Genomic DNA, 72,089 nt, shown 5'->3' with positions numbered 1-72,089 from the left:
GATGTGATGCATGGAACCCGGGAAGGTTTAAGAAAAAAAATATATGAGGAAAGTTAATTTTTATGCATAACATTTGGTTAGCTCTTCTGGCCTAGTTTCCAATCTTTAGAAAAATTTTTATAAACCCATATTCACAAGTTCAAGTAAGCACCAAATAAGACAATTAAAGGGCATTTACAGATTTTAGAACATGAATAGTGCTTGATGGTATGGAACACAGCCAGGATGCAGCATGGGTAAAAACTACAAAGTGTTTCAAAGTTCACTTGCATGGATGTTCTTTTGGAAGGAAAATAGCAAAACCAAACTGAACCACCCATGAATAATCCTCTGAGACAGTTGTTGCAATTCTTACTTCCACCGTCAGCCTTTCTATTCTCACAGAATACAGGCTGAATGTAGAACGTTAAATAATAGATACTCAGGCACTGAAATGGAATGTTGCTTCTTCCTTTGCCTCCGTTGCATAAGCTCTTCTGTTTCCTGCCCTCCTCCGACTCTTAAGAATCCAGAGCGATGGAATCAACACTTATTCTCCCTCTTTTGCTGATACTTTCACCATTTATGGAGTACGTGATCCATTTACCTCTTCTTGAAAAACCAGCTAGGTGTGATATGAAAATACTTGCTCATCCGGATAACAAGATGAGGTGTGGGGTTGTCAGACTCCAAAAATTAAGAAGGACGGGTCGAGATTCTTCTAAGCAGTTTCCTTTATTGTTCCTCATCTATAGACAGAATCTTGCCAAAAGAAAGCAGACTACAGGCAGTGTTAAGCATATACTCTGAGAACTATCAGGGTGGAGCATCTTATCCAGTGGTGGGATTCAAATAATATAACAACTGGTTCTCTGCCTTAATGACCAGCTGGGTGGGCGTGGGCGTGGCGGGCGTGGCCATGGGGTGTGACAGGCAGCACTTGGACTCCTGCGCCCCCCTGGGAACAAAAAAGGGCTGCAGGGTGGGCACGCCCCCCTCATGCCCCAAACTGCAGCCTCCTGTGAGTAAAAACGAACTACAGGGGGACTGTGCCGCACCCCAATGCCCCATTTTGGGCCTAGTAGGCCTTTCTGTAGCCTCCTGGGAGTGAAAACAGGCTGCCGGGGGGGGGGGGAGGCACACTGCACTCCCCCTGCATGCTGTTTTGGGCCTAGGAGGCCTCCCTGCACTTACCTGGGAGCCAAAATGGGGTGCATGGGGACTCCTGGAAGGGGTGTGGTGGGGAGGGGTGGGGTGGGGCCAGCCAGCCATTTAACTACCAGTTCACTTGAACCGGTCCGAACCGGCTGAATCCCACCACTGATCTCATTTCTCTGTTTCTCTTGCCCAAACTATTTAACTTCTAACTATCTTTTGCTCTTCTGGAATGCACTCCTTTCCTCCTGGGAAATCTGGACTGCATTCTACCACAGGGGCAAAACAATGTGACCCCCACACACACATACAAAATGGCTCGAGCTTGTAGTATGATGCTGTAACTCTGTCATTCTAGTGAACACAGCAAGGACATCCCAGAGGACACCCCCTGTATTCTAGAATTACTAGACATTGTACATCTAAAAAAAGAGGGATCATTTGTGAGAGAGAGGGGAAAGAGGTCACCCCTTCCTCAAAAAAAAATAAAAAAATCGCTGGAAACATTTCAAAACAGTTCCACAAGCATTTAAGGCTAGTTGCAAAGATTCTTCATGGCTGTAAACCCCAGAATAGTCTATAATTACACACATTGTGCCCACTATGGAAAATTGATACTTACATGGTCCGCTGCATCCTGTATCTTGCCAATGCAGTCTAAATGCAGATCAAACATTCCCACTAGAATGACTACAGACATCATTCCAGAGAGAGGCACTTAAAGCATGAAAAAGTTCTTTAAAAAGCATCTAAGAATGCCTTCCCTTTAACTTAAGCACAACCTAATTCTTTTGTCGATTTGCTCCACAACTAGACCATTAATAATAATAATAAAAAAGAAAAGAAAAGAAAAAGAAAAAGTGATTGAGGTCTGTATGCTGCAGAGTTGCACATATATCAGAGTTTTTGGGAAAGTGAAGTTTCCCAATGTTGACCAATGGAATGGGACTTTTCGACTCAAACCCGTCGCCTCCCTGTTTCACCTGAAGGTTTTCGCCTCTATTAGCCATAAACTTTCCTCCTTGGATAGCCCTCCCCCACTCTTTGGCCCTGGCACATCAGCCACAGCCAATCCCTCCCAGTCCCTTCACCGCAGTCCATTTGTTGAAGTACAGTTTGCATCGGGCTTTTGGCCTCCCAGGACAATTCACAGCCAGCCAATCGGTGCAGGGACTCGGGGGCTTTGGGAGTGGAAGAGTGGGGGCTACAGTTTCCCCCTTTGTCCAAAGTGCCTGAGACAAGGGCTGGTTTGCATCTCTTTGCCACAAAGGATGGTGCGGGAGGGGGCTGTAGAGGACTGAGGGATCCATCAGATGTAGTTATCCAGGTGATAATAATCCAAATGTTATAATAACTAAATGTAGCTTCAGGCTGGAAGGGAAGAGAAGAGCCAGGGATGGGGGAAGAAAAGAAAGAAAAGAAAGAAAGGGGAGACAGAGAGAAAGAAAAAGAAAGAAAGAAAGAAAGAAAGAAAGAAAGAAAGAAAGAAAGAAAAAGAAAAAGAAGGAAAGAAAGAAAGAAAGAAAGAAAGAAAGAAAGGAAGGAAGGAAGGAAGGAAGGAAGGAAGGAAGGAAGGAAGGAAGGAAGGAGGGAAGGAGGGAAGGAAGAAAGGAAAAGGAAGGAAGGAAGGATCACAGCCTAGCCCACTTATTTTAAACCCAGAGGGATGTGAGTACCCACCCATCCATAATGATAATTCTCTGGAGGCAAAGCTAGAAAACTACCAGTCACAGAACGTGTTGGAGAAACTATTGTCTGCAATGCTCCCTTGAAATACAGAAAGCTCTTTCCACTTCCTCAGAAAGAAGAAATCGAAGATCAATTCCAGAGCATAAGAGCAGCACATGATATGAGCTTAACTGATGGCTGAATGAAGGAAGTCAAATTTCTCATGATTAAAGGGCTACTCATGAAAAGATATTAGAAAGTAAACTTCTGATGATTCGCTGATGAATTTCAGGCAGGGCTCTGTGAACCCTACTCATTTTTTTAAGAAGCTGATTGCTAGGTGAATAATCTATTCTAACACACCTATTTGCAGTATTTCTGGCCTGTGCACTTACTTGGTGTCTTTTGGTAGGATTTTGACTCAGATGGACTTTTGTAGCAGCCTTTCCCTTCCTGTTGTCTGTTTCAATTCATTTTCGAGTTCCCATATTGGTGCCTGATTAGTTTTCTCCGTAAATGAGCCACGGTGGCACAGTGGTTAGAATGCAGTACTGCAGGCTACTTCTGCTGACTGCTGGCTGCCTACAATTTGGCAGTTCAAATCTCACCAACCTCAAGGTTGACTCGGCCTTCCATCCTTCCGAGTTGAGTAAAATGAGGACCCAAATTGTTTGGGGGAAATAGGCTGACTCTGTAAACTGCTTAGAGAGGGCTGCAAAGCACTCTAAAGCGGTATATAAGACTAAGTGCTATTGCTAAATAATCACAATGTCCACTGGTTCATCCTTTCGATCTTACATTAAGGTACATGAGTAGGACATCGTTTCAATCAGACAGGTGCAACCTTTTGGCTTGTATGGGCCACATTGGGTAAAAAGGCCCCAAGTTGCATGCATCTGCTTTAGGTCCTACGTTCAGGACCAGTGTTAAGTCTTGAACCCTGAGTGAACATGTGATTGACCATATGTATCCTTCACTATTGGTCTTGTCTTCTGTGTGTTCTTTGAGTTATAGTTCAACAATATCTGGAAGAGCACAGGTTTCCCATTGCTGATTCAGCAGGGAGAAAGGCTTTAATGGTGGGTTTCACACCTGATAAAAGTGTTGGGAAATGAAACTTCCTTTTCTCTGTAGGCATTTGGTGGAACGGGAGAGATGGAAAAGAAGGTAAGAACATGCACATGAGAAATAGGAGTCTCATTTTTTTGTCCTGAGAACTACTGAGTTCATTTTAAGGGAATTAGTAATGTGATCCTGTTAGCTTGTTATTAGTTGCAAAGTCATATCCGACTCATCGTGACCCCATGGACAACATTTCTTCAGTTCTTCTTGTCCTCTACCATCCTCTGGAGTCCATTTAATAATAATAATAATAATAATAATAATAATAATAATAATAATAATAATAATAATAATAATAATAATAATAATAATAATAATAATAATATTTTAATTTGTATACCGCCCTTCTCCCAAAGGACTCAAGGCGGTGCACAGCCAGAATAAAAATACAAAGAGAAACAATACATATAATATTAAGAACACCCCTTAAAAAACTTATTCAATTGGCCAAAAATTTAAAATACAATAACACCCTATAAAAATTTACAAAAATTTAAAACCCATAAAAGTAAATTAAAAATTTTAAAATCAAGCCAGTCCAGCTAGACGGAATAAATAGGTTTTAAGTTCGCGGCGAAAGGTCTGAAGGTCGGATAGTTGACAAAGTCCCGGGGGAAGTTCGTTCCACAGGGTAGGAGCCCCCACAGAGAAGGCCCTCCCCCTGGGGGCCGCCAGTCGACATTGTTTGGCTGACGGCACCCTAAGGAGTCCCTCTCTGTGAGAACGCACCGGTCACTGGGAGATAGAAGATGACAGTAGACGGTCCTGTAAATATCCTGGTCCTAAGCCATGGAGCGCTTTAAAGGTAGTCACCAAAACCTTGAAGCACACCCGGAAGACAACAGGCAGCCAGTGCAGTCTGCGCAGGATGGGTGTTACATGGGAGCTCCGAACCGTTCCCTCTATCACCCGCGCAGCTGCATTCTGGACTAACTGGAGTCTCCGGGTGCTCTTCAAGGGGAGCCCTATGTAGAGAGCATTGCAATAGTCCAAGCGAGAGGTCACGAGAGCATGAGTGACCGTGCATAGGGCAGCTCACACCTACTGCTTCAGTGACTCCATCCAGCCACCTCCATCTCAGCCGTCCCGTTCTTCTTTTGCCCTCAATCATTCCCAGCATTAGGCTCTTTCCTTCTCCTTAGGTGAAGGAGTCTTTCCTTCTCCTTAGGTGGCCAAAGTATTTGAGTTTCATCTTCAGGATCTGGCCTTCTAAAGAGCAGTCAGGGTTGATGTCCTCTAGGACTGACCGGTTTGTCCAAGGGACTCGCAGGAGTCTTCTCCAGCACCAGAGTTCAAAGGCCTCAATTCTTTGACACTCAGCGTTCCTTTATGGTTGTTAGCTAGTTTAGGACAAAAATGTAGAAAAGAAGCTGCAAAACAAAAAAACAAACAAAAAAAAAACAGTGGGAGATGTGCAGAAGCTAGGGAAAGAAACAGAAGCAATTACAGAAACTGATCAGCTATCTATTTTCTGGCTGACAGTTTGTCTATGCCTGAAATGAATGACAGATAAAATACCTTTCCATTTATTTTATTTTTCTGATGGTTTAATTAACCAAGTAAGTTGGGCACTGGGAATTGTGAGACTTTTCACTCGCATACGCTCTCAAAGAGCTTGGGGTGTTTTTTATCATATATTCTAATGTCTCTCATGGCTATGGGATCCATTTCTGCTGGAAGGAGACCATTTGGAGAGGCAAGCAGAAAGGTCCTTATTTTTTTCTGGTGGTGCAGCTGTTTCTGAAATAAGGCAAGGATATTAAATTAGGCTGGAAAGGAAAGGTAGGAGGAAGAATCTTTTCAGGAGCTTTGGGAGAGAGCAAGAGAAGGGATTCTCAAGAAAATAAAAATAAAAAAAGGATTCTCAAGAAATATGACAGGTCTCTCAAAATCCCTATTTGTGGATTAGAGGAATTGAGGCATAATTTTCCAGAATTGCTCAGGAGGGAATAAAAAATTCTCAATCACTTTTTTTGGTGGTGAGGTCTTGGATATTGAAAGTGGCAGGGACATAACTCCTTTCTTTTCCTCCATTTTTTTTCCCCTTCTTGGCTCTTTTTTTTCCTAATGAATGTATCTGTATTTCATTTAAAAAAAAAACCTATAAGTTGTCTGAAGAAATTCTGTTTTGATGAACTTCTTTCTGATCTTTTGCTCTTTGCTGGTCTATTTGTCTCTGAAGACACTCAACCAGAGCTTTTATCGCTCTAATTGGAGCCAGATAGAAAATTCTGAAGTATATATATATATATATATATATATATATATATATATATGTGTTTTCTGAGGTTTTCACGGGTGTTTGTATATAGGTCTTTGGTTGTTCGGGTTTTCTCCCGTGTAAAATTGGAAGTGTCTTGGCGACGTTTCGACGAAGTCTCATTCGTCATCTTCAGGATCTGGCCTTCTAAGAGCAGTCAGGGTTGATGTCCTCTAGGACTGACCGGTTTGTCCAAGGGACTCGCAGGAGTCTTCTCCAGCACCAGAGTTCAAAGGCCTCAATTCTTTGACACTCAGCGTTCCTTTATGGTTGTTAGCTAGTTTAGGACAAAAATGTAGAAAAGAAGCTGCAAAACAAAAAAACAAACAAACCAAAAAAACAAACAAAAAAAAAACAGTGGGAGATGTGCAGAAGCTAGGGAAAGAAACAGAAGCAATTACAGAAACTGATCAGCTATCTATTTTCTGGCTGACAGTTTGTCTATGCCTGAAATGAATGACAGATAAAATACCTTTCCATTTATTTTATTTTTCTGATGGTTTAATTAACCAAGTAAGTTGGGCACTGGGAATTGTGAGACTTTTCACTCGCATACGCTCTCAAAGAGCTTGGGGTGTTTTTTATCATATATTCTAATGTCTCTCATGGCTATGGGATCCATTTCTGCTGGAAGGAGACCATTTGGAGAGGCAAGCAGAAAGGTCCTTATTTTTTTCTGGTGGTGCAGCTGTTTCTGAAATAAGGCAAGGATATTAAATTAGGCTGGAAAGGAAAGGTAGGAGGAAGAATCTTTTCAGGAGCTTTGGGAGAGAGCAAGAAGGATTCTCAAGAAAATAAAAATAAAAAAGGATTCTCAAGAAATATGACAGGTCTCTCAAAATCCCTATTTGTGGATTAGAGGAATTGAGGCATAATTTTCCAGAATTGCTCAGGAGGAATAAAAATTCTCAATCACTTTTTTTGGTGGTGAGGTCTTGGATATTGAAAGTGGCAGGGACATAACTCCTTTCTTTTCCTCCATTTTTTTTCCCCTTCTTGGCTCTTTTTTTTCCTAATGAATGTATCTGTATTTCATTTAAAAAAAAAACCTATAAGTTGTCTGAAGAAATTCTGTTTTGATGAACTTCTTTCTGATCTTTTGCTCTTTGCTGGTCTATTTGTCTCTGAAGACACTCAACCAGAGCTTTTATCGCTCTAATTGGAGCCAGATAGAAAATTCTGAAGTATATATATATATATATATATATATATATATATATGTGTTTTCTGAGGTTTTCACGGTGTTTGTATATAGGTCTTTGGTTGTTCGGGTTTTCTCCGTGTAAAATTGGAAGTGTCTTGGCGGCGTTTGACGAAGTCTCATTCGTCATCTTCAGGCTTCTGGGAGCAATTGCTCCCAGAAGCACAAGCTGAAGCCTGAAGATGACGAATGAGACTTCATATATATATATTTCAGAAAAAATTATCCTGTAATTTACAACTTCTACACTGCAAAACATATGGACTACAAATCTTGATCAGGGCAAAGCAATAGATGCAATTTACACAGACTTCTGTAAAGCCTTTGATTCAGTGGCACATGACAAACTAAAATCCTATGGCATCTCCGGACCCCTCCATAATTGGATAACTGCATTCCTGTCAAACAGACAACAAGTGGTCAAAATAGGGAATGCCCTATCAAATCCTGCACCCGTTAATAGCAGTGTCCCCCAAGGCCTCATTCTAGGACCAACACTCTTCATACTATACATAAATGACCTTTGTGATCATATTATAAGTAACTGCATTCCTGTCAAACAGACAACAAGTGGTCAAAATAGGAATGCCCTATCAAATCCTGCACCCGTTAATAGCAGTGTCCCCAAGGCCTCATTCTAGGACCAACACTCTTCATACTATACATAAATGACCTTTGTGATCATATTATAAGTAACTGCATTCCTGTCAAACAGACAACAAGTGGTCAAAATAGGAATGCCCTATCAAATCCTGCACCCGTTAATAGCAGTGTCCCCAAGGCCTCATTCTAGGACCAACACTCTTCATACTATACATAAATGACCTTTGTGATCATATTATAAGTAACTGCATACTCTTCGCTGATGATGTAAAACTATTTAGCACCAACAATACTGCTACCCTTCAAAAGACCTTGACTTTGTGTTGGAATGGTCAAAAATTGGCAACTCAAATCTCAACCAACAAATGCTCTGTCTTACACATTGGCAAAAGGAATCAGAACACAAAATACAAACTGAGTGGACATGACAAACTAAAATCCTATGGCATCTCCGGACCCCTCCATAATTGGATAACTGCATTCCTGTCAAACAGACAACAAGTGGTCAAAATAGGGAATGCCCTATCAAATCCTGCACCCGTTAATAGCAGTGTCCCCCAAGGCCTCATTCTAGGACCAACACTCTTCATACTATACATAAATGACCTTTGTGATCATATTATAAGTAACTGCATACTCTTCGCTGATGATGTAAAACTATTTAGCACCAACAATACTGCTACCCTTCAAAAGACCTTGACTTTGTGTTGGAATGGTCAAAAATTGGCAACTCAAATCTCAACCAACAAATGCTCTGTCTTACACATTGGCAAAAGAATCAGAACACAAAATACAAACTGAGTGGACATGACAAACTAAAATCCTATGGCATCTCCGGACCCCTCCATAATTGGATAACTGCATTCCTGTCAAACAGACAACAAGTGGTCAAAATAGGAATGCCCTATCAAATCCTGCACCCGTTAATAGCAGTGTCCCCAAGGCCTCATTCTAGGACCAACACTCTTCATACTATACATAAATGACCTTTGTGATCATATTATAAGTAACTGCATACTCTTCGCTGATGATGTAAAACTATTTAGCACCAACAATACTGCTACCCTTCAAAAGACCTTGACTTTGTGTTGGAATGGTCAAAAATTGGCAACTCAAATCTCAACCAACAAATGCTCTGTCTTACACATTGGCAAAAGAATCAGAACACAAAATACAAACTGAGTGGACATGACAAACTAAAATCCTATGGCATCTCCGGACCCCTCCATAATTGGATAACTGCATTCCTGTCAAACAGACAACAAGTGGTCAAAATAGGGAATGCCCTATCAAATCCTGCACCCGTTAATAGCAGTGTCCCCCAAGGCCTCATTCTAGGACCAACACTCTTCATACTATACATAAATGACCTTTGTGATCATATTATAAGTAACTGCATACTCTTCGCTGATGATGTAAAACTATTTAGCACCAACAATACTGCTACCCTTCAAAAGACCTTGACTTTGTGTTGGAATGGTCAAAAATTGGCAACTCAAATCTCAACCAACAAATGCTCTGTCTTACACATTGGCAAAGGAATCAGAACACAAAATACAAACTGAGTGGACATGACAAACTAAAATCCTATGGCATCTCCGGACCCCTCCATAATTGGATAACTGCATTCCTGTCAAACAGACAACAAGTGGTCAAAATAGGGAATGCCCTATCAAATCCTGCACCCGTTAATAGCAGTGTCCCCCAAGGCCTCATTCTAGGACCAACACTCTTCATACTATACATAAATGACCTTTGTGATCATATTATAAGTAACTGCATTCCTGTCAAACAGACAACAAGTGGTCAAAATAGGGAATGCCCTATCAAATCCTGCACCCGTTAATAGCAGTGTCCCCCAAGGCCTCATTCTAGGACCAACACTCTTCATACTATACATAAATGACCTTTGTGATCATATTATAAGTAACTGCATTCCTGTCAAACAGACAACAAGTGGTCAAAATAGGAATGCCCTATCAAATCCTGCACCCGTTAATAGCAGTGTCCCCAAGGCCTCATTCTAGGACCAACACTCTTCATACTATACATAAATGACCTTTGTGATCATATTATAAGTAACTGCATACTCTTCGCTGATGATGTAAAACTATTTAGCACCAACAATACTGCTACCCTTCAAAAGACCTTGACTTTGTGTTGGAATGGTCAAAAATTGGCAACTCAAATCTCAACCAACAAATGCTCTGTCTTACACATTGGCAAAAGGAATCAGAACACAAAATACAAACTGAGTGGACATGACAAACTAAAATCCTATGGCATCTCCGGACCCCTCCATAATTGGATAACTGCATTCCTGTCAAACAGACAACAAGTGGTCAAAATAGGAATGCCCTATCAAATCCTGCACCCGTTAATAGCAGTGTCCCCAAGGCCTCATTCTAGGACCAACACTCTTCATACTATACATAAATGACCTTTGTGATCATATTATAAGTAACCACATTTACCCAGGGGTGAGATTCTACCGGTTCAGACCGGTTCGGCCGAACTGATAGCTCCAATGATCAGCTGGGCACCTGCGCTTTAGTTACCTTTATCTTCGCAGCTGATTAGCGCGGCAGAGCGGATCACCACCCCTCAGCTGTTTTAATTCCCTAGCACTAATGCAGAAGGAGATTTTTCATTAAACTGCACACACGCGCGCAGCACATGATCACCGAACCGGTTGTTAAACCGGAAGGATCCCACCACTGCGTTTACTTACAGGCTGAATTTCCACGTTATGCTTGAATATAGCTTGTTAAATAAACTACAGGGCTGAGGTGTAATTTCTGCATTTCATTTACTGCAAGTACATTACACAATGTGCTTGTCCCAAAACCAAAACCAGCCACATTGTGTATATTACGAGACTCTGAACACATCACACAGAATGCCTGAAAGCATACTAGATCAGAAACCCCGTGAAGGCTGCAAAAATCCTGACTTGGATGCCAGCCCAATTGCTGCTGATAACATTTGCAATGGTAATCCTAATAACTTTAGAGTCAGATAAAGGACAATCTTTGTAGCTCAGGGTTGAAACAAGCTTGGTTGGTGCTCTCTGAGCTTGACTGTTTTCTTGCAGACTTTGTTGTGATCTAGGCCCAAGTATTTATTACCAGACACAATCAGTCCTAAACTATTTTTATCTCTATCTATTGGACCTGATGGTCTATGTGCATACTTCTTAAAAAAGCTTTCCACTGCCATAACAGAACCCCTAAGCATAATCTTTGAAAAATCCTTCAGGACCAGCTTCCTACCCAACCTATGGTCACTAGCCACGGTCATCCTATCTTCAAAAAGGGAGACCCCAGCCTAGTTGAAAATTACAGATCAATCTCTTTATGCTGCGTCACCTGCAAAGTCATGGAATCAATCATCAACCAATCCATTACCCTCCACCTAAAAAGAAACAACCTACTCTCTAATAAACAATGTGGTTTCAGAAAAAATTATCCTGTAATTTACAACTTCTACACTGCAAAAACATATGGACTACAAATCTTGATCAGGGCAAAGCAATAGATGCAATTTACACAGACTTCTGTAAAGCCTTTGATTCAGTGGCACATGACAAACTAAAATCCTATGGCATCTCCGGACCCCTCCATAATTGGATAACTGCATTCCTGTCAAACAGACAACAAGTGGTCAAAATAGGGAATGCCCTATCAAATCCTGCACCCGTTAATAGCAGTGTCCCCCAAGGCCTCATTCTAGGACCAACACTCTTCATACTATACATAAATGACCTTTGTGATCATATTATAAGTAACTGCATACTCTTCGCTGATGATGTAAAACTATTTAGCACCAACAATACTGCTACCCTTCAAAAAGATCTTGACTTTGTGTTGGTATGGTCAAAAAATTGGCAACTCCAAATCTCAACCAAAAAATGCTCTGTCTTACACATTGGCAAAAGGAATCAGAACACAAAATGCAAACTGAGTGGACATGACCTTGTAGATGACCCTCACTCTGTCAAGGACCTTGAAGTACTCATATCAAATGACCTAAGTGCCAAAGCCCACTATAACAACATCACCAAAAAGGCATTAAGGGTTGTAAACCTAATCTTGCATAGCTTCTTTCTCTGGTGATATTACACTACTAACCAGAGCATACAAAATATTTGCTAGACCAATTCTTGAACACAGCTCCTCTGTCTGGAACCCCCACTGCATATTGGACATTAATACAATTGGGCGTATCCAGACATATTTCACAAGAAGAGTCCTCCACTCCTCTGCTCACAATAAAATACCTTATGCTACCAGACTTGAAATTTTGGGCTTAGAAAATTTAGAACTACGCCGCCTTCGGTATGACCTAAATGTTGTACATAAAATCATCTGCTACAATGTCCTACCTGTCAATGACTACTTCAGCTTCAACCACTACAATACATGAGCACACAATAGATACAAACTTAAGGTAAACTGCACCAAACTCGATTGCAGAAAATATGACTTCAGCAACAGAGTGGTCAATGCTTGGAATGCACTACCTGACATCCCAAAATCCCCAAAATTTTAACCTTAGACTGTCTACTGTTGACCTCACCCCATTCCTAAGAGGTCTGTAAGGGCATAAGAGCACCAGCATGCCTACCGTCCCTGTCCTAATGTTCCTTTTAATTGTATTTATATTATGTATTCAATTCATGCTTATACTTATATATATTATTTAATATGTACTCAACAAATAAATAAATAAATTAAAAAAAAATAAACAAACATATTTTATTTAAAAAGCTGAGAATTACTTCATTCTCAGCTTAATCCAAATTAATTCCAAAACAAATCCTTCAGAAAAAGTCATTTGGCCTTGTCACAAACCTTTATCTTCTTTGGTACCCTGCCAAAGGCTTTTCTTGGCAAACCCCACAAAGTTCAGAAACAAGAGATGCCGACTAGAAACAATTGGAGCAACATTGCTTTCCTATAAAGAGCCCAAGAGCCATTGCTGCTCTTTTAAGCCTTATGGAAGGGTCCAATCATCTCCTGGCCTTACTCCTGAGTCATCCTTTTTTGCTTTAGCTGCTCTTGCCTTCTGGGAGCTCTTCACATGCATGCACTAGAAACAGGCTTCTCCTGTTCCTCTGCCTCTCTGCTGTCCGCCTCTGGAGGCTCCGGAATCCGCACATCACTCCCAGATGGCCCTGGCCCCATCTCTGCCTCCACCATAGAGCCCTCATCCGGGCTTTCCCCTGACTCTAGGACTGGCCCATTGTCTTCCCCAGCCTCCTCACTGTCCGACTCTACTGCCAGCTCCACAGGCTGCTGGTGGATCACAACAGACTTTTCATTTCCCAAACTAGGTAACATCACCAGTGCACAAAGGATCTCTTGATGTTAGAGATACTGTCTGAAGTGTTTGGAGATGTTTTTTCAAAAAGCGAATAATTTAAGATAGACCAAAGTATTGAGACTTCATGTAAGAATGCTTCTATTTCTTTTGAGATGCCCCTGCTGCAGCCACCATTATTTCAAGGCACAGCACTTTTTCAATAGCATCTGCTCCATACCTTTTTTTCTGATCACTATTTAATTAATTCTGCACCTATACCTCTCTTTTATGTTTGTTCTAATACTCCAGATGTCTTGCAACGCTAGCAGTGCAAATGATACATCAAAGGGAAATTAATACCATTGAAATAAAAACTTACATTAAAATTAATTTTTAAGCTAATGATTAAGCCCCTAAAAATATGACAGGGGCAAGTCAAGGAGTATTTGCAAACTGCGAACCAGTGGTGAAATTCATTTTTTAAAAAAATACTGGTTCTGTGGGCGTGGCTTGGTGGCCGTGGCAGGGGAAGGATACTGCAAAATCTCCACTCCCACCCCACTACAGGGGAAGCATATTTCAAAATCCCCATTCCCACCCCACTCCTGGGGGAAGGATATTTCAAAATCCCCATTCCCACCCCACTCCTGGGGGAAGGATATTTCAAAATCCCCATTCCCACCCCACTCCTGGGGGAAGGATATTTCAAAATCTCCATTCCCACCCGACTCTGGGGCCAGCCAGAAGTGGTATTTGCCGGTTCTCTGAACTACTCAAAATTTCCGCTACCGGTTCTCCAGAACCTGTCGGAACCTGCTGGATTTCACCCTTGCTGTGAATGTGTATTCTTTTGGAGAGAATGCTAATCTACCCAGAACAATCTTCACATCAGATCTGGGCTACCTCTTTTTCTTACTAACAGCATCTCAGTCTTGTCTGCATTTAATTTTAGCTTCTTATCCTTTATCCAGTCTGTTTTTTTCAGATTAGACAGCATTCAAGGATATCACTTCTTTCATTTGATTCAGAGGGCGAGGAGCAGCGGAGTTGGCCTCCCATCCCAAAACTCCAGGACCTCTTATATTGGTTAAAACATCAAAGGAAAAATAGAACCCTGGAGAATACTTGGAGGAATGAATAGTATTACTTAAAATCCAGCATGAAAGGGCTGGATGAAAGGGCTTGGAACCACTGCAAAAGCAGGTTTCTAGTGCCCAGTTCAGCCAGGTGGCTTAAAAAGATACCACGTTGATGATACAGGTAGTCCTTGACTTAACAACAGTTCACTTTAGTGACCGTTCAAAGTTACAATGGCACTGGGAAAAAAGCGACTTACGACCATTTTTCACCCTTACGACTGTTGCAGCCTCTCCATGGTCCTGTGATTTACATTCGGACGTTTGACAACTGACTCTTATAGATGAAGGATGCAGTGTCCTGGATTTATGTAAATGACCTTTTGAGACCTTCTGATCAGCAAAGTCAATGGGGAAGCCGCATTCACTCAACAACCGTGTCACTCATAGAATAGAATAGAATAGAATTTTTTATTGGCCAAGTGTGATTGGACACACAAGGAAAGATGAACGTATCTTTCTTTTATGTACACTGAGAGCATATGCACCAAGACAAATTCCTTGTGTGTCCAATCTTGGCCAATAAAAAAAAAATTCTATTCTAATTCTATTCTATTCTCTGCCGTCCCTCTCTTCTTTTGCCCTCTATCTTTCCCAGCATTAGGCTCTTCTCCAGTGAGTCCTTCCTTCTCATCAGGTGGCCAAAGTATTTGAGCTTCATCTTCAGGATCTGGCCTTCTAAAGAGCAGTCAGGGTTGATCTCCTTCTAGCACTGACCGGTTTGATCGCCTTGCAGTTTAAGTACCATATTTTAGATGAAAGCCCAACTGAAATTGGTCCATAAAAATCAGATCCAGATGCATTTGGGATCATGAGGCCACTCACTTTGTCAATCACCTCACCCAAGAGTGGAATATTTGAAGCTGACCTCTAATTACCAAGTTCTTCAGGATCAATGGACAGTTTTCCAATAATGGTCTTGTAACCGTGTTCTATTAAGCAATAACATCCTGTGCTGAAAGAGTTGTTAGTTACCTCTCTTAACCATGAAGCCAATCCCAACTTGACTGATTAATTAGCCAAATAAGGTAAGGATTTAGGAAGCAGCTGATGGTCATCATCTCTCCATGACCCTTTTGACATTCACAAGTCAACAGATTAGGGGACTGGAGGCTAAAACATATGAAGAACAGTTGCAGAAACTAGGTATGTCTAGTTTAATGAAAAGAAGGACTAGGGGAGACATGATAGCAGGGTTCCAATATCTCAGGGGTTGCCACAAAAAACAGGGAGTCGAGCTATCCTCTAAAGCACCTGAGGGCAGGACAAGAAGCAATGGATGGAAACCAATCAAGGAGCGAAGCAATCTGGAACTAAGGAGGAATTTCCTGACAGTTAGAACAATTAACCAGTGGAACAACTTGCCTCCAGAAGCTGTAAATGCTCCAACACTGGAAGTTTTTAAGAAGATGTTGGATAATCATTTGTCTGAAGTGATATAGGGTTTCCTGCCTAAGCAGTGAGTTGGACTAGAAGACCTCCAAGGTCCCTTCCAACTCTGTTCATTCTATTCTATTCTATTCTATTCTATTCTATTCTATTCTATTCTATTCTATTCTATTCTATTCTATTCTATTCTATTCTATTCTATTCTATTCTACGCTACTCTACTCTACTTTATTCTATTCTATTATTTCCTATGAGCTATAATCGACAAGGTTATCTCCCTACAATTTGTCCCATATGAACAACTGTCAGTGAGTCTGATATATTTCAAGATACTCCAGATATGCCTCAGTTCTTTCATCAGCCAGCTTCTGGTTTTATTTTTTTGCCTGCTCAATTCTTGGCTATCTGGCTTTCTAATTCAGTCATCAATTAATTAAGTTTGCAAAGATTTTTCGTTGTCAGAAGAGAATGTAACTGCCTCTTTTCTTGCATGCCCAGCCAACGATTTCTCTCGGCCTTGGTTATAATCGCCCTGTTGAGGCTGATTCTCTTTGATCTTCTCATTGTAATGCAGTCAAAAGAAATGAGTCCAGCAAACAACCTTCTTTAGAATTAATCAGTTTCTCTAATGTGATTACAAATAACTTGTAACATTTGTAAGAGCACCATATATATATATATTTGTTTTCTGAGGTTTTCGCGGGTGTTTGTATGTAGGTCTTTGGTTATTTGGGTTTTCTCCCGCGTAAAATTGGGAGAGTCTTGGCGACGTTTCGACGAAGTCTCATTCGTCATCTCCAGGCTTCAGCTTCGTGCTTCTAGGAGCAATGTGTGATCGCAGGAAGAAACAGAAATATATATATATATATATATATATATGTGTAGGTCTTTGGTTGTTCGGGTTTTCTCCCGTGTAAAATTGGAAGTGTCTTGGCGACGTTTCGACGAAGTCTCATTCGTCATCTTCAGGCTTCAGCTTCGTGCTTCTGGGAGCAATGTGTGATCGCAGCTGTTTCTTCCTTTTAACTGCTAGTGGGGGTTTGAACTGATTGGGTGGGAGCTTGGCTGTGCTCTGATTGGCTGGGGGTTTTTTTGTGCTCTGATTGGCTGGGGGGGTGTCCTGTTTGGGTGGGGGCTTGGTTGTGCTCAGTTTAGTCTGTGTTGCAGGGGAATTTGAGCTGGTGAGCTGCATAGCTGTTGTTTGGCTTTGTGGTCGTGCTACATCTTCATAGTGGGTGTCAGTCTGCTGCATGTATGGATTGGAGGGGTTTGAAATGGCTAATGTTGCATATATATATTGATATGCCAGAACTTGAGGAATGGAGATTCCAGATGTGATATGAAAAAGAGGCCTCTCTTTTAACATTTATATTTCTCTTTACCTTTTCTTTCTTATGTTAAAGGTGGAGCGTGGAGAGCTAGTGGATGTATATATTAGCTAGGAAGCCGGAGAAGAATTTGATTGCAAAAGCCATTCCTGTGATTCTTCGTTTCCAGTGAGTGAGCATTATTCCAATTTCTGCTTTCTCATGGGGGATGTTTTTCAGCTCATCCAAGAATAATATGGTATGTGTGGGATTCATTAGCCAAGTCCCATAGGGATGTCAGGATCAGTGAGGTGTGAAAAAGTTCCACTGAAAAGGAAAGTGCTTCCTTTTACTTTCTAAAGGAGAAGAAAATGTTGAAGACGCCCTTGTCTGGTTTCTCCAACATTTTTGCACTTCATGGTCACAAGGAGACCAAAGAACATGTTTCTGGGGTTCAAAAAAACAACAATAAATCCATCTGAGATCCAGCTGGAGCAAATTTGGATGTCTGGCTTGAGGTCCATTCCCCTGTGGAATCCTCATTAGCAGGAATCAGGTCTCGCTAGGATTTATCATTTTCTCTATTTAAAAAAAGCAAGATGGAAGAGGTGTTGTATAGTTACATAGCCCTATCAGGAAATATTGCAGTGCAAACATGTATTCTGCAGTGAACCTGATCCTACCGTAAACCTTCTGGGCTTTAAAAAAAATTAAAGATGGCTTGGTCATCTCCTTGATCCAATCTGATCATATCTTTTTAATTGAAAAGTCAGCAGTAAATAGAATAGAAGAATAGAATAGAATTTAGACTAGACTAGACTAGACTAGAATTCTTTATTGGCCAAGTGTGATTGGACACCACAAGGAATTTGTCTGTGGTGTATATGCTCCCAGTTTATAAAATACATTCATCAAGAATAAAAAGATACAACACTTAGTGATAGTCAAGGTTACTAATAAGCTATCTAATCGTACGAGGAAACAAATACAATATAATTGAAAGATACAAGCAATATAGTTATAGTAATAAGTGGGAAGAGTTAGATCCTAGTAAGGAAGAGAAGAATAATAGTAACACAGTCTTAGTGTTAATTCCCTCACAGTGTTGAGGGAATTATTTGTTTAGCAGAGTGATGGCGTTCGGGAAAAAACTGTCCTTGTGTCTAGTTGTTCTGGTGTGCAGTGCTCTATAGTGTCGTTTTGAGGGTAGGAGTTGAAACAGTTTATATCCAGGATGGGAGGGGTCTGTAGATATTTTCATAGCCCTCTTTTTGACTCGTGCAGTATACAGTCTTCAATGGAAGGCAGGTTGGTAACCATTGTTTTTTTTCCCAGCAGTTCTAATTATCTGTTGAAGTCTATGTCTGTCTTGTTTGGTCGAAGAGCCAAACCAGACAGTTATGGAGGTGCAGATGACAGATTCAATAATTCCTCTGTAGAACTGAATCAGCAACATTTTGAGCAGTTTGAACTTTCTGAGTTGGTGCAGAAAAAGCATTCTTTGTTGAGCTTCTTTGATGACGTTTTTGATGTTAGGTGTCCGTTGTAAGTCTTCAGATATGATAGAACCTAGAAAACATGCTAGGCTAGAAACATGCCAGGTTGCCTCAAAACGATGCAGATAAATAGAGAAGGACATTTTGATTCGCTCATCTTAATCTTTATGTCGGTATCTATATTTCTCATGGCCTGCTCAGACAGGTAATCTTCTGAGGGAAAAAAACCAAGAGCTACATAGAGTGTCCCACAACCAACACAGTGGTCCTGGTAGAAACTCCTCTTTGGTGTCCCTGACACTATGATCCTTGGCAGAAACACTCTTTCCAAACAACTTGGAATAGATGGTCTACTGAGATGTAGTCTATAATTCTGATACCAAGTCATGGCTTGTAATTTCCATATAGAAACCCTTGCATGTGAACAATTCAACCCTGGAGAAGGTTCCATACTAACCAGCTGTCAGCCTCCACTCCAATCTTCACATCTTTTGTACTCTTTATATTCAATTGTTAGATAGCATGGGGTTTTATTTGTAATGTAAATAGCTCTTGGATTCAGGGTAAGGAGAGAGGGCCCTTTAAGAGTGTCGGTCTGACATAATTAAGGGGGAAGGGGAGATTAATGCTTTGAATTCAACAGGAATGTTTGAGCGCGAACTCTCAACGGACATTGCATTCCTGATTTGATTGACAGCAAGAGACCTGCGGAAGAAGATTACCACGGGGCCCCGAGAAGGAGCTGGCATTGGACCAGACCTGATGACCTCTTGGGAAGAGGAGGGAGTAACAGCGGGGGTTTGGAATGTTAGCCATATTTTGTCTCAGATTCAACTTTATACTGCTGCAATCAAGATGTATCTAGTAAAAGTACTTTTCTTTATTTGCAAATGAAGTCAAGGTGTATTCTTTCCTAGATATAATCAGAGGCAGCCTGACATTAGCCTTGTGCCTTGTCCACATCTTCTTTGACTTTTTAAAATTTCCATTTTTTCCCTTGACATGGCAATATTTTCTTATTCCATCCCTTGTGTCTTGATGGTTGGTATTAAAATGTTCTGAACTCCTGAATCAGAATTTTAGTGTAATTTTCCAGTGAGTATGTGATATTAATTTTTGACCGCGAACCGTTTGATTACCTCTTACTGTTTGAAACCATGAATAGAGCACTTGCAGAAGAAAATAAATTAGTTGCTTCTAATTTATTTTCTTAGAAGGTTTGCAGGTTTTAAGTCAACCTGTTGCTGAAGAAAGGCAATTGAAATTACTTTAGGAAAAGAAGCTACAACCCTCAGATTTGAATCCAACTCCCGCAAGCCTTGAGAAAGACACCAAATCAAGGAAGCGATGTCCAGTTTGGAAATTTTATCACCCATGTAGACATGTGAGCCTTTTGAAGTAGGGAGCTGAGTTCAGGGCTACCTACACTGTGTATACTCAGACTTTTAAGTCAGAATAGAAAATGTAGCCACCCTGAAAATGGCTCCTCTTTTTCCTCACAATGACAGCTTGACAAGTGGGTAGAAGACGTGAAGTTGGTGAAGGAAGAAATGTTATCAACAGTTCCAGGCTGAAAGGGCAGACAGGCCAGATTGGATGAAAATGAAAAGCTGTCTCAGATAATGCCATCATTTATCACATAATCTCCCCTGGCAGTTGGATGTAGGCAGGCTTAGGCATTGAGCTAGACACAAGCTACACCTCTTGCATGTATGGATATCTTCTTTGGAGTTCATTTGATCTAATGAAGAGCTTCCTTTCGTATGACTAAATCCCAAGAAGGAGATCCTTACATACACTTGGGGGCCCCAAGACTTAGAAAGGTCAACAGAGTTGGGACCATCTTAATAATAATAATAATAATATTTTAATTTATAGACCGCCCTTCTCCCGAAGGACTCAGGGCGGTGAACAGCCAGTTAAAATACAGGAAAACAGACAATATTAAAAACAACCCTTAAAAAACTCATTCAATTGGCCAAAACAAAAACACAGTTACACCCTATAAATTACAAAAAATTTAAAACCCCAATTAATCAAATTAAATTTTTAAAAAATCAAGCCAATCTTGATCATGGATGGAGATTTATTTATTTATTTTTTGCTTTTTCTTTTGGGATAGACAAATTTTGAAAGATCTCCCATCAAAAGCCCCTTCTTTGACTTTCTGTGCTGGATTGATTCTATTATTTATTTCTTCCATTATCAATTGGACGACGGCTACATAAAACCCAAAATGCAACAAGCTCACCTGTATACTGTACATTGAAAAATGAACCAGGGAATTATCTCCATTGTCCATCTCTTTTTATCCTACCACATTTGGACTCGGACAGGTAGCTAGATCTGTAAGGATTGTAAAACCTTGCCACGTCCATATAAGATTCTTATCATCTACCCCCAAATGTGGTTCTTTTATGTCCATAATTCAGCACGCATTGAAATTCACAAACTGCTTCCTACTGAACAGGGAGCATGCGGAGAGTGAGCGTGTCTGGTTACTATGAGAGTGGCAATCTCACTTCTGCCTGTTCGCGAGGTTGGGAATGGATAAGAATGAGCGTTATATAATAGGCATCACAGACAGTTGCATAACTGTAATGAGAGGAAAATTGAATAAATAAAAATAGATACAATGGTACAATAGATCGTACCAAAGCAGGATTTAAAAAAAAAAAGAAAATCAAAACTTGGTGAATAAGCCAAATAATTGGATTTATGTAACAAATCAACCATATTGTGTTTTCCTGCGATATCCAGACCTAGTCTAATAGCTTCCTTCCTTAAATAGGAGAGCATTCGGTCACATAGCTCCCAGAATACCTCATATTTATTTAGTTTTAAGCTTAAAAAAGATAAAAATAGGTAAAGGTTTCCCCCTGCTAGTCGTCTCTGACTCTAGGGGGCAGTGATCAATGCTGTTTCTTCAAAAGAGCCAGCGTTGTCCAAAGACACTTCTGTGGTAATGTGGCCACATGACTGTACACCCAGGCATATGGAAGATTGTTACCTTCCCACCAAAGTGGTAACTATTTATCTACTCTAATCAGTGGGATGACTTGTTTAATCGATGGAATGGCTTGCCTTTGGAAGTTGCAGATGCTCCATCCCTGGCGGTTTTAAGAAGAATTAAACCATCATTTGTCTGAAATGGGATAGGGTCTCCTGCTTGAGCAGACGGTTTGGACTAGAAGTCCCTTCCAGCTCCCTTCCTCTGTTACTTGCATTTGCATGCTTTCGAACTGTTAGGTTGGCAGGAGATATTTTAATATGCCAACCAGGGGTGAAATCTAGCAGGTTCTGACAGGTTCTGGAGAACCGTTAGTAGAAATTTTGAACAATTCAGAGAACTTGCAAGTACCACCTCTGGCTGACCCCAGAGTGGGGTGGGAATGGAGATTTTGAAATATCCTTCCCCTGGAGTGGGGTGGGAATGGAGATTTTGCAGTATCCTTCCCCTGCCACGCCTACCAAACCACACCTACCAAGCTACAGCCACCAAGCTACACCACACCCACTAAGCCACGGCCACAGAACTGACGGTAAAAAAAAAAATTGGATTTCACCCCTGATGCCAACTGCTATTCAAGACTTCCCCAGCCAGTGTTCAATATTGCAAAACTGTGAAATGAAGCAGTCTAGTGACACCAAGGAACAAAGCATTTTCCATCTTCGTATCCAAGCCAAATGCATGGCATTAGTAAGGTACGCAGCGTAGGAAAGTCTTTAGCGGACGTCGTTTCTCAATCACCACCTGTTCTCAGGATTAGTGACATGTGTTCGAGATACAGTGTTTTCCCAAAGCTGCCCACAATTGTGCTCTTCTTTCCTGCCCCTCCCCAACCCACCAAAGACACGAGTTGTTATTGCTGTTGTTATTATTAGGAATGTCACAGAAGGGCTTTGGCGTGATGGTAACATTGCTAATTAATTAGATCTGTGCACTGTTCCCCTTTCCTCTGGGGTGCTCATTAAAGTATTCTGACAATGCCTTAGAATGGGAAGACGAAAGGAAGAGGTATGAATGGAGGCTAATAAACCAGAACAAAGTAGGGCCAATGAATGGAAGGTGGAGAGGAGGAGAGGCGTCGATGTAAGAGACGCCTTCAGGATCAGAAAATTAGCAGCTATTAAAAAAAATCTCAGAGGTGCGGCCATTTTAATTTAGTATGCTCTTTTCTAGTTAGAAAAAGGCACACGATGGCTCAGTGGCTAAGACGCTGAGCTTGTCAATCGAAAGGTCAGCAGTCCAATGGATCGAATCTCTAGTGCTGTGTAACGGGGCACTTCTCCCCGTTACTTCTCCCAGCTTCTGCCAACCTAGCAGTTCGAAAGCATGTAAAAAATACAAGTAGAAAAATAGGGACCACCTTTGGTGGGAAAATAACAGTGTTCTGTGAGCCTTTGGCATTGAGTCATGCTGGCCACATGACTACGGAGACGTCTTCGGACAGTGCTGGCTCTTCGGCTTTGAAACAGAGATGAGCATTGCCCCCTAGAGTCTGGAACATATGTGCGAGGGAAACCTTTACCTTTATCTTTTTAGTTAGGCAATTGGTAGTGGGAACATCTAAACCCAAACATGTTTTTCCCTCTTTATAATTCAGCTCAATGTTCCTTTCCCATGTGCTTGGGACTGTCCAATGGCTATCCTCTTGGCCTAACCATTAAAAGATTTCATTTGCAAGATTTCATTCATTGCTCAATGCAAAATCCAGGAAAGGGATTGCATTGTATGGCTCGGTGAGTTGGTAGACATAGACTGAATGAATAAATGAATGGACCAAATCTTCCCTAAATTAATGGGCTTAGATAAGCAGATTCTCACTAGAAGCGAAAGGATTGGAGAAATTTTGAGCAGCGACTTCTAACATCAGATCCCATAGTTATTTCAGAGAATGGCAGGACATCTGCCATTCTCCAAGCTGGATGGAATGCGGTGAAGCTAGACCAGGCAGGGGTGTCAGGGTGGGCGTGGTCAGAGTGGGTGTGGCCTGCTCAACGTCACTTGTGTCAGGAGCGCCTGTGGTGACCAAGCGCTCTACAAATGAATTGTTCTGTCCCCCTCGCCTCAGTCCAAGTGATGGCTTAATTAGCCAGCACTATCAGCTCTGGCAGCAAACTAGTGAGCGTATGCCAAGTGTCTCTGTTATCTCCCTTGATGCCAATAAGTCAACAAACAGTACTTCAGCTCTTGGTCAAGCAGTTGATTTGCCTGCTACGAAGAGGCATAGCAGCCCTTGCTGCTTTTATATCCTGTGGGGTGTGGCTCCATGACTCAGCACTTCCTAGGCCTGACCTACCCCTGCTTCTGTTGTTCCTGCCTCTCCTGCCTATGAAACCTAGGGTCCAGCCAGGCCTGATTGCCATCAGCTGGGTCTGGAGGCATGGCCTGGGGGGGAAGAGTCAGGGGACGGAGGCCTCGTTATCTCCTCCACATGGCCTGCCTCTGGCTCCTGGAGTTGAGCCAGGGAAGCCGGTGCTCCCGAGGTAAGTCCTGATGGCCCTTCCCCCTCACTTTCTAAGTCACTTTCTGGCAGGGGGCCCAGCTCGGGGGGCACAGACACAACATGAATACAGGCTCCTGAGTTCCATTTTCAGCTCCGATGGCTTCCAGCAACTCTCTGCCAGCAAAAATGGAGGCCCTCCCGAGCTCCATTGTAGGCTGTGCCAGTTTCTTGCAACCCTCTGCCAGCAAAAACGAAGCTCAGGGGGCTCTCCCAAGCTCTTTTTTCACTGACAGAGGCACTGCAGGCTGGTCCTTCGCTTTTTCCAAGGTGGCTTCGTGGGCCAGATCTAAGCATCCTGCAGGCCGCATCCAGCCCTTGAGTTTGACACCCCTAGGCTAGACAATAAGTATGTTTTTAAGCAAAGACTGTTGATGGTGCGCTCCACATGACATTCCCGAGTTCAGATGTGACTACTAAAACACTTAGAGATACTCCCAGAGCCCTCAGAAAAGGTGTAACATTCAATGTGACATTTGATTATACCTTTTGATGTGACAGAAGAGAGAAGTATTAAATATATGAGTAAACCCTTCATTTTTCCTTGGGAACTGCCTACTTCCTAGACTGTGGCCAGTGCATGCTACTGAAAAACCGTGACTGCCCTCAACCAAAGCCATGTTTATCCTTGGATGCAAGAAAAGCAGATGCGTACCAATTTTCATCACTCCGCTTGGGCCAAAGATATGTATTCTTTAGGACCTACGACTGTATGACTGTAACTTTGTTGCTTGTATCCTTACGATTTATATTGATAGTGATTGTTTCCTGATTGCTTTTTTGTACCCTATGACCAGTGGCAGGATGCAGCCAGTTCGCACCGCTTTGGGAGAACCGCTTGTTAACTTTCTGAGCAGTTTGGCAAACTGTTTGTTGGAAGAAATCATTAGGACAGAGAACCGGTTGTTAAATTACTTGAATCCCACCATTGCCTATGACTATCATTAAGTGTTGTACCCTTACGATTCTTGACGAACGTATCTTTTCTTTTATGTACACTGAGAGCCTATGCACCAAGACAAATTCCTTGTGTGTCCAATCACACTTGGCCAATAAAAAATTCTATTCTATTCTATTCTGTTCTATTCTATTCTATTCTTTTCTTTTCTTTTCTGTTCTGTTCTGTTCTACCTATCCTTACAATTAGTCTTCATTAGTCTTCAAACCAATGCAGAAATATTGGTAGCATCAGAGGCAATCTAGGCCTCAGGCCTCTATCTCAGGCCTCAGGCTTCTATCTTAGGCCTCAGGCCTCTATCTCAAACCCGCTCTTCCAAAACCATCCAAGGATCTGCAAAAGGAGGAAGAGAGATATGTATAGAGTGATAAAACGGGTCACATGGATGAAGGAGCCACTGTTACGTAGGTTTCTAGCTTCTTTCCCAACCCTTTTAATACATTTCTGGCCTAAAACTTTGCTCGGGTAAAGATGATAGAATAGTTTTGTTAAGCCAAATGGAGTTCTATCAATTCTGCCCAAATGATCTCGATTTGAAGGGGGAAAGTGCCCGGGAATGTTTGCATATGCTTCCACAAACCCATTTGCTGTTTAGGTGTCAGAAATAAATTTTACCACTGGAGTCGGCAGCATCTGATTAGTGAATTATTCAGTTTGGATATTGTATGCTGTGTGACCTCATTAGTAACCCTGAGGTGAGTGGGATGCATTAGACTAACCACGGCGTTGCCATTGAGGAGAAGGATGGGGGCATTAAAATGGATTAAAGTGCTTTACCAAGAAATGCAATACACAACCCATAAAAAATATTTTAAAAAGCACATTGTTAAAGCTGGAAATAAACAATCCAGCATAAAGCAGAGCTGGTGGGGAACAACAGGGCAGAGATACTTAGGCAACAATTCACAAGCAAAGAGTCTTCTTGGCTAAAAATCTAACTTTTTTTTTTAGCATTGCAATGCCAAACATATAAATGGAACTCATTATCCATTTTGGCTAGATATTGGTTCAAATCATCTTTGTTGTTGTTGTGAAGTCATCTCCGACTCATCGTGATCCCATGGACAACGTTCCTCCAGGCCTTTCTGTCCTCTACCATCCTCTGGAGTCCATTTAAGCTCACACCAACTGCTTCTGTGACTCCATCCAGCCACCTCGTTCTCTGTCACCCCGTTCTTCTTTTGCCCTCTATCTTTCCCAGCATTAGGCTCTTCTCCAGTGGGTCCTTCCTTCTCATTAGGTGACCAAAGTATTTGAGTTTCCTCTTCAGGATCTGGCCTTCTAAAGAGCAGCCAGGGTTGACCCCCTCTAGGACTGACTGGTTTGATCGCCTTGCAGTCCAAGGGACTCACAGGAGTCTTCTCCAGCACCAGAGTTCAAAGGCCTCAATTTTTTGGCGCTCACCCTTCCTTAAGGTCTAACTTTCACAGCCATACATTGCAACTGGGAAAACTATAGCCTTGACTGCATGCACTTTTGTTGGCAGGGTGATGTCTCTGCTTTTTAGTAAGCTATCTAGATTTGCCATAGCTTTCCTCCCCAGGAGCAAGGGTCTCAAATCATCCAGTCTAGCTTTTTAAAGTTTTTATGAAGTAATGGGCAACTAAGGTGCCTTTGGACTTTTATGCCTCACGTGTGAAAAATAAGCACAAAGGAAAAATGTTCCAGCTAAGAACTTTTAATATCTACATCATCAAAGGTACATAGCCTATACTGTACCTCTGATATAGATAACAATTCAACTTCATATCCAGTTGAAGAATTGTGACTTCTACAATCCTGAACCACAATAGGCAATAAGCAGAGTGCTAAACTATGTATACAGCCATTTTTCAGTTTTCCCATGTCTAATATAATGTGATAGAGGAGAAAGAGCAGAGGAAAAGTACAGAAAAAAGAGCAACAAAGGGCAAATTGAAGCAAATGAACCTATTTCTAAATGAATTATTAGTATCGGGTACACATAAATATAATTTTGAGCTATCTGGATTGATGGCAGTTGCTAGTTGAGCCTCCATGAAGCTGTCTGCTTTTTTAAAATAGTCACATAAGTCAGTGTCTGTAATACTTCATTACTGAGCAATGAATCCCAATTATGCCCTATGTGAATATCATTTATCTGATTTAAAAATAAATCTTTCCCCAATGTTCCCTTCAAAATTAGACAGATCGGCCCTGTCAAATCGGAAGATTCAAAGATTGGAAAACAAACAAACATTGTGCAAAGCCCTGGTGGAGTTGTGCATTCAGTAAGGAAGGCAGAGAGAAACAACACAGAATTTTTGATGATGATGAAGATGATGATGATGATGATGATTTTACATCTCCATTTTTTTTGCTTTTAAAATCCATTGATGCTTTCCTTCCCACTGGATCCAGTGGCATGGAAATCATATCATTCCAAGCAATTCTACCGTCTGTACTCTGTGAAGAAAATACTTGGAAATTGGGGAAGTGTTGGATTCTGTGAATTCACACAAACCAGATTTTACCCACAAAATACCCCTGGGTCCTTCTCACTTTTGTTTTCTACCCGTGATGAAGCTCTAATTTTAGACAGCTAAAACCCAGGAAGGCCCCAAAGAACTTTAAAGTTGGATTTCTCCTTCCAACGATGGAGCCCATTTTTTGCTCTTTCAAGAGATCTGTTCCATCCCTCTACCCTTGATGTCCTCTAAAAAACAATTGATTGGATCCGTCCCTGCAATTATTTGTTGAAGTAGTTCAAAACCTGCTCGCATTTTTTTATCACCTCCCCACTCCACCCCTTCTCCATCCATCCATCTTCTTTAGCTGCACTTTGAAAACCTATTATCTTAAAAAATATACTTTGCAGAGACTCAACATTGATCTCATCTATATTGTTTCCAGATGAAGAAAGTGAGACTTGAGCATGCCTTCAGTTGTGTTTTCGCTTGCCCTTCGTTTTTGCTTTTGGGTTAAGAAAATGTGGGTTTGGGGGTTAAGAAAACATGGATAAACTTCAGAAACTGAAGTCTGTGTGAAGGTGGGGGAGAGATCATTGTCTGAAGCCAATGGATTTTAACAGGGGGGAAAGTCTGACATGCTAATATTTGTTGGCTCAGCATCCATTGCAGACAAATGGCTGCTAAAAGGCTTTGTGGTTCATTGATGTCCATGTTTTTAACCACACATTCATCACCCTTTTCTTGAGATGATGCCTCCTGTTTCTGCAGCTGCTACTCTTTCTTCTAATATAGCCAAGTCAATGTACAGAAGATTACGGCACTCTGAAGCATAAATACTGGTGTCACGCTGGAAGATTACCTTTCTATTTTATGATAAAGTGTTTTCCAAAACTTTTTTCAATAGAAACAAGAATTTTGGTGAAATTCTCATGGGTTCTTGATGTTATGGTATTTATTTACAAGGTGGCCAAGAGGTACATGTGAATATCCTATCTTTCATTGTACAATTGTCGGTCTGCTGGTCTACAGACACTTTGGTTTTTCACATTTCCATTAAATCTACCTGGAGAGAACATTGTTTGTTTGGTTTCTTTAGGTACCCTGTTTCCTCGAAAATAAGATGTAACCGGAAAATAAGTCCTAGCATGATTTTTCAGGATGCTCATAATATAAGCCCCATCTCCCCAAATAAGCCCAGTTACAACTGTCAGCCAGATGGGTGCATTTAGCACCGTATTTCCCCAAAATAAGACCTAACTAGAAAATAAGCCCTAATGCAACTTTTTAAATATAATTAATAATTTAATAATTAATATAAGACCTGGTCTTATTTTCAGGGAAACACAGTAGTTATCACCATTTTTTGTAGCAATAAATTCCACAAGTTAATTTTTCTTTTACAAACAAGTTAGTATTCACCATAAATCCTTATCATTTTCACCAGGTGATATCTAATATAATAAATGGAAAAAACAATATATCTCCTAGTTTGTTTCAAGGAGACTTTTCTTTACTGTCAATGGTTTCCTTGGATTTGAGGTGTATAGACTTTAACTACATAGAATTTACTTTTTTTCCCCACTAGAACCCCAAGTTATGTTCAAATAAGTTGAGTCAGAAAAATGGAGACAAAGTGATCCGCTTGGAGTGTTCCAAATAAATCTTTCAGATGTCCTCAAAATTGGTTTTACTGGCTGAGGCTGTTGGAAGATGATTTAACAACATCTGGAGGGCAGAGGTTTCTCATTTCTCCAACTATGCACACACACACTTTATTTTCTGGATCAAAGGCATCATCTAATTGCAATTGTAGCATGAATGTTATTGGAATTTACAAATTAATTAAAGCACACAACTGAAGTCCTTCTCAAGTCAAATTAGTTAGCTGGAACTGTCCAAGGTTCTGAAGCAAGATTTTTCTGGTTTAATCCTCATGGACCAAACTCCACCAATTTTTGATCTATTAGTTTATAGTCCGTACAAGGCTCTTGTCAATAATCCCTAGCAATTCAAAGTGTTACAGAATTAGTCAAAAAATATCATGGTCCATTAATGAATTTTATTTATGTTGTGTCAAATTCAGACACATTGGCTGTCAATTAAAGACCTACTAAACACATGATTTTCCCAGTTGCAATGTATGGCTGTGAAGATTAGACCATAAGAAAGGCTGAGCACCAAAGAATTGACTGCAAGACGAACAAACAAGTCAGTTCTAGAGGAGATCAACCCTGACTGCTCTTTAGAAGGCCAGATCCTGAAGATGAAACTCAAATATTTTGGCCACCTAATGAGAAAGAAGGACTCACTGGAGAAGAGCCTAATGCTGGGAAAGATTGAGGGCAAAAGAAGAAGGGGATGACAGAGAACGAGGTGGCTGGATGGAGTCACTGAAGCAGTTGGCGTGAGTTTCAATGGACTCCAGAGGATGGTCAAGGACAGGAAGGCCTGGAGGAATGTTGTCCATGGGGTCGCGATGGGTCGGACACGACTTCACAACTAACAACAACAACAAAACACATGTACACAACATACTAAACTTTTGGATATTGTGCAGATCCCAGGCAATTTGTTTACTTTATGACTCAGCGTATTGTGAACCCCCAAAACAAGTTAATTAAGTAATCAGTTAAGCTTGTGATGTGAATCCAGTACTAAGAACCCACCGCACTTTGTGGCATTTTGATTCTTTGCCTTAAACACTTCTCCAGTCCTTGGAATATATCCAATCTCTGTGCATGGAGACTGTCAAGGTTCTATAATAATACTTTAATTCAGTAATGAGCTAAATTGACCATAGTTGTTCCTCTGTGTCCTATTTTTCAGGTTGTTGCCCATAAGTTCTGATCAAACGAAGATCTGAGGTGAGACTTCAGCATGAGCTGGCATTTAGAAGTGTGCAGAAGAAAAGGTAGTGGAATAGTAATTTTCTAACTAAACATTTCAGAGAGAACTATATAGTTCTGAAGAAAGAAAACTAAAAGTGACAATATTATACCCTGTTTCCCCCAAAATAAGACATCCCCTGATAATAAGACCAATCAGGCTTTTGATTGCATGGCATTAAGGCCAAGCGCTTATTTCAGGGTTCAAAAAAAATGCACACGCACAAACACACACACACACACACACACACACACACACCATGTTTCCACTGAAATAAGACCAGGTCTTATATTAATTTTTGCTCCAAAAAGACACATTATGGCTTATTTTCTGGTTAGGTCTTATTTTGGGGAAAATACAGTACTAAATGCCTCCCTCTGCTGACAATCTTAACTGGGGCTTATTTTGGGGGTAGGGCTTATATTACGAGCATCCTGAAAAATCATGCTAGGGCTTAGTTTCTGGTTGGATCTTATTTTTGGGAAAACAGGATATTTAGGTATATATTTCATATACCAATTAAGGGGCTTTGATATGAAAACGTTGCTGCATTCACACAATATCCTTTGCGCACAAAGATTCATTTTAGTGATTCAGTGGTGATTTCAATCATCTCTGAATCTACTTTCTAAATATGATTTTTGGCTTAGATAAAATGTAATTTGATTTGTTGCTTCTGACTGAACTAATAATATAATGCATTTGAACACATGTGCAAGAAGAAGTTTAGTCCTAAAGTATGAGATAAAAATTCAAAATCAGACTGAATTTGATAAGTTATCTGCATGTTCTACGTTCCTATCGCCTCATATATACAATATGCTAACTTAGTATTAATTCGGATTATATGACATCATTTACTGTATGGTATGAATCTAGTTTTAGCCAGATATTGCATTATTCAATATATTATGAAAACCTAGAAAATGGCTACAGTAAGTGTACTGTATGAACAGACTCAAAGAAAACTTTCTCCCCTCTTTTAAGTTTGTCACCAATAAATCCAACTGGGCTTTTAATGGAAGCTTTTAAGTAGAAAATATCCTTTGTAGTTTTTTTTGTTTGTTTGTTTACATTTATACCCCGCCCTTCTCCGAAGACTCAGGGCGGCTTACAGTGTATACAGAACTACAGTGTAGTTCAGAGTATTGTATTTATACTACTGGTCCATTCTAGTGTAAAAGTGTTATTTGAAAAAATGAAACTGTACTTTAGAACTAGCAGACCTTGGGATCAAATTGAACATTACCTTAACTCAAATTCTGAATTCAGAACTCATATTCTATATCATTGAACTATAGTTCTTATTATGAAGAAACAGAATTAATTGAATATGGTTTATGTCCTACTAACATCGGCAGTGCATTTTCATGAATTTAGGACAGAAGTCTTAAGAATTTTCTTGAAATCACAGATCTGGAAAGAAACCAGATTTAAACCATTGCCTCCACTTCCTTACACCAGACAATTGGCTCTCCAGCTTCTGCTTGAATGCATACAGCAAAAAAAGAGTTCAATACCTTATTTGATAATTTGTTCAAATAATGTTTCTGCTACCATTCAACTGGAATTTATCTTCTGGTAACTTATGACCATTAATACGTGTCCTATAATGTGAGACAGCTGTGAATAGGTCGTGACCTTCTTTATGGAATTCTTTCAGCTATTTTAAAAGTGTCATCTTGTCTCTATTTAATCTTCTTTTCTCTTCCCAGGACAGCCTTCCCAGATTATTCCTTATAACCCATCTTTACTGCTTTTCTTGTTTCTCTGAATCTTTCTTAAAATCTGCTTCCCAGAACTAAATTGAAGACCGACTATTCTGACCACTGCAGCATACAATGGAAATATTAGTTATGCTAATTTGTTTGTTTACATTTATACCCCGCCCTTCTCCGAAGACTCAGGGCGGCTTACAATGTATAAGGCAATAGTCTCATTCTATTTGTATTTTTTTTTTTTTACAAAGTCAACTTATTGCCCCCCCAACAATCTGGGTCCTCATTTTACCTACCTTATAAAGGGTGGAAGGCTGAGTCAACCTTGGGCCGGGCTCGAACCTGCAGTAATTGCAGGCTGCTGTGTTCTAATAACAGGCTTCTCTACTGCCCGAGCTATCCCGGCCCTTGCAGACTATTTTCCTATTGTGCACTCTGATATTTCATTTGCCTTTTTAGAAGCCATTTTCCACTAGCATCCGATACTCATTTTGTGATTAATTTCTATTCCAAGATCCTTTTAACACATATGATTACCAAGCAAAGTATTTAACATGTTAATTATGTGCAGTTGGTTTCTTTTTCTTAAGCGGAGAACTTTGCATTGTTGTTGTGTCTCGCCCAATCTCACCACAGCCGGGGCCTGCTTATCTGCTTCCGAACGCTGAAGAATGTCCTAGCATGCCTCCCGGCCCCAGCCCTGGCTCCATGCCCAGACAGGCTGAGGAGGGGGCATCTCCCGGCCCCAGCCCTGGCTCCATGCCCAGACAGGCTGAGGAGGGGGCATCTCCCGGCCCCAGCCCTGGCTCCATGCCCAGACAGGCTGAAGAAGAGCAAGTATCTCCAGCCCCCAGCTCTGGCTCCATGCCCAGGCAAATGGAGCAACTAGACCCCTCCCCCTCCTCCACAGCATGTGAGCCTGAGGAAGGTCAATTACCCACAGCTGCCGACTGGAGTGACCCTCGCGTCAGAAGACTTGATAGGCGGAGGCAACAGAAGGAAGGGAGGGGCAGGCCTGGATAAGTGCTGAGTCATGGAGCCACACCCCATGGCCTATATAAAGGATCTGCTTTCTGGCATTCTCTGAGTCAGGCAAAGTCTAAACATATCTTGCTGAAGTCACTTTCTGGTCTCCTGCCTGCCTTGAGGACTTTGCTAGGACTTTGGCAGAACTGCAGAGGCACGCCTGATTCGGATTTCCCTGACCCGGCCGTCAGCGGAGGAGTGGGACATGACAATTGTCTCTATTCAATTTTAGGCTGTTATTTGTCACTAATTCCATATTGAGATCTAGCTTGGCCTAGTAATTAAGGGAGCTGGCTAGAAACTGCGATACTATGAGTTGTAGTCCCCCTTTAGGCACAAAGCCAGCAGGGTGACCTTGGGCCAGTCAGTCTTTCTCAGCCCTAGGAAGCAGCTCATGGCAAACCATTTCCAAAATTTATTTATTTATTTATTTTATTTGTCAACAAGTACAAGGAAACAAGTAACAGTATAGACATAGACATGGACACATGAAAAAAGATTGGCACAAATAAAAGGAAATAAATAAGCAAAACATAGCCATAAACACATAGAATGATTACATATAAATGGGGACAGTAGGACAGGGATGGTAGGCACGCTGGTGAGCTTATGCACGCCCCCTTAGGGACCTCTTAACAAACATGGAACATCCACGGTAGACAGTTTAAGGTAAAAGGTATTTGGGATTAAAGATACTAACAACAGGATCAGGTACAGGGTTCCAGACATTTACTACTCTATTGCAGAAGTCATATTTCCTACAATCACGATTAGAGTAAATTACATTGAGTTGGAATCTATTGATAACCTTTGTGTTATTACAGTTGAAATTAAAGTACTCATTTACAGGTAGGACATTATGGTAAATAATCTTATGAACTAAGTATAGGTAGAAACGTAGACGGCATATTCTGAGGCTATCAAGACCTAAAATTTCAAGCCTGGTGCTATAGGGAATTTTATTTTGAGCAGAGGATTTGAGTAGTCTTCTCGTAAGAAAACTGTAGGGCCTTCTCTAAGGCAGTTGCCAGGGGTCAACACAGACTCGAAGGCACAAAAAACCCAAACCAAAAAGCCAAAAAATATATTGAAATTGTTTCTACCTTCTAGACCAGGGGTGTCAAAGTCGTGTCATCATGATGTTGTCATGTGACATATCACAACTTTCCCCCCTTCACCAGGCATGGGCATGGCCAGCGCGTGATGCATCCGGCCCACGGGCCGCGAGTTTGACACCCCTGTTCTAGACAATTAACAACTCCTGTTCTGGACTATTAACAACTCCTTATTCTCATCAGAAAAAAACCCCAAACTAATAAGTTTTCCTCTTTTCCTCTTAATTCAAGTGGGTTATGGATTTTTTATTTTTTTTTGAGAATGTAAAGCCCACTCTAGACTACTTGATATCGCCTTTCTGTGTGGAGTAAGTGTTAATGAGCACTCTGTAAGTATGATTTTCAGGCAATTCAGCCCTTATTTAATTAGCCTGCTAATCAGAATGTCATATGCTGTACTAAAGTCAAAATATGTACATTATATTTACACTTTCTTGCAAAAAGAAAGTCACCCTATTTTTTTAAAAAATCACATTTTGTCTGAGAAGAGCTGTTCTTAGCTAGTTAGGCTGTGATTTCTTTCAAATTCTTTTTTTTTAAATTTGCATTTATGTCCAGCCCTTCTCCGAAGACTCAGGGCGGCTTACACTATGTCAAGCAATAGTCTTCATCCATTTGTATATTATATACAAAGTCAACTTATTGCCCCCCCCAACAATCTGGGTCCTCATTTTACCTACCTTATAAAGGATGGAAGGCTGAGTCAACCTTGGGCCTGGTGGGACTTGAACCTGCAGTAATTGCAAGCAGCTGCTGTTAATAACAGACTGCATTCGTTTATTACCTTTTAAAGTGCCATTTACTTTAGCAGGAATATAGCTTCTATAGAGCTGAGGTTGGAATGCAGCATTACAGCCTGGCGGTATCTGCCCACTGGCGGTATCTGCTCACTGCCAGGAGTTCAATTCTGACCGGCTCAAGGTTGACTCAGCCTTCCATCCTTCCAAGGTTGGTAAAAGCAGGACCCAAATTATTTGGAGGCAACATGCTGACACTGTAAACCTCTTAGGGAGAGCTGTAAAGCACTATGAAGCGGTATATAAATCTAAGTGCTATTGTTCTTGCTAGGTGATCTTTATCTTCTTGCATTCTTCACTGAGAATCTGAGAATCCATTTCTTTTATCCTTATTATCCTTTCCTTTATTCAGAGCAAATTTAACGGAGCCCTTTTCATTGTGATACCAGTATAAAATATCCAAGTTTTTAGGGAAGCATCTTAGGGCACTAGGAAGCAAATTCACTCTGATTAGATGGCCTCTCTACCACCTCCTTTCTGAAATAGAACCTAATAGATCTGTGATGGCGAACCTATGGCACGCGTGCCAGAGGTGGCACGCAGAGCCCTCTCTGTGGGCACACGCACTGTCACCAGCCGCTCTTCAGGTTTCCAGCGTGCACATGTGTGCCAGCCAGCTGGTGTTTGCAGATGCCGGAATGCTGGAAAATAGCCCAAAACCTGGCCTGAAAACGGCCCGGAAAATGGCCAAAAAACAGGCATGCACGTGCCAGCCAGCTGCTCTTCAGGTTTCCGGTGCTCCGCCGTGTGCGAAAACCAGCTGGCTGGTGTGCATGTGCATGCTAGAAACCCAAATACCAGCTGGCTGGCACGTGCATGCATGCCAGCCAGCTGATCTTCGGGTTTTGGGTTCTCCAGCCTGCGCACATGCACGCACATTTCGGTTTGGCCACTTGGTGCTGAAAAGGTTTGCCATCACTGCTATAGATCTAATTCCTTTACTCTCCAAAAAAAAAAAAAAAACAACCCAAACAAACAAACACCTAATGCATATACAGCCCAGGAGTTTTGGTGCGAGATTTTAATTCTGTATAAAAGCGCTGTCAACCCCATCTATCAAAACATTACAGGAAACTCATTTAGAACTATTTAATAATATATACACATTCACCGTGCCTCTCTAGCCATTTGCACGGCTGATTTGTATGGACTTATTTAAAGTCTCCGCTATTCTTCTTTCAATGTTTAGATTTCTTTCCACTAGCTATCTTTTGATTACATGAAGAGAAGCGCCATTCAGAAGGAAAAAACAACTTTCAGGAGACAGGGAAAGAGTTTGAAGCAGGGGTGAAATGCTCCCAGTTCGGACCGGATCCCCTGATCCAGTAGCGATGGTGGCGGGTGGTTTGGAGAACCGGTAGCAAAAATCCCTGCCCCCACCCATGCCAAGCTCATCCACGTGATCATCAGAGGTGGGGTTTTTTTTACTTTTAAAAGCATTTTTTTTTCCAGCGGAAAAAATGCTTTTAAAAGTAAAAAGAAAAAAGCCTCTGATGATCGCACGGCTTAGCTGGGATCGTCAGAATGCTTTTAAAAGGTTTTAGCGATCAGGCAACTCAGCTGGGATCATCAGAACCCTTTAAAAGCATTTTTACTACAACCTCTTTGGCTGAAGAGGTTGTAAAAAATGCTTTTAAAGGGTTCTGGCAATCAGGCAACTCAGCTGGGATTGTCAGAGCCCTTTAAAAGCTTTTAAAAGGCTCCTCTGGCGATCCCAGCTGAGTTGCCTGATCATCAGAGGCTTTTAAAAGCATTTTTAAACAACCTCTTCAGCCGAAGAGATTGTAGAAAAAATGTTTTTAAAAGAAAAAAAAAAAGGAGTTGGCCACGCCCACCCAGTCACATTACCCCCCCACCAAGCCACGCCCACAGAACTGGTAGTAACAAATTTTACATTTCACCCTTGGTTTGAAGTCTAATATTAAATACACCTTGCTCTCCATTCACACATGTTTTGGTCCGTTACAGGGCGGTTTGATAACATTTTTTTTTTCCAACCCTGGGCTTCTCCATCACCTTAGATGCTGTTCATCTATTAGCTGAATAAACATCCTTAAGCATTAGGATATGTTTTGCTTTTAGAAGAGAAGATGAGAACAACGCATAAATGAAAGATGAGTGCAGACATTGCTTCAGACCACTGATAAAACTTTCATTGTTAAAAGAATTGCCAAATTGGTGTTTGTGTGTGTGTGTGTGTGTGTGTGTGTTTGTGTGTGTAGAGGCGGGGAAGGCAGGGAGAGAGAGTTGCTGTTTCAGGCAAGGTTTTTTTTAAAGCCTCCCCACCCCATTTGTGTGGAAGCCGGGTTGTCGTGTCCCACTCCTCCGCTGACGGCCGGGTCAGGGAAATCCGAATCAGGCTTGCCTCTGCAGCTCTGCCCAAAGTCCTAGCAAAGTCCTCAGAGCAGGCAGGAGACCAGTAAGTGACTTCAGCAAGATAAGTTCGACTTTTGCCTGACTCAGAGACTGCCAGAAAGTAGATCCTTTATATAGGCCATGGGGTGTGGCTCCATGACTCAGCACTCATTAAGGCCTGCCCCTCCCTTCCCTCTGTTGCCTCCGCCTATCCAGTCTTCTGATGCTAGGGTCACTTCAATCAGCAGCTGTTGGAAATAAACTTTCCTCAGGCTCACATGCTGTGGAGGAGGGGGAGGGGTCTAGCTGCTCCGTTTGCCTGGGCATGGAGCCAGGGCTGGGGCCGGGGGATGCTCCCTCCCCTGCAGCCTGCTTGGGCATGGAGCCAGGGCTGGGACCGGGAGGTGCCCCCTCCTCTGCAGCTTGTCTGGGCATGGAGCCAGGACTGGGGCCGGAAGGCATACATTCCTCTGTGTTTGGGAGCAGATAAGCAGACCCCGGCTGCGGTGAGAGCGGACAAGACACAACACGGGTATTTGCCTCCCTTACCAAACTGTCTTTTGATTAAAACCAGATTTGTTTCTATTTTTGGAGTAAAGGTAGAAGCCCCTCTTTCTCTACTTGCCACGTTAAGCCATGAGTATTAATGCAGAGATTGCCAAACGACACCATTGATGTGTAACAAGAATGCGCTAGCACACTTGGGGGGAAAACTCAGAAGTTCAAACTGTACACAAGTAGAAAAAATATTCGGGGAGGAGGAATTAAGTTTTAAGGTAAAGGAAACTTCTGCCCTATTATGATTGAACCTATTCAAATGGTCATGGGATATTGATTGATTGTCTGGACAGGAAAATGAAAAAAGTTAAAAATAATAGGACAAAATGATTGGCAAGTTTTGGTCGCATGATGTAAAAAAAAGATGTTGATACTCTAGAAAGAGTGCAGAGAAGAGCAACAAAGATGATTAGGGGACTGGAGGCTAAAACATACAAAGAACGGTTGCTGGAACTGGGTATGCCTAGTCTGATGAAAAGAAGGAGTAGGGGTGACATGATAGCAGTGTTCCAATATCTCAGGGGCTGCCACAAAGAAGGAGTCAAGCTATTCTCCAAAGCACCTGAAGGCAGGATGGGAAGCAATGAATGAAAACTAATCAAGGAGAGAAGCAACCTGGAATTAAAGAGAAATTTCCTGACAGTTAAAACAATTAATCAGTGGAACAACTTTCCTCCAGAAGTTGTGAATGCTCCAATACTGGAAGATTTTAAGAAGAAATTGGACAACTATTTGTCTGAAATGGTATAGGGTTTCCTGCCTAAGCAGTGGGTTGGACTAGAAGACCTCCAAGGTCCCAATTCTGTTATTCTGTTCTATTCTGCTATTGTAAGTACTTTGTTACAGGTGCCACTAGTTTTCAAATATGAAAAAATCTATAAGAAGCTTGTGGTTTTCCCAGCAGTCTATCCTATCAGTGTTGAATTATACTGATAATTTCAATTCAGCAACATCTACACTTCTTGGTCAACCTCAGCTCTTCAGCCATCAGATGCACATTGATAGACGAGACTATTTGTTGCTGACTCCACCGATGTTCACTGAACTCAACCTAGCTGAGGTCAGCCCCCTGGCATGTAGTAGCTCATGTATGTGGAGATATGATCAACTAATGACCACCCAAGACAAAATTTTATCTGAAATAAACTAAAATCTTTAGGTTTGGAAGCTAAACACCCCTGACGGGAAACAGTTCCTTCTAGAACTATGTGTGAAATGTATATTTTGCATTGGGCTATTAGAACTATATTTTTATGAAAGTTCACACTATAACTCCTATTTCCACACATTGTTCAGTCGATTTCAGAGCCCAGATCTTGCACTGCCTTGGTTTAGTACCTTCACCACGCCCAACTGGGTATCAGAGATAATAGAATTATTGAAACCTGTTTGTGGAGAAAATAGGTATTACTTGAATTATAGGTTGCCAGTTGGAAATATTTGGGAGGTGTTGACATTGGAAGGTGGGAAGGAATGAACGTTTCGTCATTATTTTGTTTTTCTTATTCCATGCATGTAAAAACAATGCAATGCAATTGTTCTAAAACAATAAGTGGCAAAGCTATGTCAGATTTTTTATTTCTTTTTCTCCCTTAGCTCCTTGTTTTTTTCTTCTTCTACCTCAAAAAATAAAACTTAAAAGCGGCCAACACCTTTCTCTGAAAAAGCTGTGCCTTTCTTAGGTGTATGTGTTTGTGAATCCCATTCATCCCCTCCATAATTACTTACTGAGAGAGGGAGAGGACCACATTATACCCTTTAGAGAAGATTGCTCCCTATATAAAGATTGTTTCTACTTAAGCTATAATTGGTAAACATCACCTCCTTGGAACATTTTTAAGTGCGCCACTATAGGTACTTTGTACTCAAATCTTGTTTGCATCTGTGAAAGGATGGACAGTATTTTATTACAGTACATCATCTGGAAAGGAAGATATTTAAGCCTATCAAATGCACCTTGAAACATTTCAGATGCAATATTTCTCCGAATCCCAGTTTTTATTATCTATCATTTACAAGGGGGGAAAATGTACAGAAGAACTGTCCCTACCATTAAGTAGAGTCAGAGATCTCCCTGCCTGAGAGGCATCCACTGCAAGGATAGTATTTATTTAAAATAGACAGTCTTATGCATATCTGGGTGCCAAGCGATGTAAATAGTGGTGGGATTCAACCAGTTCGCACCTATTCGAGAGAACCGGTTGTTAACTTTCTAAGCAGTTCGGAGAACCGGTTGTTGGAAGAAATCTTTTTTCTTCTTCTCCATTTTACAGGGCTAATCCTGTAAGGAAGGCAGGAAGGAAACCTTCTGGTGGTGTTTCTAGCCTAATCTTTATTGCCCTGCTTACAGAAACTGCCTCTCTGGTTAACCCTTATTACATTGTAACAGCTAAGGCGAAGCGCCCAGCGACGTGAGCGACATTGAGTTGGCCACACCCACCCGGTCACATGACCACTGAGCCACACCTACCCAACTGGTCATTAGGGCAGAGATCTGGTTGTTAATTTATTTGAATACCACTACTGCATGTAAGGAACTTATCATTTCATCCACACTGTGGGAGTTTGAGATGTCAACTGTCCTGTGATAACCAGAGCTGTTAAACCAGAACGTGGAATAGTTCATTGACAGCTCTTCTACCTTCTCCTGCTTTCTCCGAATATTTTCTATTTTGACTTGGCAATCCCTCTTTATTATTTTTTATTTTATTTATTTATTTTGTTAAACACGTATAAGATAACAGATCTAAGTATAAACATGATTATGAATAAAGGATATTAATAAATGGGGACAATAGGACAAGGATGGTAGGCATGCTGGTGCGCTTATGCACGCCCAGTGATGGGATTCAGCCAGTTTGCACCACTTCGGGAGAACCGGTTGTTAACTTTCTGAGCAGTTTGGTGAACTGGTTGTTGGAAGAAATCATTAGAGCAGAGAACCGGTTGTTAAATTATTTGAATCCCACCACTGTGCATGCCCCTTTCAGACCTCTTAGGAATGGGGTGAGGTCAACAGTAGACACCCTAAGGTTAAAGTTTTGGGGGTTTTAGGATGAGACCACAGAGTTTGAGGATGTAAAATGGAGTCAAGCAGTGGTGGGATTCAGCCAGTTCGCACCACTTCGGGAGAACCGGTTGTTAACTTTCTGAGCAGTTTGGGGAACTGGTTGTTGGAAGAAATCATTAGGGCAGAGAACCTGGTTGTTAAATTATTTGAATCCTACCACTGGAGTCAAGTAGTGCATTCCAGGCATTGACCACTCTGTTGCTGAAGTCGTATTTTCTGCAATCAAGTTTGGAGTGGTTTACCTTGAGTTTGTATCTATTGTGTGCTCGTGTGTTATTGTGATTGAAGCTGAAGTAGTCATTGACAAGTAGGACATTGTAGCAGATGATTTTATGTACAACACTTAGGTCAGACTGAAAGCAGCTTAGTTCTAGGTTGTCTAAGCCCAAAATTTCAATCCTGGTGGCATAAGGGATTCTGTTGTGAGCAGAGGATGGAGGACTCTTCTCGTGAAATACCTCTGGATTCGCTCAATTGTATTAATGTTCGATATGAAGTGTGGGTTCCAGGCAGATGAGCTGTATTTGAGAACTGGTCTAGCAAAAGTTTTGTATGCCCTAGTTTGCAGTACAATGTTACCGGAGATAAGGTTAACTACTCTTAATGCCTTTTTGGCAATGCTGTTACAGTGAGCTCTGGCACTTAGATCATTAGAGATGAGTACTCCAAGGTCCTTGACAGAGTGAGGGTCGTCTATGAGGTCGTATCCGCTTCTTGTCCTTCCTAACCTCTGCAACCACTTTCCCCCAGAAAATGTCAGAGAGAGAGAGAGGAAAAAGTTCCCTGGTCAAACCTCCAGAATGTCTTCTGGCAGGAAAGCCCAGGATCTCACCTCCCCATCTCTTTTTCTATGTTACCATTGTTCATGAACTTGGTGCAATTCCCCCAATAGAAAGGAAGCCCCAAAAGAAGGACGCAAGGCATGTGCAGGAAAGAGAATGTGTCACATATCTGGCTGAAAAGACATAGACAAACTCGAAACGACTTGAAATGTGTCCTTTGCCATTTATGGCAGCAGGTGGCGGCACTTTCATTTTAAGCTTGCCAGGACCGCTGCGAGATTGCTGAAATTAAATTCGGCAGGTCTGAAAGAGACGTGGCAGGACTTTCAGAGTTGAGACTGTTCGACTTTTTAAAAAATTTAAAGCTGTTGCAAACACTCTGACTTTAATTAGAGCAGTGGTGCCCTAGGGAAGGGATGTTCCCCTCCCTGCTAGTCTACCAACCTAAATTATCCACTCAAAACCCCCTGCTCAAATAATTGGATTCTCTAGGCATTAAAACACACACACACACACACACACACACACACACACACACACACAAACACACACACACACACACACCTCAAAACCTTTAAAACTGTCTCCAGGGAGGGAGCTTCAATTTTCATTGAAGAAGGGGCACTAAAATTGCAGTCAGTTTTCTTTTCCTTTGTGTCAATATATTGATTTAAAATTCCCCACTTAAACTGCTATCATAACCACACCAAGAAAAAAAACACAACAAAATACAAAGACAAAAGCACAAGAGTAGTATTTACATTTTACGTCCCATACATGCATTTCAGTTTTGGTGGCACAATTAAGACTCACTAATCCTCCCCCCCCTCCATATAATCCTAAAACTCCATTCAAACTTGAGGTCCCTATTTCTGTTCTAGCTATTTGAAAATAATACTAAGATTAAGAGATCTCATCAGGTTTGCATGGGTACCATAAACGTTGTGGATAGAAGGGAAATGTTAAAAAAGAAAAGAAAAAAAGAGTCATTCTAAAACCCAGCAAGAGTCGTGCGCATTCAGCAGCACAAAATGGGATAAAAGGATCAAAAATGGGGTGTGTGCATCAGATTTTTTAAAATGGAAATCCTTTATGTTGCCTCGTTTTGCTGCAGGTCATGATTGTATCTAATATATCAAAGTATTCTGAATTTGCCTGAAATGCAGAATAGCAGAATAACAGAATTGGAAGGGACCCTGGAGATCTTCCAGTCCAATCCGCTGCTCAGACCCCATACCATTTTGGAAAAATAGTTATCCAATCTCTTCTTGAAAACCTCCAGTGATGGAGCATCCATAACTTCTAGGGGTCAAGCCATTCCACTGATTGATTGTTTTCATTCTCAGAAAATTTCTCCTTAGTTCTATGTTAGATCTATCATTGGTAAGTTTGCATTGGTTACTTCTTGTCCTGCCCTCAGATGCTTTGGAGAATAGCAATGATTACCTCTTCTGTGACTTGTCTCTTTTCTTAGTGAGGGACTAACATCACTCTATAAAGCCTTAGTAAGACCACATCTAGAATACCGCATCCAGTTTTGGTCACCACACTATAAAAATGATGTCTGGAAAAAGTGCAGGGGAGAGCAACCAGGATGATTAGGGGACTGGAGGCTAAAACATACGATGAACGGTTGCAGGAACTGGGCATGGCTAGTCTAATGAAGAGAAGGAACAGGGGAGACAGGATAGCAGTCTTCCAATAATTGAGGGGCTGCCACAGAGAGGAGGGAGTCAAGCTATTTTCTAAAGCACCCGAAGGCCAGGCAAGGAATAATGGATGGAAACTGAACAAGGAGAGAAGCAATCTGGAATTAAAGAGAAATTTTCTGACAGCGAGAGCAATCAACCAATGGAGCAGAAGCTGCCTTTGGAAGTTGTGGGAGCTTCATTATTGGAGGCTTTCAAGAAGAGATTGGACTGCCATCTGTCAGAAATAGTGTAGGGTCTCCTGCTTGGGTGAGGGGTTGGACTAGATGACCTACAAACTCCCTTCCAACTCTGTTAATCGGTAATCTGTAATCTTCTCTTAAAAAAAATAGAGGAGCAAATGTAGGACAGTGTGGGAAGTGGTATGTTGTTGGTAGGATTGCATTACCCTGATTCAATACTTCAGGTTACCACCCAGAAATCTCTGTGAATGATTTTGAATTAATCACCAAGTCTCAACTCAATGTCTTTTTTGCAAGGTTTTTTTTTTCTTTTTTTGCTGAGTTATCAGTTCCAGGAGGAAACATGGGATATGAAACTAACTAATAACCTAAACTGGATAATTATGTGCAAAATTACATGCAATAAATGATGGATCCCTGGTGTCTTTGCAGTTTTAAGAAAACAGTAGAAATGTCTACGTGATGCAGTTTTTCCTTTCTCATCTGGTTAAACGTGGTTCTGGGAGGTTTTCTGACAGTGAGAAATTTTCTGACAGTGAGAGCAATCAGCTCATGGACCAGGAGTTGCCTTCGGAAGTTGTGGGAGCTTCATCTCTGGAAACTTTCAAGAAGAGACTGGATTGCCATCTGTCAGAAATGGTGTAGGGTCTCCTGCTTGGGTGGGGGGTTGGACTAGATCGGCGGTCACCAACCGGTGGTCCATGGACCACTGGTGATCTGCAAGAAAATTTTGGTGGTCTGCAGAAAAATTATTTGTATTTTTTTATGCTGCACTAAATACTATTTATCTTTTTAAAAAATATTATTGGTGGTCCGTGGAATTTAAAATTATGAATTTAGTGGTCCCTGAGGTCTGAAAGGTTGGTGACCCCTGGACTAGATGACCTACAAGGTCCCTTTCAACTCTGTTAATCTGTTAATCTGTCTGCTGAGCCCATCGCAGGAGGCACAAGTGGGACTAGCCATCTTCGTGTTCAGGAGTGTGACTGTGTGTGTGTGTGTGGAATGGCAACCACCATTCTTTGTGAATGCTAGATAGAAGCAGGTGTCAACAAGATCTCCTCCAGATTAATGCATTTCCAATCTCTCTGACACGAAACCGTTTTTGCAGACCTCATAGCTGAAAATGCTGCTGAAATTCCCTTTTGGACAGTTTTCCCATCTTTGTCTTTCGATCATTTGGGGAAAACCTAAAACACGCCCAACCCTTTTATGTTGCTCTGATTGGTTTTAAATAAAGGGCATTGCTCAAATGGGCTTATGTAGGACACCCTGAGTGCTAAACGAAACTGAGACTCAGCAACGTGAAAGCACAGGGATCTGCGTTCCTTTCATAATGACTGAAAAACCGAACAGATTGGGGTCCATTTGCTTCGGCTTCCATTCATTACGTACAAATGTGATGAGTTACAAACGGGTGCAGATGGGCCCATTCTAATTAGCTCATTCATACCCATTTGTCACTCACTTGGGAATTGGGTGGGAGTACCTTTTTCCAGGGGTACCAGTTTTGTTTTTTAAAATAATTTCCCCTGAATTCTGAGGTGAAAGAAGGAAGTCTTTCAGGTTCTTTTTAATATCATTTATTTTGGTTTTATGCTCTCAGGCCAACGCACAGACCGTAAATCCCCTTTTTCCAAATTTTGCAGTGTAGCTTCCCAATCCAAGAACATCCATGGTATCCATGGAACAACAATGGAAATATCAGAGGGAAGTGTAGGAGTAAACATGGACATTCATGTGAACCATAAAAAGGAACTACGTTAGGTGAAGCTCCAAAACACATAGGTTATGCCAAGCTGCAGACAAGGATTACAAGAGAGGTGGGTTTCAGCAGGTTCTGACCAGTTTTGGAGAGCCGGTAGCGGAAATTTTGAGTAGTTTGGAGAACCGGTAGTAAAAATTCTGACTGGCCCCACCCCCATCTATTCTCTGTCTTCCGAGTCCCAGCTGATCGGGAGCAAATGGGGATTTTGCAGTAACTTTCCTCTGGAGTGGGATGGGAATGGAGATTTTACAGTATCCTTCCTCTGCCATGCCCACCAAGCCAAGCCATGCCCACCAAGCCACACCCACAGAACCGGTAGTAAAAAGTTTTGAAACCCACCACTGGATTACAGCAAGTAGATACAAAACATGTATTTTCTTGTTCACAAACAATCTCAGATTGATGTAGGAACGTCAATAACCAAATGTGCAACAGGAAAGGGGAAATATTTTTGTCACCACCTCCAAACTTTCGCAGCCAGAATTCCCTTAAATGCTTCAAAACAGCGTGACATCTGGAAAGATAACAACTAACTAGAAGAATTTAATAAAGCCATCACAAAGAGGAACAAAGAAACGAAAAAATATTAGAGGAAAAGCACAACTTTAACCAAGCCGTCACAAATAAGAACCAATGGAAAACCATTGGAAATAAATGTAAATTTGAAATAACGTGAACTCAAGCAACACTGACTGAAATAACGAAACAAACGGGAATGAATAGGTAAAAAAATTAATAGGATTATACAATGGAAAGTATTTTATGTCCCTTAAGAGAGCTGGTATTCATTGGAAGGTTGTTTTTATTTAACTCAAGATTTCATTATCTTGGGATAGGGAAAAACTAACTCTCTCTCTCTCTCCCTCTCTCTCTCTCTCCCCCCCCCTCTCATAATGTACATATTTCTGCATATGATGGACTAAACCTATTGCATGTAGGAGGCATATTGTAGTGACTGTTTATGACATACTTTACTTCAGCTCAAACTCCTTCTCTGCCAGAGCTCCCCGAAGTAGTCAAATTGCTAGAAATGTCCAGTTTGGAAATCTTGTAAAATTGGAACTGAAATATTGTTTCTTCATTTTGTTCAGCAATCTTTTAGAATTAGAATTAGGAAATGGTCTAGGCCAGAGTTTCCTGCTTAGGCGGGGGAGTTGGACTGGGTGGCCTACAAAATCCCTTCCAACTCTGTTAATCTAATCTAATCTAATCTAATCTAATCTAATCTAATCTAATCTAATCTAATCTAATCTAATCTAATCTAATCTAATCTAATCTAATCTAATTTATAACAAGGACATTTGCCTTAGCTGAGCATCTTATTCATCAACTGAAAATAATCCAGAGACAATATCGTGAGACAAAATTGTGGATATCTTATTTTTTATTTATTTATTTATTTATTTATTTATTTATTTATTTATTTATTTATTTATTTATTTATTTTATTTTATTTTTTTATTCTATTTTTATACCACCCTTCTCCCGAAGGACTCAGGGTGGTTAACAGCCAAGATAAAACAACATAGACATAAACAAAATTTTAAAAACGTATTAAAAAACTGATTCTAAAATTGGCCAAATAAAATTAAAACTATCGTAAACCTTCATAAAAATCCCATTAAAATTTCGTTAGGCTAGCCCCGCACGGTGGAATAAAAAGGTCTTGAGCTCGCGTTTGAAGGTCCGGAGGTCGGGGAGTTGACGCAACCCCGGAGGCAGCTCATTCCAAAGGGCAGGAGCCCCCACAGAGAAGGCCCTCTCCCTGGGGGCCGCCAGAGGACTAAAAGATCTTTTTTTAAAATAATAATAATAATGATCTAGAGATGCAAGTGTAGCTAGAATATCTCAGTCCTCTGAGACATTTAAATTACAGATGTTGTGTCAACGTCAAGGCATTAACTCCACAATTCTGGCCACTACTGTACATGACAGTCACCAAGTGTACACATTTTGATTATGTGACCTTGAGGATGTGTGACAGTCCTATGTATCGCTCATAAGTCACTATTTTCAGTGCCGCTGTGACTTCAAATGATTCCTAAACAAATGGCTATAAATTGAGGATTACCTATCCTGTTATCTTCTAAACCAGATTTCACATACTTAGGGGAAGCCCATCTCTGCCTTTGGGGAAGGGTGTAGTTATATATGCTGGACAAATAGGCTTCATTCTTTAAGCAAATAGGTTTATTGATTTCTCACTTGGTTTTTCTGATATGTTTTTCCCAATGCAGGGTTGATTTTGCTTCTCCTCGTTCTCTCCCACACCAGACTCATTTCACATTCTAGCAGGGATCCTTTCTGGTTAGGCCGGCTGATGCTGAGTGCTGAATGGAATTTGTCAGCCTTCCACGTTCCATGTTCATAACTCTACCTTGCTAAGGATACCTGTGAAGGTAATTCTGGAAGGCTTTGATATTATTCATGCCTTTGGATGAAGGTGAGGATTATGAATTTCAAGAAACGATTCTTAGCACAAAAAAGAAACACGCTGCAATTAAAAGTGGGTTTTTAAACTGCAAATCAAACCTGCAAAGGATTTAAATTGTAAAATGTTTTAATGAGAGAGAGAGAGAGGGAGGGAGGGAGAAGGAGGGAGGGAGAGAGATGAGAGAGGGAGAGAGGGAGAGAGAGAGATGAGAGAGGGAGAGGGAAATGGAGGGGAGGGAGAGAGGGATAGAGAGAGATGAGAGAGGGAGAGGGAAATGGAGGGGAGGGAGGGAGGTAGAGAGAGAGAGGGAAAGGGAGTGGGAAAGGAAGGGAGGGAGGGAGAGAGAGATATGAGAGGGAGGGAGAGAGAGAGATTTGATATTTAAAGCCATATGGGAATGACCTTTCAACAGTTTTATGTAGACCAAAACTACATTTTTTAAAAAAAAAATTCCACACAAGTCTTCTGAACATCAGAAAAGAGTTTACTGAAGATTCTATATGTAGCAAAATGTATTTCTGAACTCTCTGAAGTATACAAAAAATAACATATGAGTGAAGACAACAAATTGGCATCTGGGCTATCGATGTGATGAGTCTAGGAAAAAGAAAAATAATCAGCAATTTGACAAAACCCCGATTGTTCTCTGAGATGAAACAATTTGCGACAGCCAGCAGGTTCCTTTGCATAAAACTATGCCTTTGTTCCTCAACAAATTTTCCCTCACTACGTCAACTCTTTGTTTACTAGCAGGAGGATAATAGTTTTTGATAATGAATAAGATGAAAAAAGCTTAGTCTTCAGCCATCTCCTGGATCCACATAGCAATAGCAATAATACTTAGATTTATATACCACTTCACAGTGCTTTACAGCCCTCTCTAAGTGGTTTACAGAGTCAGCTTCTTGCACCGAACAATTTGGGTCCACATTTTACCCACCTCGGAAGGATGGAAGGATGGGTCAGTCTGGAGCCGGTCAGGATTGAACTGATGGCTGTGGGCAGAATTAGCCTGCGATACTGCATTCTATCAACTGCATCATCACAAAGAAGGAATTGTTTGAGGGAATGAGAAATTATTCCAAATAACGAGAAGAGAAGGGAAGGGAAGGGAAGAGAAGAGAAGAGAAGAGAAGAGAAGAGAAGAGAAGAGAAGAGAAGAGAAGAGAAGAGAAGAGAAGAGAAGAGCTGGAAGGGACCTTGGAAGACTTCTAGTCCAGCCTCCTGCTCAACCAGGAGAACCTCTACTATTCCAGACAAGTGGCTGTCCAGTCTCTTCTTAAAAACCTCCAGAGATGGAGCGCCCATAACATCTGGAGGCAAGCTGTTCCACTGGTTAATTGTCCTTGCTGTTAGAAAGTTTCTCCTTAATTCCAGGTTGCTGGTCTCTTTGATTAGTTTCCAACCATTGTTTCTCTGGTGCTTTGGAGAATAATTTATACTTGGAGAATATTATTCTTTGGAGAATCACTGGAGGTAGGACTCACTGGAGAAGAGCCTAATGCTGGGAAAGATTGAGGGCAAAAGAAGAAGGGGACGACAGAGAACGAGGTGGCTGGATGGAGTCACTGAAGCAGTCGGCGTGAGCTTCAATGGACTCCAGGGGATGGTAGAGGACAGGAAGGCCTGGAGGAACATTGTCCATGGGGTCGTGATGGGTCGGACATGACTTTGCACAACAACAACAACAATTTTTGGGAGAATATTATTCTTTGGAGAATAATAATAATTTAGAGAATAAATAATACTTCACCATCAATTTATGCAACATGGACTAAGAGTATTACATTTCAGATCTGTCCTGTGAGGAACAAGGGAATATCTGATTGATATTTGCCTATGGGGAGGGGGGGGACACATTCCAAGCAGCAAATTTTGTTGTCCAGCTGGCTTGCTTGGAGTTCTGAGTTTTTATTGTAGGGGTTGTCACAAAATGGCTAACATCTGGAAGATGTTGGGCAATTTTCTATTTTATATTTACTTATCATGTTTAGAAACTACTCGTCTTCCTTGCAGAGATGGGCTGATAAAGTGGGTGTGGCCAGTTATAAAGGCCCCATTTTCAAATGTTGAGGCTGCTTCCCGTCTTTCCTCCCAACTTCTTAAGGTATTCTTTGTGGTCTTGCAATGTGATGTGGAAGGAGAAAACCAACCTAAAACTAAGGAGAAATTTCCTGACAGTTAGAACAATTAATCAGTGGAACTCCTTGCCACCAGAAGTTAAGAATGTTCCAACACTGGAAGCTTTTAAGAAGAGATTGGACAACCATTTGTCTGAAATGGTATTGGGTCTCCTGCTTGAGCAGGAGGCTGAGCTAGAAGACCTCTAAGGTCCCTTCCAGCTCTGTTATTCTGTTATTCTGCTATTCTGTTTACAGCTCTGCCATTTTTCTCTGAGTATATAGATATCGAGATGAACTCTGCCAGTCTTTCATTAGACGTTGAAGATCTGGTATTATCCCTCATACACTGGCTAGGTGGTAGCTGAGCCGCTTTTTACAGAGGTTGTTTGATAGATATGTGTTGGATGAGATATGTGATATGATGTGTTTTTTAGACTCTTGCTTTCATATTCTTTTCTGTTGTTTTTTTTTCTTGAGGTTAACCACTTAAAGTTCATTTGTGCGTTGGGCAGGCATATACATTAAATACATAAATAGTGTGTAAACCATAGTTCGTCCTTATGTATGAACCCAGCCAGTGGTGGAATTCAAGTTTTTTTACTACCGGTTCTGTGGGCATGGCTTGGTGGGCATGGTGTAGCTTGGTGGGCGTTGCTTGGTGGGCGTGGCAGGGGAAGGATACTGCAAAATCTCCATTCCCACCCCACTTCTGGGGGAAGGATATTGCAAAATCTTCACTCCCACCCCACTCCAGGGGAAGGATACTGCAAAATCCCCATTCCCTCCCCACTTCTGGGGGAAGGATACTGCAAACTCCCCATTCCCTCCCCACTCTGGGGCCAGCCAGAGGTGGCATTTGACAGTTCTCTGAACTGCTCAAAATTTCCGCTACTGGTTCGCTAGAACCTGTCAAAACCTGCTGAATAGCACACCTGAACGCAGCCCGCTACGGCTTGTTCTATAAAACATAGCTCCATGAAGCCATGTTGGAGCAAACTCTAAACAGCCAGTAGATCTATGCCGTCAAATACAATAAATGTTCAAATGGAAGTGAACCTTACTGAAATCATTTGGATTTATTTCCAAATAATTACACATAGGCTCAATTCTATAGACACGACAAAATAGAGTTCAAACAGAATCCTTCTGAGAAGCAATCCAACAGCAGGATATCCTTCACACTGAAACTTATCTGTGTTGCTTGAGGATGCTGTAAGCAAAATCTGCATGAATGTATTTTCCTCCCTTGCATGACAGAATAATCAGCTGCATTTAATAACACAAAGCTCGGACAAGGCTTTTGCCTTGAGTCTCTTGCAAGGGTGGGGGGAATGTAGCTAATTAAATGAACAGTGTCCTGATTCTGTAATTGTAACCTGTAATTGAAATGATACGGAGTGCATAACCTGGAGATATGAAGGCAGAGAAAAATGTAATATTCTAATAGCCCAGTTCAATGTATGTTTATCCATGGTTGGTCATTATCTCTCAGCCTGAACTAGTCCTCAAAATTGTTGACAAAAAAATTAGAAGAGAGAGCTTTTGAACTCCTTGCCTTGAACTCTTTTGGGGGTGAGGTGGGGGAGAATTCAGTGATTCTGTTGCAAGGTCCTTATTTTGCTTTCTTTGTTTATTTCCAAAACATTGTTTTACCTTCATAGATATTGCTCTTAATCTTCTCTCTCTCTTTTAATCTTAACTGTTCCTTGCTTTTATTGACTTCATTCTTTGCAACTGCTGTTTTCTCTTTATGCACATTTTATAGGACCTTTCACCACTATTATTATTGTTATTGTTATTTACTTTATTCATTAAACATGAAACTCAGTCAACTGAACATTCAAAAAGGCAACACAAATACCATTGACTGGTGCTAATGGTTGATACGGGATGTTGCCAGTGTTCTAGGTATCAACTAAGTACCTTCTTAAGATGTACGATGTTCCAAGTAGCGCAGTTATTTGCAGTTCCGCTGGTGTTATTGCAGGAAGCTGCAATTTGTTGATGTATCTTATAAAATTCTTGGACATGGTACCAAGTGCCCCGATGACAATGGGTATCACTGTTGCATGTTTCATCCATAGCCGTGTAATTTCAATGTCCAGGTCGCGATATTTCGTGTTTTCTTCCACTTCTTTTTCTTTGACTCTGGCGTCTCCTGGTACCGCAATGTCAATAAATTTTACGTTTCGGTTTTCGACAACTGTGGTATCTCGTGTGTTGTGTTCCAAGTGACGATCCGTTTGTATTTGAAAGTCCCACAAGATCTTCACCTTCTCATTTTCTATAACTTTTTCCACTTTATGTTCCCATGACTTTTTGGATAAAGGTAATATATCAACATTTACATAATGACCAGTGGATTAATTTAGCAACTCGGTCGTGTCTAGCTTTATAATCAGTTTGTGCGATTATTTATTTATTTATTTATTTATTTATTTATTTATTTATTTATTTATTTATTTATTTATTTATTGTTGTTGTTATTATTATTTTGCAAGCATTTTCTTACATTTTTTTTTCTTATCCACAGACTTCATCACTTCATCATACTTCAGGGAGATTAATCTGCCTTCTTTGCTTTTGATATAGGACTTGCATTTTGTCTTCCTAGAACCATTCTATTTTTATTTCAGTTTCTTTCTTTTCTTTTCAATGCTTTTCCCTCTACCATCCACTCCTGACCCTACCAAAATAGTGTTCCATTCCACCTTCAGAGCCTCTCAACATCCTAGCATCATTCACTAATTCTCTTTCGCTCATTTTTTTGTTTCTTGGATTTATACAGCTGCCATCTACTTTCATCATAAACAATGAGCTAACAAATGGTTTTTGATGCATTCCTCTGCATATTTGAATGAACTTATCATTAAATCATGAATTTGAAACAAAGAATCAAAATTTCTAAGACAATATTTACCAGTTACCATTCTCATTTACCCTTGGATCTCCAAAAGGCCTAATCACTTTTTCTGTACTCTTCTTCTCTTGTCCCACCCATCCATTCATATTATTTCATGGTTTATTTTTTCTCTTCGGATCCTATTCATTCAGAACATTACATACTTTCCCCTCAAATTCAATTCCATGGCGATAATAATATTATCAACCTACAGATTCTTGCTTTCATATGCACCCAGAGCAATCTAAATAATGCCTGTTCATACTTGCTGATATATAATCACAATAAACCTTCATTTTCCTATAAGTATTCATAAGCTCCATAAGATCAAACTACCTTCATTCAGATCTGTTTCATCCTTCTTTTTTCTTTTAGTTTCACAGAACCCCAATTCATTTAGAATAGAATAGAATAGAATAGAATAGAATAGAATAGAGTAGAGTAGAGTAGAGTAGAGTAGAGTAGAATAGAATAGAATAGAATAGAATAGAATAGAATAGAATAGAATAGAATAGAATAGAATAGAATTCTTTATTGGCCAAGTGTGATTGGACACACAAGGAATTTGTCTTTGGTGCATATGGTCTCAGTATACATAAAAAAGACAAGATACATTCGTCAAGAATCATAAGGTACAACACTTAATGATAGTCCTAGGGTACAAATAAGCAATCAAATCATACTAGGAAACAATCAAGATCAATAAAAAATCATAAGGATACAAGCAACAAAGTTACAGTCATGCAGTCATAAGTGGGAGGAGATGGGTGATAGGAACGATGAGAGGACTAATAGTAATAGTAATGCAGACTTAGTGAATAGTTTGACAATGTTGAGGGAATTATTTGTTTAGCAGAGTGATGGCGTTGGGGAATTTACTAAATCAAGTGCTTTGCCGTTTATTTCTTTTACTATCTTACGTTGCAATGTTGCTGATGCCATAGTCTTCACCCCTTAGACCCCTTAGGTATTGACCTCCAATGCCCATCCTGGCTTAGGTCAACCTAGATCCAACCTAGAACTAAGGAGAAATTTCCTGGCAAGCAGAACAATTAATCAGTGGAAGGGCTTGCCTTCAGAAGTTGTGGGTGCTTCAAAACTGGAGGTTTTTAAGAAGAGATAGGAGAAGCCATTTGTCTGGAATGATGTAGGGTTTGAACAAGGGAGTTGGACTAGAAGATCTACAAGGTCTCTTCCCCCACTCTGTAATTCTGTTACTTTGATCTTATACACCAATATACCATTATCCATGTTTTGCTAACTAGGAGGTACATGCAATGTTCTGTGACACATGATGTATTATTACTATTATTATTACACAACTAATTAAGTTTTATGTAGGTTTTCATGGACAAATAAGTTTTCATTGTATTCATAAGGTTGGCTATAAGTCACTCATAAGAGAACAGCTCTATTTTAATCATTCCTCGTGCTTCAGTTTAAAAACATATGCCTATCCCCATCCCGCTGTTGTTAGTGCTACTCAAAATGCTTCTAGCCACAAATCAGAGTAGTTAGAAGCTTTTAATGCTTTCTTAACTAAGATGTTATAAAAATGACGATTACAATTAAAATAAAGTATCAAAATTATTTTGTACAATTAAACTATAATTAGAAAGAATTATGGCAAATAAAGTGAATGGCTGACCATAAAGACCTCAATTAAGTCAAAAAGAAAGAAAGAAATATAAATATAATTATCAGCGGAGGTTGTAATGGAGCCAGTTATTATTATTTTTAATCCTAAGGTTAGCTCCTTTCAACAAACATTCTATTAGCAGTTAGTAACTTGTATTAAAAGAAATTGAGGGTAAGAATAGAAATGTGTGTAATTAAAGATAACGATTTGCATAGGTTTTTATTGATCTGGCCACATTTCTTGGTATACGCACTAGAATTCAACATATTTAATGGTCTACCAACTTAGTCATATTCATCTAGCCCCTTAAATGATTAAATGGCATTTTTTTTATTTCACAGTCAAGCCTAAGAAAAGCCCAATAATTAAGAACAGAATAAATGAATCAATATTTATAGCAGTCACCAGAGAAGAAAGGATGGCTGCACTTTGTATTACCATATTTTTCAAAGTATAAGATGCACCTTTGTTTTGGGAGAGGAAAATGAATGGGGTGGGTGGGAATTCTGCCTACCAGGTATTCATCTGGCTAGTCCGTGCACATTAGTTTGCTCACTAACGTCCAATGTACTAACGTACTAACATCCAATGGATTCCAGAGAAATAAGATTACCAAACTAATCCAAAAAGAACCCCCCACTAAAATCCAAGACAGAGAACAAGAAAACGGCACAGCCCTCCTCCTATATATAAAAGGCACCACAGACAGAATCAGCAAGATCCTCCACAAACATAACATCAAGACAGCATTCTGCACAAACCAAAAAATATCCACCATCCTAAGAAACCCCAAAGACAAAATTGAGTTAGAAAATCAAGGAGTATATGAAATCCCATGCACCGCCTGCCCCACCACACGTAAAATTAGAAATGTCTTGGCGACATTTTGACGAAGTCTCATTCGTCATCTTCAGGCTTCAGCTTCGTGCTTCTAAGAGAAATGTGTGATCGCAGCTGTTTCTTCCTTTTAACTTAAAAGAGAGACAGAGAGAGAGACAGAGAGAGAAAGACAGAGAGAGACAGAGAGAGACACACACAGAGAGACAGAGACACACAGAGAAAGACAGAGACAGAGAGAGACACAGAGAGAAAGACAGAGACAGAGACAGACAGATAGACAGAGAAAGAGAGAGACAGTTGTGGGTTGCTATCGGTTTGCCCTGCATCAGGCAAATCTGTAGCAGCGGTGGCAGGAAGCTCCACCCACCCATGTGGGATGTGATGTGCACCCATGTCATGCACGCCCACGAGCAAACCAGTAGCGACGATTTTTGAAACCCACTACTGGAGAGAGAGAGACAGAGAGAGAGAGACACACACACAGAGACTGCAGTACCTCAAGGAGCATAGGAAGAGCCTTTAACCAAATTAGAACCATTCATATTATTGCAGTTTGTATCAGTTTATTCTCAATTTTGACCACTCTCAGTTCCTTGAGTGTCACCTCCCATAATTCTCAACAACCGGTTGAGAAATTCTGGTGGTTGATGCCAAACCCACCTGGAAATTATCAAGTTTGGAAAATACTGGTTTGCTAACCAGGTTTCAGGCTGAAATGTTTTTTTTTTTTCCCAACTCTACCTAGAGAGGCCAAGAATTAAACCCGAGACATGGCGTGCCGTGGCAGTTGCTCTAACACTGAGCTCTATCTCCTCTTTTCATGTTGATTTTTATGGGTGGACGTTGTAAAGCAAAGAGTTCTGAAGCTCATCCCTGGTTAGAAAAGAAGTTTGTTTCACTGTTCAGCTGAGTAACCGGGCCAGAATAGCTCAGACTGGTAAAGCCTGTTATTAAGAACACAGTAGCCTGCAATTACTGCAGGTTCAAGCCCGGCCCAAGGTTGACTCAGCCTTCCATCCTTTATAAGGTAGGTAAAATGACGACCCAGATTGTTGGGGGGGCAATAAGTTGACTTTGTAAAAAATATACAAATAGAATGAGACTATTGCCTTATACACTGTAAGCCGCCCTGAGTCTTCGGAGAAGGGCGGGGTATAAATGTAAACAAAAAAAATAAAAATAAAAATCTCCTGTCTTTCAGACAGTGGCCTTTGCAAATCTTACTTTTCCAAAAGCTGGTGAAAACAGAACATTGATTCTGCAGCACACAAATCATATGCTATGTAGCTGACATCCTCCAATTCAGTCTCCTTGCCCTACATAAGCAGAAGTTTTAAAGATCTTCTACGGAATTCCTTAACCCTCTTCAACACATTCAACATTTTGCAAACTCTAGAGTTTCTAATTAAATTAATATCGAAATTTTCCTTGTTCATTGCCTTTGCTGTAAAATTAGTTCTTTCAGACTCTATATCTTTTTTTTCTGCTGAAGTTGGGCACCAAGGGATATTACTGTGGGTGAACTGAAGTCACTTTCATTTCTAGCTGGTCGTAATTGTTACTGTGGATTTTAATGACTTTTAATTTATGCATAAGCTACTTGGAATGGACTTTAAGCATTGCAGCTGGGTTTTTAAAGTGTAGAATAGCAGTCTTCTGATAATCTAATCTAAACTATAATATATATATAATATAATGTAAATCTAAAATGCTTGGATCTTCCAGCTCAGAGGATAGACACCATCCCATTTTAAACACTCTTGTTAAGATTTAGGCAGCAGGATTTTTTTATTTATTATTTGTCAAACGTACAAGGTTGCAAGTATAAGTATGAACATAAACATGAACAAAGGAAGTAAATACAGATAAATGGGGACAGTAAGATAGGGATGGTAGGCACGCTGGTGCGCTTATGCATGCCCTCTTTACAGAGCTCTTAGGAATGCGGTGAGGTCCATAGTAGACAGTTTGAGGTTGAAGCTGTGGGGATTTGAGGATGTAACAACTGAGTCGGGTAGAGCATTCCAGGTGTTGATCACTCTGTTGCTGAAGTTGTATTTTCTGCAACTGGAGCGGTTTACCTTGAGTTTGTATCTGTTGTGTGCTCGTGTATTATTGTGGTTGAAGCTGAGGTAGTCATTGACAGTAGCAGACAAACTTATGTACTATGCTTAGGTCAGACTGTAGGGGGTGTAGTGCTAGGTTGTCCAGGCCCAGAATTTCAAGCCTGGTGGCCTAAGATATTCTATTGTGAATAGAGGAGTAGAGTACTTTTCTCGTGAAATATCTCTGGACCCACTCAATCGTATTAATGTCCGATATACAGTATGGATTCCAGGCATATGAGCTGTATTCGAGAATTGGTCTGGCAAAGGTTTTGTATGCCCTAGTTACCAATTCAAGGTTACCAGAGAAGAAGCTTCGCAAAATAAGGTTAACAACTCTTAAGGCCTTTTTGGCAATGCTGTTACAGTGAGCTCTGGGGCTTAGATCATTTGAGATAAGTACTCCTAGGTCCTTGTTGGAGTTCCTAATTATATGCTAAAAGAATTGAACCCAGTCACCATTTTCTTTCTGGAGACATGGAGGTGAGACTTCTGGCACCAAGAACTGCAACACAAAGTCTTGGAGGGATACTAAATGAAACAATAGAGACCCCACTTTCCTCCACTTTTAGAATCAGGTGGAGGAGAGTGTGATGTCAATGCCATTTCACATAAGAAAGGATGGTTCACTGAAACATATCAGCAAAGCCACTCCTTCTGAAGCTTTGCAGAGCTTTCTTCCAAGTTATCCTTCCCCAGTTGGATGATTTCTGGACTTCTCTTCCCATAATACCCAATCAACCTAATCAAAAGCTATTTCTCTGGGCATTAATAGAAGGAAGGCATCAAATAAACTAAATATGGATTAGAGGATATCTCTGGGTTGTTGCATACTACCCCGATTAGTTTTCTGGGAGATGGGTGGCTGTATAAATTTGGTAGATTGAAAGATTAGATAGATAGATAGATAGATAGATAGATAGATAGATAGATAGATAGATAGATAGATGGATGGATGGATGGATGGATGGATGGATGGATGGATGGATGGATGGATGGCTAGATACCTAGTTAGATAGATAGATAGATGATAGATAAACGATAGATAGATAGATAGATAGATAGATAGATAGATAGATAGATAGACAATAGATAAATAGACAGACAGACAGACAGACATAAACTGTACAATTGAATGTGATAAGATTTTCATCTAAGCATTCAACAGTTAAAATAACTTGTCTTTGTCAGTCCTTTTTCTGTTCCATTGCTTTTTTCTGACCTAACAATGCCCTTGAATCCAAGAGTTCCCCCAAATACATTCAGGGTTTCCAAATTCTACCCTTTCATAACCCCGCCCCATCTGGATACAGTTTCCAGGCTAAAATGCCTCTTCTCTTAATTATTGATTTGTTTATTGCAGACCCATTGGCAGAATGAGAGTCGCCTCTTGCCTGCCAGATTCTTGCCTGCAACCACACAAGGGGTTGGAGAGGTCTCCAATTTTTGGCACTGGAGCAAGCATGAACAGCTCCAAGGTCCCGCCGCAGCTCTTTGGCTCGGGCACCTTTGTGACCAGGGAAGCCCACAGATGAATTTGCCGATCTCTTCCTCTGGTCCTCTCCAAAAAGTTAAAGATGACCCCATGTGCCATGGGGAGGTGTTCTCTGGACCCGAAAGGGGTTTCTCTCTCCCCACACGGGCTGTTTCTCTTTAACAACATCACTTCTTAATGCATCAAGCGGAGGCTTTGGGAACTTGGCACGCCTGATCAAAACACAATTATGCGATCGAATGCTGAAGCTGTTGTCATTTTCGCACAGGGAGAGATTAGATCCTACACATTAGTGTGATGGTTAATGATTTTAAAAAGCTGCTGTTGGGGAAAACCACACACACACACACACACACACAGAGGCATGCTTTTGGCTTGGAGAGCTCCTTCTGTTGTTTCTGGGGGTGATAATCAACCTATAACATAATCTCCCCAATTTTGGGCTTTGCAAAATTCAGAGGGAGGATATATGCACATATTAACAGAGCAATAATGATTCATTCTGTCCATGGTGCTTCATTTCCTATATTTTATGGATGGGTTCCCCCCCCCTCTTTAGGGTGTAGAGCAAATCAACTCTACCATGGCAAATCATGACATTTTCTGCAGTGGTGGCAGTCACCTATTCTTTTTTTTTTTTTTTTAATTTGCATTTATATCCCGCCCTTCTCCGAAGACTCAGGGCGGCTTACACTATGTCAGGCAATAGTCTTCATCCAATTGTATACTATATACAAAGTCAACTTATTGCCCCCCAACAATCTGGGTCCTCATTTTACCTACCTTATAAAGGATGGGAGGCTGAGTCAACCTTGGGCCTGGTGGGACTTGAACCTGCAATATTGCAGGCAGTTGCTGTTAATAACAGGCTGCATTAGCCTGATGAGCCACCAGAGGCCCCAGAAGAAGATTCTTCTGATTCTTCTTGTTAAATCCCCATGCATGTAGTAGTAACACCAGCTGTAGGTTGGTTGGAGTCCTTGGCCTTTTGGTTTCTCCCTCCTGGAATAAATAGATCAGGACCCACCGCAGGGATGTATTTGTGGAATTCTTGGTGTTTTCTGAACTTGGTTGTTTCTCTACAAACATTTCATTGCCCAACTTTAGCCAACTAGATATCATGGTGCGAGAAAGCAACCAAACTTAGGGGCACCAAGACCCCACAGAGTGTCGTGTCCCACTCCTCCTCTGACAGCCGGGTCAGGGAAGTCCGTATCAAGCGTGGCTGCAAAGCCTCTGCAGCTTTGCCAAAGTTCTGTCAGAGTTCTCAGGGCAGGCAGGAGACCAGGATGTGACTGCAGCAATCCAAGTTAGACTTTGCCTGACTCAGAGAATGCCAGAAAGCAGATCCTTTATATAGGCCATGGGGTGTGGCTCCATGACTCAGCACTTATCCAGGCCTGCCCCTCCCTTCCTTTTGTTGACGTCACCTCTCTATTCTCCGGAAGCGAGGATCTCTCCAGCCTCCAGCTGTTGGTAATCTTAGCTCATGACTGGCTTCACATTCTTCAGGCTCACATGCTGTGGGGGAGGGGTTTAGTTGCTCCGTTTGTCTGGGCATGGTGCCAGGACTGGGGGCTGGAGGCACGTCAGGCCATTCGTCTTGCTCGGCCTGTCCGGGCATGGTGCCAGGGCTGGGGGCTGGAGGCATGCCAGGACATTCTTCCGCACTATCAGCATCCGGCAGGAGATAAGAGGGGCCCGGCTGTGGCGGGGGGAGCGAGCGAGGCACAACACAGAGGAACCCTGGGTATTCTCTACTTATAGGAATATATCTGCACCTCTATAACTGTCGGGTTTGGTGCTGCAACCCAACAAGACAGTCACGGACTTCAGAGCATAATTAGAACTGCAGAAAAAACAATGGCTACCAACCTGCCTTCCACTGAGGACCTGTATACTGCACAAGTCAAAAAGAGGGCTGTGAAAATATCTACAGACCCCTCGCATCCTGGACATAAACTGTTTCAACTCCTACCCCCAAAACGACACTATAGGGCACTGCACACCAGAACAACTAGACACAATAACAGTTTTTTCCTGAACGCCATCACTCTGCTAAACAAATAATTCCCTCAACACTGTTATGACTGTATGACTGTAATCGTGTTGCTTATATCCTTACGGTTTATATTGATATTGTTTCCTGATTGCTTATTTGTATCCTATGACTATCATTAAGTGTTGTACCTTATAATTCTTGATGAACATATCTTTTCTTTTATGTACATTGAGAGCATATGCACCAAAGACAAATTCTTTGTGTGTCCAATCGCACTTGGCCAATATTCTATTCTATTCTATTCTATTCTATTCTATTCTATTCTATTCTATTCTATTCTATTCTATTCTATTCTATTCTATTCTATTCTATTCTATATTTTCCCAAGCACAAAGACGTTATGTTTATGAGAGGAGGCTGACCTGAGACATTCAGACATATTGGCCAAGCCTTTTCTAACCTGATGTTTTCCAGACGAGTTTGATCTTCAACCCCATCATCCTCGCTTTGACCAGCTCTCGATCTGAGCAATCGTTTGCTTTTGCTGAGGTTGGTCAGGCTGAGTGCCGATTTCACCACCCGACCCTCTGATGGCTCTAATATTCTTTGACCTGTATGCTCATTAGCTACTGATTTGGTAGCCTGACCTTTGGCCTCTTCTAGTCTTTGTCACTTGCTTCTGGCTGCTGGCTCGCTCCCTCCTGACCTCCGACTTATTAGGGCTTTGTAGGAGAAAAACTATAGCTAAAGGCCAAAGCTCATGAATGGCATGAAAAAATGTCTCATGGGCAATCCCTGGCATGGCCAGTTCAAAGTGTTAGGTCAGTTACTTTGCAGGGAACAATCCCTCTCTATGGGCTAAAATCTGGTGTTGTACAACCAATAGGTTTAGATAACACTGGATAAATAAACCGGCATCATACTTTGCACTAAGCCATGATTTCCTTCTTTATGTTTTATTCAGTGCATATCACAAGTCCCTTGATTCATCTAACATGTTAAGCCAAAACAAAGTGAATCGCATTATAGTTTAACGCAATGACCGGAACAAACAAAACCCTAACCTGCTAAAATGTAGTTTCCTATGTGCCGTAGTGGCCAAAATTGAGGAAATCTTTTGGAAAAAGCGTATTTTCTAAAAGTAGCTAATAATGCCACTTTTTGGGGGGAGTAGTACCATCAAATTATATATAAATGAAAGATAATTGAATCAGGAATGTAATACAATAGCTTTTATGAAGGAGGCACTATTGGAATAGCACTTACAGTATAAAGAAGAAAAGTGAAGCACGTAGAAAAAAAGAGATATACAAAAATGATCACCATCTCAATACTTAGTTGGGTAACCTTTAGCATGAATTACGGCCTTACAACCTCTTCCCATGGAGTGAAGCAAGTCTTTGAGTTCTGCAGCTGTTATAATGTGAAACCAAGATTGAATGATTGCTTCTATTAACTGGGTTTTATTGCTGGGTCGCTTCTGATTAACAAGTGTCTTTAGTCAGCTCCATAGATTTTCACTTAGGTGAAGATCTGGGCTATTCCCAGGCCATTCCAGCAGTAGAATAGGATTATTTTGATAATCTTTTCCCAAAAGGTTTCCACTATTTTGGCCACTACTGCAATCCTCGATAGACTGAACCATCCTGTCTCCATAATCTACATATGTTTAGTAATCTAGCAGCTCTTCCCTTCATCTTTGGTCATCACCATCTTTTAAAGGAGCAGACCTCAAATTGCCATCAGGGCTTATGCAAGGAACCTTGAGAAAATCCTTCTAATCTCAGAATCGCAAGAAGAAAACCCAACCACTCAACTCTGGCCTCCTTATATTCTCCGCTATTTCAAGATCTGTTTTTCTGGTTTATTGAATGCTAAGGCAAGTCCATTAACATGTGGGGGTCAGACATCCTATTAACTCAAAAACAAACTGACCACATAATGCCTTTGCTTCTAGTTGAAATCCTTACATTAAAATGATCGTTCCAACCCAGAGTGAAACCAGTGGAGAATACCTTCTGCTCTGCCAGGAGAAATGGAGCTTATTCTTCTCCACTCCCCCATTAATGAAAGCCACGCCCTGGAAGTATAGATGATATTATAAAGTCATTATTTATACCCCACCTTTACTGGCCCCACAAAAGCAATGAATAGCAATCGCTCAAGATCCTTCAGGAAAGCTTATTATGCCTTAATGCAGGGGGTGGACAACCTGCAGCCCTTGGGCCATATGCGCCATTGACCTATTTAGAAAAGTGACCGCAACCAATCAAACAGACTCAGACTCAATCCATCCAAGACGGAGTGGCTGTGGATGCCGGCACCCCGGTACAGTCAGCTGCAACCGCGGCTGTCTGTTGGGGGCGAGTCACTGGCCCCAACAAAGAAGGTACGCAACTTGGGCGTTCTTCTGGATGGACGGCTGTCGTTTGAAGATCACCTGGCGGCAGTCTCCAGGAGAGCCTTTTACCAGGTTCGCCTGGTTCTCCAGTTGCGCCCCTTTCTGGACCGGGATGCCTTATGCACGGTCACTCATGCTCTCGTCACTTCTCGTCTGGATTATTGCAATGCTCTCTACATGGGGCTACCCCTGAAGTGCACTCAGACTCCAGTTAGTCCAGAATGCAGCTGCGCGGGTGATTGAGGGAGCTCCACGTTGCTCCCAGGTAACATCACTCCTGCGCAGTCTGCACTGGCTACCTGTGGTCTTTCGGGTGCGCTTCAAGGTTCTGGTTACCAACCTTTAAATCGCTCCATGGCTTAGGGCCCGGGTACTTACGGGACCACCTGCTGTTACCTTATGCCTCCCACCGACCCGTACGCTCTCACAGAGAGGGTCTTCTCAGGGTGCCGTCCGCCAAGCAATGTCGGCTGGCGGCCCCCAGGGGAAGGGCCTTTTCTGTTGGAACACCTACCCTCTGGAACGAACTTCCCCCCAGTTTGCGCCAACTATCTGACCTTCGGACCTTTCGCCGTGAATTAAAAACTTATTTATTTATCCAAGCGGGACTGGCTTGATTTTTAAATTTTCAAATTTTTAATTTTTAGTAATTTTATATGGGGTATTTTAGTCTGGGTCAATTTGACAGTTTTAATTTGGCCATTATTGAATATGTATTTTAATTGATATTTTAATTTTGTATATTTAATTATTTTAACCTTGGCTGTACACCGCCCTGAGTCCTTCGGGAGAAGGGCGGTATAAAAATTTAAATAAATAAATAAATAAATTCAAACTTTTGGCAAGAGGGAGACATTCCCTTTCTTAGTAGCACATTGGGTGGGAAAAGGGCGGAGCCAAAGGGAAAGTGAGAGAACAGGATAAAGGAGAGACAGGAAGAAGGAAGGAAGGAAGGAAGAGAAAACCAATGCAGGCATGTCCCTGTCTATTCATATAAGTGGCCGATTCAGGGTGAAAGATATAAATGTATGAATGCAGGCTCTGTTTCAACTCCTGGCTGCTTTCAAAGCTTTTCGAATGCTTGATGTGAAGGTCTGGAAGAGGATGGTAAGAGTATTCAGCGAGACACACCGCCGTTTGCTTAACCTGGCTGCTGAACCAACCAAATGGTGAAGTTCACAAAATACATAAACAAATGCACATTTTAGTCCTACAGCAAGTGCGTTAGCAGCAGCAGCCGCTTGAACAGCAAAAATTAAAAGGGGTTAGCATTAATACAATTGAGAGAGTCCAGAGATATTTCACGAGAAGAGTCCTCCAACTCCTCCGCTCGCAACAAAATACCTTATGGCACCAGACTTGAAATTCTGAGTTTAGAAAATTTAGAACTGCGCCGCCTTCAGTATGACCTGAGCATAGCTCATAAAAGCATCTGCTACAATGTCCTTCCTGTCAATGACTATTTCAGCTTCAACCACAACAATACACGAGCACACAATAGATACAAACTGAAGGTAAACCGCACCAAACTCAACTGCAGAAAATATGACTTCAGTAACAGAGTGGTCAATGCCTGGAATGCACTACCAGACTCTGTGGTCTCTTCCCAAAACCCCCAAAACTTTAACCTAAGACTGTCTACTGTTGACCTCACCCCATTCCTAAGAGGACTGTAAGGGGCGTGCATAAGAGCACCAGTATGCCTACCATCCCTGTCCTAATGTTCTCTTTAATTGTATTCATTTTATGTATTCAATTCATGCTTATACTTATATATATTATCTAATATGTACTCAACAAAATAAACAATTTTTTTTAAAAAAAAAACAAGTTTAGCAAGCTGTACAAATCTGTTAGGAGTTTTTGTTTTGTTTTGGGGTTGTTTTTTGAAGCTGCTTCAGTATCTTGTTTGAGTGCCATCATTTGGGATCAAAGATCTTGCCTAAATATGTTTTTTTAAAAAGAGTGTGTGCATTGACCCCACTCTTCAGTTTGTATGGGCTGCAAAATATTGCTCAGGGAGAGAAAAAAACAAGAGATTCCAGTCCATGGGTTCTAGTCTCACCTACCACTAGTTCTGATCCCACTGCCCTTTTTGCAAATTGTCCTATCGTCATCGGCCTTCTGGAGTGACTGCATTTCTCTCCATTCAAGCATCAGGACTGTGAGATACGTTCAACAGTATACTCCAAAATGAGTAGGGCCAAGGTGCAACTTGGAAGTTTTAACAGATGAAATGCATCCTTAATGTCTTCCAGGAGGTATCCTAATTTGTCAATGATTGTTTCCACGTAGAATTGTGTCCTCTCTCCCTCCCTCTCTCTCTCTCTCTCTCTCTTCCCCCCCCCCCCAAGATAATCAACCAAGTTTCATATGGATCAGACTTCAATCTTTTACCCCTTGCCAAACTTGGCTTGACAAGTAAGGGATAGCCATGCGCAAATGCACCATGGACAGCGACAATTCGAAGATAATTGCAGGATGACCCTTAAGGCAGGAGAAGCAAATCTAAATCTATTGGTAAGTCACTGTGTGATTTGTAGTAGATCAGCAAGGGTTGCTCTCCTACTTGTCTGAGCAGATCTGCATTTTTTTATTTGGCCCATTGCCAGTACGGGCCACCTATTGCTTCCTGAATGAAGAACAGGATGATGTCCTGTTCCCAACCTTCATCATCATTATCATCGGTTCCTTTTGCGTCAAGTGCGTAGGGCAGCAAAATTTTGTCTAGTGAATCCTATTTGCAGTAGTGCCTGTGGCATCTTCCTATTTGTTGCCTACTGTCCATAAATCATCTTTTAAAGTCTGGTGCCACGTTTCCCACCTTTAATCTATTTCAAATGGCACCTTCACTCATGTTTTCCAGCTTCCATGCAGAACTGTTGCTTTATGGCAGATTTAAGCCTTTGGAGTACATGGTCTCCAGCGTTCAGTTCCTTGGTGGCGTTTTTCCAGATGCAGCTGACTGCATTGTCTAGCATACGCCCTCCCATCCAGTGGCTGGTTGCTGTCTAGACATTTTATGCTGGCCTCATTTCCCATCATGATGATGTTCCCTAGTTGGTAATGAAACATCTCAAGAAAACTACCAAACTCAGAGAACACCAAGGACCCCACAATCCTCCTCCTCCTCCTCCTCCTCCTCCTCCTCTCCATCATCATCATCATCATCATCATCATCATCATCATCATCATCATCATCATCATCATCTCCATGAACTCCACTCCCTTCTAGCACTGATGATATTACCTAGTTGGTAATGAAACATCTGCAAGAAAACAACCAAACTCAGAGAACACCAAGGACCCCACAATCCTCCTCCGCCTCTCCATCATCATCATCATCATCATCATCTCCATGAACTCCACTCCCTTCTAGCACTGATGATATTACCTAGTTGGTAATGAAACATCTCAAGAAAACAACCAAACTCAGAGAACACCAAGGACCCCACAATAATCCTCCTCCTCCTCCTCCTCCTCCTCCTCTCCTCCTCCTCCTCATCTCCACGAACCCCACTCCCTTCTACAATGATGATATTACCTAGTTGGTAATGAAACATCAGCAAGAAAACAACCAAGCTCAGAGAACACCAAGGACCCCACAATCCTCCTCCTCCTCCTCCTCCTCCTCCTCCTCCTCATCATCATCATCATCATCTCCACGAACCCCACTCCCTTCTACAATGATGATATTACCTAGTTGGTAATGAAACATCAGCAAGAAAACAAGCAAGCTCAGAGAGCACCAAGGACCCCACAATCCTCCTCCTCCTCCTCCTCCTCCTCCTCCTCCTCCTCCTCCTCCTCCTCCTCCTCTTCCTCATCATCATCATCATCATCATCATCTCCATGAACCCCACTCCCTTCTACAATGATGATATTACCTAGTTGGTAATGAAACATCAGCAAGAAAACAACCAAGCTCAGAGAACACCAAGGACCCCACAATCCTCCTCCTCCTCCTCCTCCTCCTCCTCCTCATCATCATCATCATCATCTCCATGAACCCCACTCCCTTCTACAATGATGATATTACCTAGTTGGTAATGAAACATCAGCAAGAAAACAACCAAGCTCAGAGAACACCAAGGACCCCACAACCTCCCCTCCTCCTCCTCCTCCAACCCCAGTCCCTTCCAGTGCTGATGATATTACTTAGTTGGGTCATGAAATAACCTGCAAGAAAAAGACCAAACTCAGAGACATCTTTTTCAACCCCAAGCTACAAATATTCTCCCCTGTCGGGACTTATCAATCTTTCCCCCAAAAGCTCCTAGGCCCACTAACAGAAATTAGCAGCCCTGGGATAAAACAAGTGTTAAATCCGTTTAAAGCATTCTGTTTTTCAACTTTTTCACTGCTGGCAAAGAAAACAACACTCGGTACCATTGTTTTCCTAATGCTGTGTTGAGGTCTCTTTTTCACGTTCTAAAGAGTAGGCTCCCACCTCATGAAAGAGGCTTCATTTAATTCGCAGGTAGTTTAAGCATTCCTTTTGATTTTCTTTTCTTTTTTTTTTTTTTTTAAAATCGCTTTCTTCTGGGAAGGTGGCAGAATGTACTATTGCTTGTGTGTGAAAAAGCCTAACAGGAGTTCCCTTCTGACGTCTCTTGAGGTTTAGCTGACACCTGGGAAGACAGGAACGCTCTGGATTTATGGCGAGAGGGTTGTGGAATGAAAGACAGGATATTCACGCATGCCACTGGGTCGTTATATCCCTAAATAAATGCAACAATTCTGTCCTTGGGATCTCTCTGAAATTCTCCTCTCTTTTGAAAGAGATTTCAAAGCGAACTCTTTTTTAAAAAAAATCAGATTGAATGAAAAACGGCTAGAAAAACAAAACAGGGTGATTTTTTTTTCCTTCTCCCCAGCACGGAATTGATTTCTCCCACTCTTGCATTACCCTATCTGCTAAAGTCACACTGAGCATCTGTTGGGAACTGAGCGAAAGCCAGGAACAGCTCCTTCTGTTTGCCTGCTTTCTCCTGCTGCTCTGGAATTAACCCTCCGTAGCCCAGGCGTCATCTTTGTCAGCACAGCTCCTTAGGATGAAGGCAGAGCAAGGGTGAAATCCAGCAGATTCTGACAGGTTCTGGAGAAGCGATAGCGGAAATTTTGAGTAGTTTGAAGAACGGGCAAATACCACCTCTGTGTCGTGTCCCACTCCTCCGCTGACGGCCGGGTCAGGGAAATCCGAATCAGGCGTGCCTCTGCAGCTCTGCCAAAGTCCTAGCAAAGTCCTCAAGGCAGGCAGGAGACCAGAAAGTGACTTCAGCAAGATATGTTTAGACTTTGCCTGACTCACAGACTGCCAGAAAGCAGATCCTTTATATAGGCCATGGGGTGTGGCTCCATGACTCAGCACTTATCCAGGCCTGCCCCTCCCTTCCTTCTGATGCCGCCGCCTATCAATTCTTCTGAAGCGAGGGTCACTCCAGTCGGCAGCTGTTGGTAATTGACCTTCCTCAGGCTCACATGCTGTGGAGGAGGGGGAGGGGTCTAGTTGCTCCGTTTGCCTGGGCATGGAGCCAGGGCTGGGGGCTGGAGATATTTGCTCTTCTTCAGCCTGTCTGGGCATGGAGCCAGGGCTGGGGCTGGGAGATGCCCCCTCCTCAGCCTGTCTGGGCATGGAGCCAGGGCTGGGGCCGGGAGGCATGCTAGGACATTCTTCAGCATTCGGAAGCAGATAAGCAGACCCCAGCTGTGGTGGTGAGATCGGACGAGACACAACACTCTGGCTGGCTCCAGAGTGGGGTGGGAAAGGAAATTTTGCAATATCCTTCCCCCAGGAGTGGGAAGGGAATGAAGATTTTGCAATATCCTTCCCCCAGGAGTGGGGTGGGAATGGGGATTGTGCAATATCCTTCCCCCAGGAGTGGGGCGGGAATGGAGATTTTGCAATATCCTTCCCCTGCCATGCCCACCAAGTCATGCCCACAGAACCAGTAGGGAAAAAAAATTGGATTTCACCCCTAAGGTAGAGATTTTGGAAAGAGTACAGAGTCTCCCAAAAATCTGTGTCCTCATTTGACTGACCTCGGAAGGATGGAAGGCTGAATCTCACCTTGAGCCTGGTGAGATTTGAACTGCCAAATTACAGGCAGCCAGCAGGCAGCAGAAGTAGCCTGCAGTACTGAACTCCAATCACTGTGCCACTGTGGCTCATATCACATCAAAAGCTGCCTTTGTGTTTTTCCTAAGACTTTCAAGAAAGGGAGGAGGGGGGAAAGGTGAAGAGAAAATGGGATATGAATCTTTGCTTTCAATCCCTTCCTTCCTTCCTTCCTTCCTTCCTTCCTTCCTTCCTTCCTTCCTTCCTTCCTTCCTTCCTTCTTTCTTTCTTTCTTTCTTTCTTTCTTTCTTTCTTTCTTTCTTTCTTTCTTTCTGCTTGGGCAACAGCAAGGGAACAAAGCTCTTGTGGAGAGAAATATAATTGCTTCGGTTCTCCTTAGTTGTTTTTTTTTTCTTTTTTTCTTTGCATTTATATCCCGCCCTTCTCCGAAGACTCAGGGCGGCTTACACTATGTTAAGCAATAGTCTTCATCCATTTGTATATTATATACAAAGTCAACTTATTGCCCCCAACAATCTGGGTCCTCATTTTACCTACCTTATAAAGGATGGAAGGCTGAGTCAACCTTGGGCCTGGTGGGACTTGAACCTGCAATAATTGCAAGCAGCTGTGTTAATAACAGACTGTCTTAGCAGTCTGAGCCACCAGAGGCCCAGTTGTTGAGGCTTCCATCCTTGGAATTGCAGTCGGTCATAGTAAGGAAGCAGGGACCCTGGCTTTTCTAGTAGGTCTCAACAATGACATTCAACATCAATCATCCTTGACTATGGTGACCAAGGATCTTGGTTCAACCCCAACCTTTGGATGAACAATTCCATTTACTTTTCTTTTTTCCTTTTTTTTAAAAAAAATATTATTTTTTATTATACATTTTCCTTTACTATACACCGCATTTCCATTTCTGCAATGATGGCGAACTGTCTGTATCAAGTCTCTTTTAAGTGTACATCATGGCAGCGTGGAAGCTGCCTGTTTATAACCATTGTTCTCATAATTATACAATGTAGTCTCTTCTAAACATACATAATCTTGTACGTCCTAGTTATAACTGTTATTCTCATAGTTATACCATAACACTCTGTACACTTGTCACTCTATACACTTTAATCTATAGTTGAGTACAGTCCAATGGTAATGTTACTTACAGTATATATGCTTATATATATCTCTATATATGCATTTATTTCTATTTTGTTAATCTTTTGTTATTAAGTTACTAACCTCTGCACCAGTTGTCTAACCATTTGCACAATAAGTCCCATGCAGGGGTGAAATGTAAAATTTGTGACTACTGGTTCTGTGGGCGTGGCTTGGTGGGGGGGGGTAATGTGACTGGGTGGGCGTGGCCAACTTTTTTTTTTTTTACTTTTAAAAGCATTTTTTCTACAACCTCTTCACCCTTCTGTCTTGTTGGTTATCATATTCATGTATTTATTCTCATTCTGTTTATCATTGTTTTACTTCTGTTCACATACTTTTCATTTTTCTTCCTTGTCATTGTTTTTTTTTAAAATCTTTATTATTTTTTTAAAAATGTATATGGTGCAGCCGTCTTGGCAATATCTCCGCCATATAAAGTATAACACAAGTCTCTTATGTATTCAATATACGTTACTACTTAGTAATTATATACACATACTTAACCTCTTATACACGCTTACACTTACATACTATATTACATATATTGCCTTTTGTTTCAATCTATGCCTCCTTGTTACTCGTTCCAACTTCTATTCCTTAAGTCTAACCATTGATAAAATCTATTCCAAATCTCGTAGTATTCTGTCTCTCCTTTATTTTTCAGTTGTAGCATCAGTCTATCACATTCTTTCTATTTTCTTTATTATTTCCATTTCTTTAGGTATGTTTTCACTCTTCCATTGTTGGGCATAAACTATTCTCACCACTGTTATGATATGCAATACTAAATATGTTAACCCTTTACTTAGATCATCTTCTATAATTCCTAATAGGGATAATTCTGGTTTGAGTTCCAATCTCTGTCCAGTCATCTTTTGCCAGTATTCTTTCACTCTTCTACATTTATTTATTTATTTATTTATTTATTTATTTATTTATTTATTTATTTATTTATTTATTTATTTATTTATTTATTTATTTATTTATTTATTTATTTATTTATTTATTTATTTATTTATTTATTTATTTATTTATTTATTAGATTTTTATACCGCCCTTCTCCCGAAGGACTCAGGGCGGTTCACAGCCAAAATAAAACAGTACTAATATACATAATAAAAACAATTATTAAAAATCTTATTAAATATCAGGCCAGATTAAAACTATTTAAAACATAAAAACTCCAAATAATTTACATCAGAATATTAAAAACTGCTAAAAATTTCTATGCCAGTCCTGCGTGAATAATTAGGTAAGTCTTCAACTCGCGGCGAAAGGTCCAAAGGTCAGGTAGTTGATGGAGTCCTGGGGGAAGTTCATTCCAGAGGGTGGGAGCCCCCACAGAGAAGGCCCTTCCCCTGGGGGCCGCCAGCCGACATTGTTTGGCGGACGGCACCCTGAGGAGTCCCTCTCTGTGAGAGCGCACGGGTCGGGGGGAGGCAATCGGTA

The sequence above is a fragment of the Ahaetulla prasina genome, chromosome 13 (genome assembly GCF_028640845.1).
Source record: "Ahaetulla prasina isolate Xishuangbanna chromosome 13, ASM2864084v1, whole genome shotgun sequence".
Taxonomy (NCBI): Eukaryota; Metazoa; Chordata; class Lepidosauria; order Squamata; family Colubridae; genus Ahaetulla; species Ahaetulla prasina.
The sequence above is the reverse complement of the archived record's forward strand: the minus strand, read 5'-3'. Positions refer to the sequence as shown.